We start from the raw sequence: 72,089 nt of genomic DNA, 5'->3' as shown, positions 1-72,089 counted from the left end.
TCTCCCCCTTTAAATAAAGAATGAACCGTGGATCCCTTCCAAGCAATGGGAACCTCCCCAGAAAGGAGAGACAGGTAAAAAGTGTGAAGATGGGCTTTGCGATTGTCACGTGTGCTCCCTCTCCGGCCTCTAGGTCACCAGGCTGCTCATTATGGCGCACACCTGTCACCATTGTTACGGGTACCGGCGCGTCATCAAACTCACCTGGACTTCCATCATTCCCTGATTATGTTCCCTATATATCACTATATATCACTATATATCACTATATATCACTATATATCACTATATATCACTATATATCACTCTCTTTGGTTCCTCTCCAGGGATGATTTTTTTCTGTTTTAGTTTCATGTCTGTACATTGTTCGTGTTTCTGGTTTTCTATTATGTTGTGTTAATTTATTAAAACACTCACTCCCTGAACTTGCTTCCCGACTCTCAGCGCACATCGTTACGGCGATGATAAGGGGCAGCGAAGAAGAATGGGATCTAAACCTTCTGACCCAAATGGGTTTTTTGAGGTCAAATTTAAGGAGCTCCTCCACCTCAGACTCAGTTACTGCCTGCAGGGAGAAACTTTGTAGCAAGGCAGAGGGAACCAGTCATGTGCTCCTTGTCAGTAAAAAATGACATCATCAACATTAATGGAATGGGCAGAGGATTTATTCTGTTTTCCAGAGCGTCTTGGAGTAAGACCCACAGAGAGAGAACTGCTCCTTATTAAAGCAACTAACTTTGGCCTTCCGGGTAGCCTGAGAGCACTTATTTCTCCTTTGCCTGTACAAGAGCCCGTCAGCCTGAGTATGCGTGAATTTTTGCTAATATTGCTAGTATTTCTGCTAATAATATGCATATCTTGTCTTCTTATTAAAGGTCCCCAAAGCACACACATCCCTGGGATGTTGTCTCCACCTTTTTGCCCTTCATGCTTTTGTCTGTGCCTAACAATGTTTGTACCGTGTGTGTACTGCTACCTTGTTGTGCTACTTCCATGTTGTGTTGTTGTCTTAGGTGTCTCTTTATGTAGTGTTGTGGTGTCTCTCTTGTCGTCATGTGTGTTTTGTCCTACATTTATCCTTTGCCAAGATATTCCATCCACCTGATAGGTGTGGCATAACAAGAAGCTGATTAAACAGCATGATCATTACACAGTTGCACCTTGTGCTGGGGCCACAACACAATGACACAGATGTCTCAAATTGCGGGAGTGTTCAAATGTCCTGTTGACTGCAGGAATGTCCACCAGAGCTGTTGCCAGAGAATTGAATGTACATTTTTCTACCATCAGCCACCTCCAACGTTGTTTTAGAGAATTTCTCAGTACGTCCTACATACCTGATACAGGAACAGAGGAGAGTTCCACATACCTGATACAGGAACAGAGGAGAGTTCCACATACCTGATACAGGAACAGAGGAGAGTTCTACATACCTGATACAGGAACAGAGAGTTGGGATATATTATATTCTTTATATCATAAACATTGAGTGCCTAAATACAAGCCATAATCTATAAGCATATAGGATGCTGTGAAATATCTATCTTCCAAAGTTGACGGACAGACACACTATCATATGTAGGACATAGGGACACTTTACTTGATGTAATATGGCAACAGACAATTTATTTGTGGAAGTGTATCTGTGTAACAGGAAATCATTCAAGAATGTGAAACGCTTAGATTGAATAGGTCACATGAGTGCAAGTCATCTCTGAAGAAAACACCTGACAATAGTAATATCTCACACAGTCGTCTCCACAACCCATGAACGTTTTTTTTTTAAAGACGACTATAATGTTTTTCAATCTCTGCGTTTCCAATCATGCTTCCCTATATAGTGCACTACTTCATACCAGAGCCCTATTCCCTATGTAGTGCACTACTTCATACCAGAGCCCTATTCCCTATATAGTGCACTACTTCATACCAGAGCCCTATTCCCTATGTAGTGCACTACTTTATACCAGAGCCCTATTCCCTATGTAGTGCACTTCTTTAGACCAGAGCCCGATAGCTCCTTCAGAAAGTAGTCATACCCCTTGACTTATTGTACATTTTGTTTTACAACCTGAATTTAAAAAACAATTCTCTCACCTCCGCACAATGACAAAGTGAAAACACGTTTTTTGAAATCTTTGTTCCTGAGTCAGTACATGTTAGAATCACCTTTGTTTCGGGAATGTATACTGTGAGAGACTTTGCCATTTCTTTAAAAAAAATCAGCTTCATTGAATATCAATCAATTTTCGCAATAATGAAGCTAGTCAACCCAACATTCTTGACTCTTGGGCCGAGCACCCAAACCTTTACAGACAATGCAGAGTTCTTATATAGCTGACACTAAAAATGTTTAGTCATGGCTGGTTCCACCCCTCCCATGTTGATTGGGGTGCATCACAAGCCATCCTGAGTGCATCCTGTGGTCATCTGCATCTGGTGTTTCAACCTGGCTCAGTTTCCCAGATGTCGGGATGGTGTTGAGACAATGGATTATGTTCTACTCCTCCAGGCTGTCTCTATCCCGGTTACACACCGCCACATCTTATCTCTGGAAAGCAGTCTTTAGGTTTTATTATCAAGTCAACCGCTAAAGCCCTAGAGGCTAGACTCAACCCGCAGACACAGATGAGAGTACTCATCAAAGCTATTCAATGCATAAACAGTATTATAACATCATCTCGTAATTTTGCTCTCACAACAACTCCAGTGTAGATTTGGCCTTGTGTTTTAAAAAGGTTATTGTCCTGCTGAAAGGTGATTTCAAGTGAATTCAAAAATAGGATGCATGTTTTGGAATATTTTTATTCTGTCTGTTAGGTTAGTATTGTGCAGTGACTACATTGTTGTTGATCCATCCTCAGTTTTCTCCTATCACAGCCATTCAACTTTGTAACTGTTTTAAAGTCACCATTGGCCTCATCTACCAATAGGTGCCCTCCTTTGCGATGCATTGGAAAACCTCCCTGGTCTTTCTGGTTGAATAAAGTGTTTGAAATTCACTTCTCGACTGAGGGACCTTTCCGATAATTGTATGTGTGGGGTACAGAGATGAGGTAGTAATTCAGAAATCATGTTAAACACACAGAGTGAAACTTATTATGTGACTTGTTAAGCACATTTATACTCCTGAACTTATTTAGGATTACCATCACAAAGGGGTTGAATACTTATCAACTCAAGACATTTCAGCTTTTCATTTTGATTTAATTTGTGAACATTTTGGAGAAAAAAAATAGTTCCACTTTGACATTATTGTTGTGTGTAGGCCAGTGACAAGAAATGTAAATTGTATCAGTCTGTAACACAACAAAATGTGGACAAAGGGGTGTGAATACTTTCTGAAGGCACTGTATATCTTCACACTCCATGAATGTGCCGGTGAAGTATAGGAAATAGATGGGGAAATGGTGTTGCTCTCAGAGAAAAGGACACGTTATTAGTCATGTACAGCACAGTAGAATGTCAAGATAACACAGCAGAATGTCAAGATAACACAGTAGAATGTCAAGATAACACAGTAGAATGTCAAGGTAACACACAGTAGAATGTCAAGGTAACACACAGTAGAATGTCAAGATAACACACAGTAGAATGTCAAGATAACACACAGTAGAATGTCAAGATAACACACAGTAGAATGTCACGATAACACAGTAGAATGTCAAGACAACACACAGTAGAATGTCAAGATAACACACAGTAGAATGTCAAGATAACACACAGTAGAATGTCAAGATAACACAGTAGAATGTCAAGATAACACACAGTAGAATGTCAAGATAACACACAGTAGAATGTCAAGATAACACAGTAGAATGTCAAGATAACACAGTAGAATGTCAAGATAACAAACAGTAGAATGTCAAGATAACACACAGTAGAATGTCAAGATAACACACAGTAGAATGTCAAGATAACACAAAGTAGAATGTCAAGATAACACACAGTAGAATGTCTAGAATGTCTGTCTGTCTTGTTGTCACCTGTGTCTGGTTTAGGTTAATCAGTGGGGTATTTATTCTCTCCCTACCCTCTAGGTTTTGTCTGTCTTGTTGTCACCTGTGTCTAGTTTAGGTTAATCAGTGGGGTATTTATTCTCTCCCTACCCTCTAGGTTTTGTCTGTCTTGTTGTCACCTGTGTCTAGTTTAGCTTCAGTGGGGTATTTATTCTCTCTCTACCCTCTAGGTTTTGTCTGTCTTGTTGTCACCTGTGTCTTTTTTAGCTTCAGGGGGGTATTTATTCTCTCTCTACCCTCTAGGTTTTGTCTGTCTTGTTGTCACCTGTGTCTAGTTTAGCTTCAGTGGGGTATTTATTCTCTCTCTACCCTCTAGGTTTCGTCTGTCTTGTTGTCACCTGTGTCTAGTTTAGCTTCAGTGGGGTATTTAATCTCTCCCTACCCTCTAGGTTTTGTCTGTCTTGTTGTCACCTGTGTCTAGTTTGGGTTAATCAGTGGGGTATTTATTCTCTCCCTACCCTCTAGGTTTTGTGCGGGATTGTTTGTGTATCTGTCATTGGTTTGGGGTTGCGGTTTGTTTGTCTGTTGAACAGGTGTTTTTGCGGGAATGTTTCCCACACGTTCGTTTAGTTAGAGTGTTGTGGCTGTGAAATTTCCAAAATGTGTGCAGCAAATTCTAGTAGATGAAAAGCTGACATGAGTATAACATTCTGGCGTTTAAAGCATTCTCGATTTTAGAAAAGTAAGATACTGTATCACGTTATATATTTGCATACTGTGAATGCGTCATGCGCGATTGCGTTGCTTCCCGCTACTCGTTGATTTAGATAGCACATCCCCAAATCTAATTGATCAGCTGTTGTCAAAGCCGAAATTAGTGGGACCTCCGGGCGTTTAAAGTATACTCGATTTTCAAAATGTTGCAAACTATTAAAATGTATTTATTTGCATAATCAAACAGCCTACTATTTAGGATGCAAGTATGAGTATTAGGACATGGCCACTGTCCTATCTTTGCTTAACCCAATGTTGCTATTACTCTTTCCAAAGTCAAGACAGAACTTAATTTTTTGACAAGACAGAGAGCAGAATTTGCCATCCATCAAGATGGATTCATCCATGACTTCCATGGTAATTGTCCCAGTCGTCCGACACACCTCCATCTGATCAACAGTCTAACGTCCCATTACTCCATCTGATCAGTTATCTGCTATAACAACTATTGAATCTGAAACAGGAGAATTACTATCAGAACCCAAAATAATAAATCAAAGATTCTTCTGCTTCTTTAAAGAACGGTAAAGAATTCTGAAGAACGGTAAAGAATTCTGAAGAAATGTCAAGAATTCTGATGGTAGACATCAAGCCAGACCATTTCATTACTAAACAAATTAAAGAACTCCTCTTCTCTCAGGAGAAGAAGCCGCCCCGCTGGGAGCCCAAATCTCTCTCAATGGTTAGTGGTTAGAGTGTTGGACTTGTAACCGTAGAGGTTAAAGAGATCAAATCCCCGAGCTGACAAGGTGACACTATTCCCCGGTAGGCCGTCATTGAAAATAAGAATTTGTTCTTAACTGACTTGCCTAGTTAAATAAAGTACAAATAAAAAATGAACTCAGAAGGGCATTGGACAGCATGAATAAAGGCACATCTCCTGGATGGGATGGTACTCCCCCTGATGTCTATTTTGCAATCATGTAGGATCAATATTTTGCTAGAAATTATTAACACAGCCGCTCACAACATTTAATTTGGGAGAGATGTGAATACAGCGCTCATTTTAATTTAGCTGAACATGTTATTTAATGATGACAGCTCCTTGAATCTCTCAATCAATCAGAGACAATTCCTGCTCGCAGGCAGCACTGCCGGAGGCAGCACTGGCTCTGAGATAGAAATCCCCTCTCTCTCTCCAATTTAACCAGTGGATACACTTACTGTTAGAAGTTATAACATTATAATGATCAACAGGGAGAATGACTGGTGCTATGATCAAAGAACTTTTGAGGCCTGGATAAATATATTTTATATCTATAAAGAACAATCTCAGCTAAAGCCTAACGCATATTTGGAAACTAAATACAGCGCTGGAAAAAAATGTTGAGACCACTGCAAAATTATTAGTTTCTCTGGTTTTACTATTTATAAGTATGTGTTTGGGTAAAATTAATATATGTGTTTTATTCTTTAAGTTACTGACAACATTTCTCCCAAATGAACAATATTGTCATTTAGAGCAATTATTTGTAGAAAATGACAACTGGTCAAAATAACAAAAAAAAGATGCAATGTTGTCAGACCTCAAATAATGCAAAGAAAATAAGTTCATATTCATTTTTAAACAACAGAACATTAATATTTTAACTGAGGAAGAGTTCAGAAATCAATATTTGGTGGAATAACCCTGATTTTCAATCACAGCTTTCATGCGTCTTGGCATGCATTCCGCCAGTCTTTCACATTGATGTTGGTTGACTTTATGACACTCCTGGTGCAACAATTCAAGTAGCTCGGCTTTGTTTGATGGCTTGTGGCCATCCATCTTCCTCTTGATCACATTCCAGAGGTTTTCAATGGGGTTCAGATCTGGAGATTGGGCTGGCCATGACAGGGTCTTGATCTGGTGGTCCTCCATCCACACCTTGATTGACCTGGCTGTGTGGCATGGAGCATTGCCCTGCTGGAAAAACCAATCCTCAGAGTTGTGGAACATTGTCAGAGCAGAAGGAAGCAAGTTTTCTTCCAGAAGAACCTTGTACGTGGCTTGATTCATGCATCCTTCACAAAGACAAATCTGCCCGATTCCAGCCTTGCTGAAGCACCTCCAGATCATCACCAATACTCCACCAAATTTCACAGTGGGTGAGAGACCTGGAGAGGCCTACAATCTACAAAGTCTCGCACCCACTGTGAAATTTAGTGGAGGATCTGTCTAGATCTACAGTGTCTAGAGTATCTAGATCTACAGTGTTGAGAGTGCCTAGATCTACAGTGTCTAGAGTGTCTAGATATACAGTGTCTAGAGTGTCTAGCTCTACAGTGTCTAGAGTGCCTAGATCTACAGTGTCTAGAGTGTCTAGATATACAGTGTCTAGTGTGTCTCGATATACAGTGTCTAGATCTATAGTGCCTAGAGTGTCTAGATCTATAGTGCATAGAGTGTCTAACTCTACAGTGTCTAGAGTGTCTAGCTCTACAGTGTCTAGAGTGTCTAGATATATAGTATCTAGAGTGTCTAGATCTACTGTGTCTAGATATTCAGTGTCTAGATATACAGTGTCTAGAGTGTCTAGATCTACAGTGTCTAGAGTGGCTAGATCTATAGTGCAGAGAGTGTCTAGATATATAGTATCTAGAGTGTCTAGATCTACTGTGTCTAGATATTCAGTGTCTAGATATACAGTGTCCAGAGTATCTAGATATACAGTGTCTAGAGTGTCTAGATATACAGTGTCTAGAGTGTCTAGATCTATAGTGCCTAGAGTGTCTAGATCTATAGTGCATAGAGTGTCTAGATCTACAGTGTCTAGTGTCTAGCGCTGCAGTGTCTAGAGTGTCTAGCTCTACAGTGTCTAGAGTGTCTAGATATACAGTATCTAGAGTGTCTAGATATACAGTGTCTAGAGTGTCTAGATATACAGTGTCTAGAGTATCTAGATATACAGTGTCTAGAGTGTCTAGATATACAGTGTCTAGAGTGTCCACCTAGACTTCAGATAATAGGGCAAAGGTAAGCACTGTAGTTTCAATAGTTGACTTAAGTATCTTACAAAATCTGTAGAAATGTATTTCAAGCACCCCTGAAAACAGACTTAGATTACACATTTCCTGGTTGTCTCACAACATGCAGTAAGCAGGGCTCTGGTAACCAGTTTCCAAGGCAAATTCACCTCTTCTCTACATTTTACTAAAATCTGTCTGAACGATAGCATTACAATGTGTTTAAATGTTATTTTGTCAGACAGTTCCTCATTGAGCCATGAAGTGGCAGCATTGTCATGTTTCTAAATGTCTTTCAGAGGGCCAAGTGTTGTCCATGAAACACGCTATAAAAAAAATAGTGAAAATAAATGCATCAACAGACTCAAAGTACAGTAGACACATATACAATTCCTGTATACAGAAATGCCAAACATAATCAGAACTGGTCAGACACTACCATGTACCCTGGCCAACTCCTTCCCTCCACAGACTGTTGTGAGATATCTGTGTTATATCGTATTGATCTGACCAACAGTCTAACATCCCATTACTCCATCACACCTCTATCTGACCAACAGTCTAACATCCCATTACTCCATCACACCTCAATCTGACCAACAGTCTAACATCCCATTACACCATCACACCTCTATCTGACCAACAGTCTAACATCCCATTACTCCATCACACCTCAATCTGACCAACAGTCTAACATCCCATTACACCATCACACCTCTATCTGACCAACAGTCTAACATGCCTTACTCCATCACACCTCTATCTGACCAACAGTCTAACATGCCATTACTCCATCACACCTCTATCTGACCAACAGTAAAACATCCCATTACTCCATCACACCTCAATCTGACCAACAGTCTAACATGCCATTACTCCATCACACCTCTATCTGACCAACAGTCTAACATGCCATTACTCGATCACACCTCTATCTGACCAACAGTAAAACATCCCATTACTCCATCACACCTCTATCTGACCAACAGTAAAACATCCCATTACTCCATCACACCTCAATCTGACCAACAGTCTAACATGCCATTACTCCATCACACCTCAATCTGACCAACAGTCTAACATGCCATTACTCCATCACACCTCAATCTGACTGATGGAGTTTGAAATTGTATTGGTCATATATACATATTTAACAGTTGTTACAGGGTGTAGTGAAATGATTGTGTTTCTAGCTCCAAAAGTACAGTAATATCTCACTAAATTATTGTCTTCCTTGCTCCAACAGTAATATCTAACTACATGCGTGTGTTTCTAGCTCCAACAGTGCAGTAGTATCTAACTAAATGATTGTGTTCCCAGCTCCAACAGTGCAGTAATATCTAACTAAATGATTGTGTTCCCAGCTCCAACAGTAATATCTAACTACATGCGTGTGTTTCTAGCTCCAACAGTGCAGTAATATCTAACTAAATGCTTGTGTTCCTAGCTCCAATAGTGCAGTAGTATCTAACTAAATGATTGTGTTCCCAGCTCCAACAGTGCAGTAATATCTAACTAAATGATTGTGTTCCCAGCTCCTACAGTGCAGTAATATCTAACTAAATGATTGTGTTCCCAGCTCCTACAGTGCAGTAATATCTAACTAAATGCTTGTGTTCCCAGCTCCAACAGTACAGTAATATCTAACTAAATGCTTGTGTTCCCAGCTCGAACAGTAATATCTAACTAAATGCTTGTGTTCCTAGCTCCAACAGTGCAGTAATATCTAACTAAATGCTTGTGTTCCCAGCTCCAACAGTAATATCTAACTAAATGCTAGATGCTAGCTCCAACAGTGCAGTAATATCTAACTAAATGAGTGTGTTTCTAGCTCCTACAGTGCAGTAGTATCTAACTAAATGAGTGTGTTCCTAGCTCCTACAGTGCAGTAATATCTAACTAAATGATTGTGTTCCCAGCTCCAACAGTACAGTAATATCTAACTAAATGATTGTGTTCCCAGCTCCTACAGTGCAGTAATATCTAACTAAATGCTAGATGCTAGCTCCAACAGTGCAGTAATATCTAACTAAATGCTAGATGCTAGCTCCAACAGTGCAGTAATATCTAACTAAATGCTAGATGCTAGCTCCAACAGTGCAGTAATATCTAACTAAATGCTAGATGCTAGCTCCAACAGTACAGTAATATTTGACAAGTAATATCTTGCAGATGAGAGATGTCCAATAAGACCATAGCAGTCCTTAGAGATTCAAAAGATACTCAGAATCGGTTGAGGTCACACATAGTGCCTCAACCTACGCTGTCTGTGTTGCATTGATCTGTTATGATACCCAAAGCTCCATCCTGCATTACTCAGCATTCGTCCAAAATGGCACCCTATTCCCTACATGGTGCACTCCTTTTGACCAGGGCTCTAATGATCTTGGTCTAAAGTAGTGCTCTTTATAGGGAATAGGGTTCAAATTGGGACTTTATCCTCTTATTCCAAGGCGCAGTTAGGGTGATAAAATCAGAACACCATTTGCTAGTCCTGGTCTAACTGGCGCCGCGGTGATCTAACGACACCCCCGGGATGCGCCTGGTTGTCAACGGTGATTGACCGTTAATCGTAGGTTTTTTATTTCCCTGGGGGGTTGGAGGGGCAAGAGAAGGAAGAGCCTGCTGGCTGCACTATACCAACCCACAACAGCAGAGAGGTACAGTGTTGTAGAGTAGAGAGATTAGTCCTTTTTGAGGTCTGTTCGGTTTCGGTTCTGTTATTAAAATAAATTGAATCACGGTTTTCGAATTCGATTTTTAAAAAACATTATATGAGTTATGTTATGTTATTGAAATGATTTTAGAGCTTCAAAATGGAAATTACAAAGCCAAAAATAGTGAACATTCAATTGCCAAAACATTGAAAACATTCCATGGTCTCTGTCAGGTCCACATTTCGTAGACATCAATAGAAAAACAGGAAATGACTATAAAATAATTTAATATTTCACTTGTGTATATTACTTAGTTTTTATTTGATGACTTTATTATGTTTTATTCCTTACAGTAATCTTCTCATCTCTGCTCAGACTTTAGCAGCCAAACAGCCAGACAACGGTCTCTCTGTGCTTCCCATACTGTACTGTCTTTGAGTCATCCTATTTAGCTGGTCAAGTAGCAAGCTGACCTCGTATGTGGTCTGTATGTAGGATATCTGTCTCTGGCTGAGCCGGAACAAACAGGCGCAATGGATTATGGTCATTGCAGTTAATTTTCTCTATTTTTACTATTTTCTACATCGTAGAATATTAGTGAAGACATTACAACTATGAAATAACACATGTGGAACCATGTAGTAACCAAAAAAGTGTTCAACAAATCAAAATACAGTTTATATTTGAGATTCTTCAAAGTAGCCACACTTTGCCTTGATGACAGCTTTGAACACTCTTGGCATTCTCTCAACCAGCTTCATGAGGTAGTAAACTGGAATGCATTTCAATTAAGGATTAGCCCCTTTTTTTCAATTTTCACCTAAAATGACATACCCAAATATAACTACCTGTAGCTCAGGCCCTGAATCTTGGTACCATTTAAAAGGACACACTTTGAATTTTATGGAAATGTGAAAGGAATGTAGTTGAATATAACACAATAGATCTGGTAAAAGATAATACAATGAAAAAAACATCCATTCCTTGTATTTTTTTGTACCTTCATATTTGAAATGCAAGAGAAAGGCCATAATGTATTATTCCAGCCCAGGTGCAATTTAGATTTTAGCCAACAGATGGTATCAGTGTATGTGCACATTTTTAGACTGATCCAATGAACCATTACATTTCTGTACAAAATATTGTGTCAAGACTCCCCAAATGTGCCTTATTTGTTTATTAATAACTTTTCATGTTCAAAATTGTGCACTTTCCTCAAACAATAACATGGTATTCTTTCACTGTAATAGCTACTGTGAATTGGACAGTGCAGTTAGATAAACAAGAATGTAAGCTTTCTGCCAATATCAGATATGTCTGTATCCTGAAGTTCAAAATAGAAGCCACTTCCTGGTTTGATTTTCCTCAGGGTTTCGCCTGCAATATCAGTTCTGTTATACTCACAGACAATATTTTGACAGTTTTGGAAACGTTAGAGTGTGTTCTATCAAATATGAATAATACTATGCATATATTAGCAACTGAGACTGAGGAGCAGGCCGTTTAGTTTGGGCAACTTATTCATCCAAGCTACTCAATACTGCCCCCCAGCCATAAGAAGTGTTTAATGCGTCTGAGCCAATCAGTTGTGTGGTGACAAGGTAGGGGGGTATACAGAAGATAGCCCTATTTGGTAAAAGACCAAGTCCATATTATGGCAAGAACAGCTCAAATAAGCAAAGAGAGGTGACAGTCCATCATTACTTTTAGATATGAAGGTCAGTCAATCCGGAGAAGTTCAAGAAATGTTAAAGTTCAAGTCAAAAACCATCAAGCGCTGTGATGAAACTGTCTCTCATGAGGACCGCCACAGGAAAGGAAGACCCAGAGGTACCTCTCCTGCAGAGAATAAGTTAATTGAAGTTAACTGCACCTCAGATTGCAGCCCACATAAATGCTTAACGGAGTTCAAGTGACAGACACATCTCAACATCAACTGTTCAAAGGAGACTGCATGCAAATAAACCACTACTAAAAGACACCAATAAGAAGAGAATTGCTTGGGCCAAGAAACATGAGCAATGGACATTAGACCGGTGGAAATCTGTCCTTCGGTCTGATGAGTCCAAATTTGAGATTTTTGGTTCCAACTGCAATGTCTTTGTGAGACGTAGAGTAGGTGAATGGATGATCTCCTCATGTGTGGTTCCCATCGTGAAGCATGGAGGAGGAGGTGTGATGGTGTGGGGGTGCTTTGCTGGTGACACTGTCTGTGATTTATTTAGAATTCAAGGCACACTTAACCAGCATGGCTTCCACAGCATTCTGCAGCGATACGCCTTCCCATCTGCATTGCGCTTAGTCAGACTATAATTTGTTTTTTAACCGGACAATGACCCAAAACACACCTCCACGCTGTGTAAGGGCTATTTGACCAAGGAGAGTGATGAGTGCCGCATCAGAAGACCTGACCTCCACAATCACCTGACCTCAACCCAATTGAGATGGTTTGGGATGAGTTGGACCGCAGAGTGAAAGAAAAGCAGCCAAAAGTGCTCAGCATTTGTGGGAACTCCTTCAAGACTTTTGGAAAAGCATTCCAGGTGAAGCTGGTTGAGAATGTATGTCCACAGTTTTGACTGGTACTTTAGTTCTTGACTTAATTTCTCTCCTGAATGATTTGATTTCTTTCTAGGGAAATGATGCATTAATCCCAAAAAATCTAAACATCTAAATTGAACGGCCATTGGTCATTGTTGTTGATTATTTGTTTAGTTGTTTATATATCAGGAAAGTATTCAGAAAGTTAACTTTAGAGAGCGAGAGAGACACAGACAAAGAGAAAGACAGAGGGACAAAGAGAGACAGAGACTGTGTGTGTGTGTGTGTGGGGGGGGGGGGGGGGGTGTGCGTGTGGGTGTGCGTGTCTGTGTCTGTGTCTGTGCGCGTGTGTGTTTCTGTATTTGTATAAACCTTGCTGTCTGTCTATCTGACATTTACAACATTGTTTCAATATTCAAATTTGATCTCCAGCTGTCCTATAGTAATGAACATGTCAGGAGTCAGGAGTCGGAATGAGACAGACAAGTAGTCAGTTTTTCTCAGCCAGTCGAAATCATGAATCAGCATCATTATTATGGAAATATACATTAGAAAACATTTAAAACTAAACGAATTGCAGATAGTTTGCAGGAAATGGAGATACTCAGATACCTCTCATTTAATGAGTCGATGAAAGAATGAAACACCTGTCTGGATTAGAAGAGCGAGAGAGGGAGGGGGAGAAAGAGAAGGAAAGACAATCACACTCAGAGACACACACACTGATGGGGGGAATGCAGAGAGAGAAAGACAGTTGGGTGTGATGGAGTGATGTGTGAACGGACAGAGGGATAATGGAAAAAGGAAGAATGGTAGATGGAGGGAGTTAGGGGGCTGCCGGCTGTGAGATTCTGGGTCCCAGGGGGCCATCACCAGCATTGATTTTTCATCATTCGGAATGAGCAGAGGTGGACCTTATACATACCTTCTCCTTACCGCAACATCCTAGTACCTGACTCAAACCTCCCCAAACCTAGATGCAATATTAATGATATAAAAAGCAGAGAGAGAAAGCATACAGCATGTGCCTCACACTCCAACCACGATGCCTGGAATGAATCACAACCTGCCCGTCCAACCACGATGCCTGGAATGAATCACAACCTGCCCGTCCAACCACGATGCCTGGAATGAATCACAACCTGCCCGTCCAACCACGATGCCTGGAATGAATCACAACCTGCCCGTCCAACCACGATGCCTGGAATGAATCACAAACTGCCCGTCCAACCACGATGCCTGGAATGAATCACAAACTGCCCGTCCAACCACGATGCCTGGAATGAATCACAACCTGCCCGTCCAACCACGATGCCTGGAATGAATCACAAACTGCCCGTCCAACCACGATGCCTGGAATGAATCACAAACTGCCCGTCCAACCACGATGCCTGGAATGAATCACAAACTGCCCGTCCAACCACGATGCCTGGAATGAATCACAAACTGCCCGTCCAACCACGATGCCTGGAATGAATCACAAACTGCCCGTTCAAACACAATGCCTGGAATGAATCACAAACTGCCCGTCCAACCACGATGCCTGGAATGAATCACAACCTGCCCGTCCAACCACGATGCCTGGAATGAATCACAAACTGCCTGTCCAACCACGATGCCTGGAATGAATCACAACCTGCACGTCCAACCACGATGCCTGGAATGAATCACAAACTGCCCGTCCAACCACGATGCCTGGAATGAATCACAAACTGCCTGTTCAAACACAATGCCTGGAATGAATCACAAACTGCCCGTCCAACCACGATGCCTGGAATGAATCACAACCTGCCCGTCCAACCACGATGCCTGGAATGAATCACAAACTGCCTGTCCAACCACGATGCCTGGAATGAATCACAACCTGCACGTCCAACCACGATGCCTGGAATGAATCACAAACTGCCCGTCCAACCACGATGCCTGGAATGAATCACAAACTGCCCGTCTAACCACGATGCCTGGAATGAATCACAAACTGCCCGTCCAACCACGATGCCTGGAATGAATCACAACCTGCCCGTCCAACCACGATGCCTGGAATGAATCACAACCTGCACGTCCAACCACGATGCCTGGAATGAATCACAAACTGCCTGTTCAAACACAATGCCTGGAATGAATCACAAACTGCCCGTCCAACCACGATGCCTGGAATGAATCACAAACTGCCCGTCCAACCACGATGCCTGGAATGAATCACAACCTGCACGTCCAACCACGATGCCTGGAATGAATCACAACCTGCACGTCCAACCACGATGCCTGGAATGAATCACAACCTGCCCGTCCAACCACGATGCCTGGAATGAATCACAACCTGCACGTCCAACCACGATGCCTGGAATGAATCACAACCTGCACGTCCAACCACGATGCCTGGAATGAATCACAAACTGCCCGTCCAACCACGATGCCTGGAATGAATCACAACCTGCACGTCCAACCACGATGCCTGGAATGAATCACAAACTGCCCGTCCAACCACGATGCCTGGAATGAATCACAAACTGCCCGTCCAACCACGATGCCTGGAATGAATCACAACCTGCACGTCCAACCACGATGCCTGGAATGAATCACAAACTGCCCGTCCAACCACGATGCCTGGAATGAATCACAAACTGCCCGTCCAACCACGATGCCTGGAATGAATCACAAACTGCCCGTCCAACCACGATGCCTGGAATGAATCACAAACTGCCTGTTCAAACACAATGCCTGGAATGAATCACAAACTGCCCGTCCAACCACGATGCCTGGAATGAATCACAACCTGCCCGTCCAACCACGATGCCTGGAATGAATCACAACCTGCCCGTCCAACCACGATGCCTGGAATGAATCACAACCTGCCCGTCCAACCACGATGCCTGGAATGAATCACAACCTGCCCGTCCAACCACGATGCCTGGAATGAATCACAAACTGCCCATCCAACCACGATGCCTGGAATGAATCACAAACTGCCCGTCCAACCACGATGCCTGGAATGAATCACAAACTGCCCGTCCAACCACGATGCCTGGAATGAATCACAACCTGCCCGTCCAACCACGATGCCTGGAATGAATCACAAACTGCCCGTCAAACCACGATGCCTGGAATGAATCACATACTGCCTGTCCAACCACGATGCCTGGAATGAATCACAAACTGCCCGTCCAACCACGATGCCTGGAATGAATCACAAACTGCCCGTCCAACCACGATGCCTGGAATGAATCACAAACTGCCCGTCCAACCACGATGCCTGGAATGAATCACAAACTGCCCGTCCAACCACGATGCCTGGAATGAATCACAACCTGCCCGTCCAACCACGATGCCTGGAATGAATCACAATCTGCCCGTCCAACCACGATGCCTGGAATGAATCACAACCTGCCCGTCCAACCACGATGCCTGGAATGAATCACAACCTGCCCGTCCAACCACGATGCCTGGAATGAATCACAAACTGCCCGTCCAACCACGATGCCTGGAATGAATCACAAACTGCCCGTCCAACCACGATGCCTGGAATGAATCACAACCTGCCCGTCCAACCACGATGCCTGGAATGAATCACAAACTGCCCGTCCAACCACGATGCCTGGAATGAATCACAAACTGCCCGTCCAACCACGATGCCTGGAATGAATCACAAACTGCCCGTCCAACCACGATGCCTGGAATGAATCACAAACTGCCCGTCCAACCACGATGCCTGGAATGAATCACAACCTGCCCGTCCAACCACGATGCCTGGAATGAATCACAAACTGCCCGTCCAACCACGATGCCTGGAATGAATCACAAACTTCCCGTCCAACCACGATGCCTGGAATGAATCACAAACTGCCCGTCCAACCACGATGCCTGGAATGAATCACAAACTGCCCGTCCAACCACGATGCCTGGAATGAATCACAAACTGCCCGTCCAACCACGATGCCTGGAATGAATCACAACCTGCCCGTCCAACCACGATGCCTGGAATGAATCACAACCTGCCCGTCCAACCACGATGCCTGGAATGAATCACAAACTGCCCGTCCAACCACGATGCCTGGAATGAATCACAAACTGCCCGTCCAACCACGATGCCTGGAATGAATCACAAACTGCCCGTCCAACCACGATGCCTGGAATGAATCACAAACTGCCCGTCCAACCACGATGCCTGGAATGAATCACAAACTGCCCGTCCAACCACGATGCCTGGAATGAATCACAAACTGCCCGTCCAACCACGATGCCTGGAATGAATCACAACCTGCCCGTCCAACCACGATGCCTGGAATGAATCACAAACTGCCCGTCCAACCACGATGCCTGGAATGAATCACAAACTGCCCGTCCAACCACGATGCCTGGAATGAATCACAAACTGCCTGTTCAAACACAATGCCTGGAATGAATCACAACCTGCCCGTCCAACCACGATGCCTGGAATGAATCACAAACTGCCCGTCCAACCACGATGCCTGGAATGAATCACAAACTGCCTGTTCAAACACAATGCCTGGAATGAATCACAAACTGCCCGTCCAACCACGATGCCTGGAATGAATCACAACCTGCCCGTCCAACCACGATGCCTGGAATGAATCACAACCTGCCCGTCCAACCACGATGCCTGGAATGAATCACAAACTGCCCGTCCAACCACGATGCCTGGAATGAATCACAACCTGCCCGTCCAACCACGATGCCTGGATTGAATCACAAACTGCCCATCCAACCACGATGCCTGGAATGAATCACAAACTGCCCGTCCAACCACGATGCCTGGAATGAATCACAAACTGCCCGTCCAACCACGATGCCTGGAATGAATCACAACCTGCCCGTCCAACCACGATGCCTGGAATGAATCACAAACTGCCCGTCAAACCACGATGCCTGGAATGAATCACATACTGCCTGTCCAACCACGATGCCTGGAATGAATCACAAACTGCCCGTCCAACCACGATGCCTGGAATGAATCACAAACTGCCCGTCCAACCACGATGCCTGGAATGAATCACAAACTGCCCGTCCAACCACGATGCCTGGAATGAATCACAAACTGCCCGTCCAACCACGATGCCTGGAATGAATCACAAACTGCCCGTCCAACCACGATGCCTGGAATGAATCACAACCTGCCCGTCCAACCACGATGCCTGGAATGAATCACAAACTGCCCGTCAAACCACGATGCCTGGAATGAATCACATACTGCCTGTCCAACCACGATGCCTGGAATGAATCACAAACTGCCCGTCCAACCACGATGCCTGGAATGAATCACAAACTGCCCGTCCAACCACGATGCCTGGAATGAATCACAACCTGCCCGTCCAACCACGATGCCTGGAATGAATCACAAACTGCCCGTCCAACCACGATGCCTGGAATGAATCACAAACTGCCCGTCCAACCACGATGCCTGGAATGAATCACAAACTGCCCGTCCAACCACGATGCCTGGAATGAATCACAAACTGCCCGTCCAACCACGATGCCTGGAATGAATCACAACCTGCCCGTCCAACCACGATGCCTGGAATGAATCACAAACTGCCCGTCCAACCACGATGCCTGGAATGAATCACAAACTTCCCGTCCAACCACGATGCCTGGAATGAATCACAAACTGCCCGTCCAACCACGATGCCTGGAATGAATCACAAACTGCCCGTCCAACCACGATGCCTGGAATGAATCACAAACTGCCCGTCCAACCACGATGCCTGGAATGAATCACAACCTGCCCGTCCAACCACGATGCCTGGAATGAATCACAACCTGCCCGTCCAACCACGATGCCTGGAATGAATCACAAACTGCCCGTCCAACCACGATGCCTGGAATGAATCACAAACTGCCCGTCCAACCACGATGCCTGGAATGAATCACAAACTGCCCGTCCAACCACGATGCCTGGAATGAATCACAAACTGCCCGTCCAACCACGATGCCTGGAATGAATCACAAACTGCCCGTCCAACCACGATGCCTGGAATGAATCACAAACTGCCCGTCCAACCACGATGCCTGGAATGAATCACAACCTGCCCGTCCAACCACGATGCCTGGAATGAATCACAAACTGCCCGTCCAACCACGATGCCTGGAATGAATCACAAACTGCCCGTCCAACCACGATGCCTGGAATGAATCACAAACTGCCTGTTCAAACACAATGCCTGGAATGAATCACAACCTGCCCGTCCAACCACGATGCCTGGAATGAATCACAAACTGCCCGTCCAACCACGATGCCTGGAATGAATCACAAACTGCCTGTTCAAACACAATGCCTGGAATGAATCACAAACTGCCCGTCCAACCACGATGCCTGGAATGAATCACAACCTGCCCGTCCAACCACGATGCCTGGAATGAATCACAACCTGCCCGTCCAACCACGATGCCTGGAATGAATCACAAACTGCCCGTCCAACCACGATGCCTGGAATGAATCACAACCTGCCCGTCCAACCACGATGCCTGGATTGAATCACAAACTGCCCATCCAACCACGATGCCTGGAATGAATCACAAACTGCCCGTCCAACCACGATGCCTGGAATGAATCACAAACTGCCCGTCCAACCACGATGCCTGGAATGAATCACAACCTGCCCGTCCAACCACGATGCCTGGAATGAATCACAAACTGCCCGTCAAACCACGATGCCTGGAATGAATCACATACTGCCTGTCCAACCACGATGCCTGGATTGAATCACAAACTGCCCGTCCAACCACGATGCCTGGAATGAATCACAAACTGCCCGTCCAACCACGATGCCTGGAATGAATCACAAACTGCCCGTCCAACCACGATGCCTGGAATGAATCACAACCTGCCCGTCCAACCACGATGCCTGGAATGAATCACAAACTGCCCGTCCAACCACGATGCCTGGAATGAATCACAAACTGCCCGTCCAACCACGATGCCTGGAATGAATCACAAACTGCCCGTCCAACCACGATGCCTGGAATGAATCACAAACTGCCCGTCCAACCACGATGCCTGGAATGAATCACAAACTGCCCGTCCAACCACGATGCCTGGAATGAATCACAACCTGCCCGTCCAACCACGATGCCTGGAATGAATCACAAACTGCCCGTCCAACCACGATGCCTGGAATGAATCACAAACTGCCCGTCCAACCACGATGCCTGGAATGAATCACAAACTGCCCGTCCAACCACGATGCCTGGAATGAATCACAACCTGCCCGTCCAACCACGATGCCTGGAATGAATCACAAACTGCCTGTCCAACCACGATGCCTGGAATGAATCACAAACTGCCCGTCCAACCACGATGCCTGGAATGAATCACAAACTGCCTGTCCAACCACGATGCCTGGAATGAATCACAAACTGCCCATCCAACCACGATGCCTGGAATGAATCACAAACTGCCCGTCCAACCACGATGCCTGGAATGAATCACAAACTGCCCGTCCAACCACGATGCCTGGAATGAATCACAAACTGCCCGTCCAACCACGATGCCTGGAATGAATCACAACCTGCCCGTCCAACCACGATGCCTGGAATGAATCACAAACTGCCTGTCCAACCACGATGCCTGGAATGAATCACAAACTGCCCGTCCAACCACGATGCCTGGAATGAATCACAACCTGCCCGTCCAACCACGATGCCTGGAATGAATCACAAACTGCCCGTCCAACCACGATGCCTGGAATGAATCACAAACTGCCCGTCCAACCACGATGCCTGGAATGAATCACAAACTGCCCGTCCAACCACGATGCCTGGAATGAATCACAAACTGCCCGTCCAACCACGATGCCTGGAATGAATCACAACCTGCCCGTCCAACCACGATGCCTGGAATGAATCACAAACTGCCCGTCCAACCACGATGCCTGGAATGAATCACAAACTGCCCGTGCAACCACGATGCCTGGAATGAATCACAAACTGCCCGTCCAACCACGATGCCTGGAATGAATCACAAACTGCCCGTCCAACCACGATGCCTGGAATGAATCACAAACTGCCCGTCCAACCACGATGCCTGGAATGAATCACAACCTGCCCGTCCAACCACGATGCCTGGAATGAATCACAACCTGCCCGTCCAACCACGATGCCTGGAATGAATCACAAACTGCCCGTCCAACCACGATGCCTGGAATGAATCACAAACTGCCCGTCCAACCACGATGCCTGGAATGAATCACAAACTGCCCGTCCAACCACGATGCCTGGAATGAATCACAAACTGCCCATCCAACCACGATGCCTGGAATGAATCACAAACTGCCCGTCCAACCACGATGCCTGGAATGAATCACAAACTGCCCGTCCAACCACGATGCCTGGAATGAATCACAACCTGCCCGTCCAACCACGATGCCTGGAATGAATCACAAACTGCCCGTCCAACCACGATGCCTGGAATGAATCACAAACTGCCCGTCCAACCACGATGCCTGGAATGAATCACAAACTGCCCGTCCAACCAAGATGCCTGGAATGAATCACAAACTGCCCGTCCAACCACGATGCCTGGAATGAATCACAAACTGCCCGTCCAACCACGATGCCTGGAATGAATCACAAACTGCCCGTCCAACCACGATGCCTGGAATGAATCACAAACTCCCCTTCCAACCACAATGCCTGGAATGAATCACAAACTGCCTGTCCAACCACGATGCCTGGAATGAATCACAAACTGCCCGTCCAACCACGATGCCTGGAATGAATCACAAACTGCCTGTCCAACCACGATGCATGGAATGAATCACAAACTGCCCGTCCAACCACGATGCATGGAATGAATCACAAACTGCCCGTCCAACCACGATGCCTGGAATGAATCACAAACTGCCTGTTCAAACACAATGCCTGGAATGAATCACAAACTGCCTGTTCAAACACAATGCCTGGAATGAATCACAAACTGCCCGTCCAACCACGATGCCTGGAATGAATCACAAACTGCCCGTCCAACCACAATGCATGGAATGAATCACAAACTGCCCGTCCAACCACGATGCCTGGAATGAATCACAAACTGCCCGTCCAACCACGATGCCTGGAATGAATCACAACCTGCCCGTCCAACCACAATGCCTGGAATGAATCACAAACTGCCCGTCCAACCACGATGCCTGGAATGAATCACAAACTGCCCGTCCAACCACGATGCCTGGAATGAATCACAAACTGCCTGTTCAAACACAATGCCTGGAATGAATCACAAACTGCCTGTTCAAACACAATGCCTGGAATGAATCACAAACTGCCCGTCCAACCACGATGCATGGAATGAATCACAAACTGCCTGTTCAACCACGATGCATGGAATGAATCACAAACTGCCCGTCCAACCACGATACCTGGAATGAATCACAAACTGCCCGTCCAACCACGATGCCTGGAATGAATCACAAACTGCCCGTCTAACCACGATGCCTGGAATGAATCACAAACTGCTCATTTCTCAGTAAACTTTCCAAATGTCGACAAAACAAAATACACTAGACAACGTGGGATCTTTTACGTGTCTCACATAATTCCCTTTTTTGTAAAGTTAATTATGCGAATAATGCGGGTGGAAACGCCTTTATGCTGAAAATATTAATATAATAACCATCATATCAATGTAAACCTGGGGTCTTTCGATGTTGTGAGGTACTCCACTACGACTCGGTTGAAAGCATGCCGTTTTTTAGGCTACAGATGAAATAAGTTTTGAAGATGTGAAAGTGCGCGGTGATGAGCTTGATGCTCCTTTCCAATAAATATCAAGGGTCTTAATTCTGGTGACATGATGATCGATGCTTTGGCTACCATTTGACAATTATAAGTAATCTCTATTCTTTTGCTGTTTCCATAATAATCTCATCATGTATTCTATACCTACACTGTATCGTTCAGTACACATGGGGGCGGCAGCCTTGTGGTTAGAGCGTTGGGCCAGAAACTGAAAGGTTGCCGGATCGAATCCCTAAGCTGATAAGGTAATAAAATCTGCCGTTCTGACCTTGGACAAGGCATTTAACCCACTCTTCCCGGTAGGCCGTCATTGTAAATAAGAATTTGTTCTTAACTGACTTGCCTAGTTAAATTAAACTGATCTGTGAGTTGTTGGCTAGATTGCACTGCCCAGAGTGGGCACATTCACTATTATAACAAAACATTTATAGTAACAAAACCATTAGTAGAGTTAACCCAGTTTAAGTTGTATTTTTTATTCAGTACATGGGAATGTAACCACAAAATATATGTTTTATGTGCACTACCTACGACATCACGCGCTTTTCACAACAGGTCAATTTGATGGAAACATCTCTGTTTGGAAAATGTGTGTATTGTTCACATGTAGATTTCAGAATATTTGCATGGAAATCCGTCACCAATTAGATGAAAACCAAGCTATAGACATCATTATGTCCTAGCTATAGACACAATTGTGTCCTAGCTATAGACACCATTATGGCCTAGCCATAGCCACCTTGCTATAGACACCACTATGTCCTAGCAATAGAAACCATTATGACCTAGCTATAGACACCATTATGCCATAGCCACCTTGCTATAGACACCATTATGACCTAGCTATAGACACCATTATGGCATAGCCACCTTGCTATAGACACGACTATGTCCTAGCTATGGACACCATTATGTCCTAGCTATAGACACCATGATGTCCTAGCTATAGACACCATTATGTCCTAGCTATAAACACCATTATGTCCTAGCTATAGACACCACTATGTCCTAGCTATAGACACCATGATGTCCTAGCTATGGACACCATTATGTCCTAGCTATAGACACCATTACATCCCAGATTGTTACATGATTACCAGGGTTCTCAGAGTAGGAATGATGTAAATTAGATTGGTAAAATAAGGGTTAAATAAATCTGATTCAGGATTTGTTTGCCCAGGGGCGGACTAAGTGATTTGACGGCCCCAAGCATAGGCAGGTCTGAACCAACCACCCCTCCTTAAAAAACATTTGATTGGTTTTATAGGAAAGATGTCATTTAACTGTAAAATAAATACATTAAAAAGTAGTCTCTATGGGGTTTCTGTGTGCCAAAGGGTTTCATTCATGGGCTGACTCTCTTCTCTGTATACATCAATGATGTCGCTCTTGCTGCTGGTGAGTTTCTGATCCACCTCTATGCAGACGACGCCATTCTGTTTACTTTTGGCCCTTCTTTGGACACTGTGTTTATTCTTGACGCTTACCCATCCAGTTAGCGGGATAATTGTCATCAACAATTAAGTTTGGAAACTTTAGAGTGTTTTCTTTCTAGCAGTCCAGAGAAATAGGCCATTTACTTTGGGAACGTTATTTTTCCAAACATAAAAATAGTAACCCCCTAGCTGAAAGAGGACAACCTTCCAGACAAACTTCAATGCCACACAACTTTCCTTCCGTGGCCTCCAACTGCTCTTAAATACAAGTAAAACTAAATGCATGCTCTTCAAACGATCGCTGCCTGCACCTGCCCGCCCATCCAGCATCACTACTCTGGACGGTTCTGACTTAGAATATGTGGACAACTACAAATAGCTAGGTGTCTGGTTGGACTGTAAACTCTCCTTTGAGACTCACATCATACACCTCCAATCCAAAGTTAAATCTAGAATTGGCTTCCTATTTCGCAACAAAGCATCCGTCACTCATGCTGCCAAACATACCCTCGTAAAACTGACCATCCTACCGATCCTCGACTTCGGCCATGTCATTTACACACTCAGAGGACTCCACACACTCAGAGGACTCCACACACTCAGAGGACTCCACACACTCAGAGGACTCCGCACACTCAGAGGACTCCACACACTCAGAGGACTCCACACACTCAGAGGACTCCACACACTCAGAGGACTCCACACACTCAGAGGACTCCGCACACTCAGAGGACTCCGCACACTCAGAGGACTCCACACACTCAGAGGACTCCACACACTCAGAGGACTCCACACACTCAGAGGACTCCGCACACTCAGAGGACTCCGCATACTCAGAGGACTCCACACACTCAGATGACTCCACACACTCAGAGGACTCCACACACTCAGAGGACTCCACACACTCAGATGACTCCACACACTCAGAGGACTCCGCACACTCAGAGGACTCCGCACACTCAGATGACTCCGCACACTCAGAGGACTCCACACACTCAGAGGACTCCGCACACTCAGAGGACTCCGCACACTCAGAGGACTCCGCACACTCAGAGGACTCCACACACTCAGAGGACTCCACACACTCAGAGGACTCCACACACTCAGAGGACTCCACACACTCAGAGGACTCCACACACTCAGAGGACTCCACACACTCAGAGGACTCCGCACACTCAGAGGACTCCACACACTCAGAGGACTCCACACACTCAGAGGACTCCACACACTCAGAGGACTCCACACACTCAGAGGACTCCGCACACTCAGAGGACTCCACACACTCAGAGGACTCCACACACTCAGAGGACTCCACACACTCAGAGGACTCCACACACTCAGAGGACTCCGCACACTCAGAGGACTCCGCACACTCAGAGGACTCCGCACACTCAGAGGACTCCGCACACTCAGAGGACTCCGCACACTCAGAGGACTCCACACACTCAGAGGACTCCACACACTCAGAGGACTCCACACACTCAGAGGACTCCACACACTCAGAGGACTCCACACACTCAGAGGACTCCGCACACTCAGAGGACTCCGCACACTCAGAGGACTCCACACACTCAGAGGACTCCACACACTCAGAGGACTCCACACACTCAGAGGACTCCACACACTCAGAGGACTCCGCACACTCAGAGGACTCCGCACACTCAGAGGACTCCACACACTCAGAGGACTCCACACACTCAGAGGACTCCACACACTCAGAGGACTCCACACACTCAGAGGACTCCACACACTCAGAGGACTCCACACACTCAGAGGACTCCGCACACTCAGAGGACTCCGCATACTCAGAGGACTCCACACACTCAGATGACTCCACACACTCAGAGGACTCCACACACTCAGAGGACTCCACACACTCAGAGGACTCCACACACTCAGAGGACTCCGCACACTCAGAGGACTCCGCACACTCAGATGACTCCGCACACTCAGAGGACTCCACACACTCAGAGGACTCCACACACTCAGAGGACTCCACACACTCAGAGGACTCCGCACACTCAGAGGACTCCACACACTCAGAGGACTCCACACACTCAGAGGACTCCACACACTCAGAGGACTCCACACAATCAGAGGACTCCACACACTCAGAGGACTCCGCACACTCAGTGGACTCCACACACTCAGAGGACTCCACACACTCAGAGGACTCCGCACACTCAGAGGACTCCACACACTCAGAGGACTCAGCAAACTCAGAGGACTCCACACACTCAGAGGACTCCGCACACTCAGAGGACTCCGCACACTCAGAGGACTCCGCACACTCAGAGGACTCCGCACACTCAGAGGACTCCACACACTCAGAGGACTCCACACACTCAGAGGACTCCACACACTCAGAGGACTCCACACACTCAGAGGACTCCACACACCCAGAGGACTCCACACACTCAGAGGACTCCACACACTCAGAGGACTCCACACACTCAGAGGACTCCACACACTCAGAGGACTCCACACACTCAGAGGACTCCACACACTCACGCACACTGACACTCCAACACACCCAACACGCACATACATTTATACTGACTCTCACATACAATCTTCAATCTTTGCTGCTACTCTATTTATCATGTGTGTGTATATATATATATATATATATTGATGCCGAGTCACCTTACTCCTATAAATATCTACCTCTATCACTCCAGTATATTTGCACATTGTTAATATGGTACTGGAACTGACCCTGTATATAGTCACCTTACCCCTATACATATCTACCTCCATCACTCCAGTATCCCTGTACATTGTTAATATGGTACTGACCCTGTATATAGTCACTTCACCCCTCTACATATCTACCTCCAACACTCCAGTATCCCTGTACATTGTTAATATGGTACTGACCCTGTATATAGTCACTTCACCCCTCTACATATCTACCTCCAACACTCCAGTATCCCTGTACATTGTTAATATGGTACTGGAACTGACCCTGTATATAGTCACTTCACCCCTCTACATATCTACCTCCAACACTCCAGTATCCCTGTACATTGTTAATATGGTACTGACCCTGTATATAGTCACTTCACCCCTCTACATATCTACCTCCAACACTCCAGTATCCCTGTACATTGTTAATATGGTACTGACCCTGTATATAGTCACTTCACCCCTCTACATATCTACCTCCAACACTCCAGTATCCCTATACATTGTTAATATGGTACTGACCCTGTATATAGTCACTTCACCCCTCTACATATCTACCTCCAACACTCCAGTATCCCTGTACATTGTTAATATGGTACTGACCCTGTATATAGTCACTTCACCCCTCTACATATCTACCTCCAACACTCCAGTATCCCTGTACATTGTTAATATGGTACTGACCCTGTATATAGTCACTTCACCCCTCTACATATCTACCTCCAACACTCCAGTATCCCTGTACATTGTTAATATGGTACTGACCCTGTATATAGTCACTTCACCCCTCTACATATCTACCTCCATCACTCCAGTATCCCTGTACATTGTTAATATGGTACTGACCCTGTATATAGTCACCTTACCCCTATACATATCTACCTCCAACACTCCAGTATCCCTGTACATTGTTAATATGGTACTGGAACTGACCCTGTATATAGTCACCTTACCCCTATACATATCTACCTCCAACACTCCAGTATCCCTGTACATTGTTAATATGGTACTGACCCTGTATATAGTCACTTCACCCCTCTACATGTCTACCTCCAACACTCCAGTATCCCTGTACATTGTTAATATGGTACTGACCCTGTATATAGTCACTTCACCCCTCTACATATCTACCTCCAACACTCCAGTATCCCTGTACATTGTTAATATGGTACTGACCCTGTATATAGTCACTTCACCCCTCTACATATCTACCTCCAACACTCCAGTATCCCTGTACATTGTTAATATGGTACTGACCCTGTATATAGTCACTTCACCCCTCTACATATCTACCTCCATCACTCCAGTATCCCTGTACATTGTTAATATGGTACTGACCCTGTATATAGTCACCTTACCCCTATACATATCTACCTCCAACACTCCAGTATCCCTGTACATTGTTAATATGGTACTGGAACTGACCCTGTATATAGTCACCTTACCCCTATACATATCTACCTCCAACACTCCAGTATCCCTGTACATTGTTAATATGGTACTGACCCTGTATATAGTCACTTCACCCCTCTACATATCTACCTCCAACACTCCAGTATCCCTGTACATTGTTAATATGGTACTGACCCTGTATATAGTCACTTCACCCCTCTACATATCTACCTCCAACACTCCAGTATCCCTGTACATTGTTAATATGGTACTGACCCTGTATATAGTCACTTCACCCCTCTACATATCTACCTCCAACACTCCAGTATCCCTGTACATTGTTAATATGGTACTGACCCTGTATATAGTCACTTCACCCCTCTACATATCTACCTCCAACACTCCAGTATCCCTGTACATTGTTAATATGGTACTGACCCTGTATATAGTCACTTCACCCCTCTACATATCTACCTCCAACACTCCAGTATCCCTGTACATTGTTAATATGGTACTGACCCTGTATATAGCTTCTTACTTCATCTTGTACTTCTTATATCTTATTTTTATTTATTGTGTGTTATTGTTCTACCTTGTTATTTCTTAATGCTACATTGATATTAATTACTGCATTGGAGCAAGAAAGGCATTTCTTTCATTTCGACAGTACTTGTCGACGTGACATTAAAACTTGAAACTTGAAAGTATCTCCTCGCATCCGAGCGAGAGATAGAGTGCCCCATAATCTGTTTTGGCCAGACGGCATCAGACCCTTGTCCTCTGCCTCCACAATGATGCAAGTACTATCAGCAGCACCTGTCTTTTCACTAAAGAAATGCATTAACTTTAGGTCATTTAAAACATTTAATCTTCTTTATTTGTATTTGCTCTGCTCTGCTCTGAAAGCTCTTCATTCCTGCAGCTTCATTTCAATGAAAATCATGTTTTCAATCATATCGAATGGAAAAATCCACAGGAACTCTGTCAAGGTGGAATAGTCCAATATTATGAACCAGTCTGTGGGTGATTAATGACACGTAGGTTGTATTAAAATCTTGGGTTATACTAACATCTTGGGTTAAATTCAAATCTTGGGTTAAATTTAAATCTTGGGTTATACTAAAATCTTGGGTTAATTTAAAATCTTGGGTTAAATTAAAATCTTGGGTTAAACAATAAATATACAGTTGAAGTCTGAGGTTTCCAACTACATTTAAACTCAGAATTGAACAATTCCTGACATTTAATCCTAGTAAAACTTCAATAAGTAGTGAGTGCAGGAGTCAGGCGCAGAGACCAGGGTAAATATACAGTTGAAGTCTGAAGTTTACAACTAGTAGTTCAAAAGATGTGGATCTTTAATATTCCATAAAAACAGAGAGACGGTCACGCCACACACAAAGTCCCAGTCCAAACAAACAGGACGAAACTGATCGAAAAAAGAGACCACAAGAATAATCAAACACCATAAACAGACAACAAGCACGCACAAAAGCCCACAACCAAACCTAAACAGGAAACAGGTGCAACTAATCAGACACAACTAAATTAAACAGATCCGGTGGCAGCTAGTAGCTGAGCGCCGCCCGAACAGGAAGAGGCACCATCTTCGGCGGGATTCGTGACACTGTCTTAGGTCAGTTAGGATCACCACTTTATTTTAAGAATGTGAAATGTCAGAATAATGGTAGAGATAATTATTTATTTCAGCTTTTATTTCTTTCGTCACATTCCCAGTGAGTCAGACGTTTACATACACTCAATTAGTATTTGGTAGCATTGCCTTGAAATTGTTTCACTTGGGTCAAACGTTTCGGGTAGCCTTCCACAAGCTTCCCACAATAAGTTGGGTGAATTTTGGCCCATTGCTCCTGACAGAGCTGGTGTAACTGAGTCAGGTTTGTAGGCCTCCTTTTTCAGTTCTGCCCACATATTTTCTATAGGATTGAGGTCAGGGCTTTGTGATGGCCTCTCCAATACCTTGACTTTATTGTCCTTGAGCCATTTTGCAACAACTTTTGAAGTATGCTTGGGGTCATTGTCCATTTGGAAGACCCATTTGCGACCAAGCTTTAACTTCCTGACTGAGGTCTTAAGATGTTGCTTCAATATATTCACTTAATTTTCCTTTGTCATGAAGCCATCTATTTTGTGAAGTGCACCAGTCCCTCCTGCAGCAAAGCACCGCCACAACATGATGCTGCCACCCCCGTGCTTCAGGGTTGGGATGGTGTTCTTCAGCTTGCAAGCCTCCCCCTTTATCCTCTAAACAGAGCAATGATTATTATGACCAAACAGTTCAATTTTTTTTTCATGGACATTTCTCCAAAAAGTACGATCTTTGTCCCTATGTGCAATTGCAAACCGTAGTCTGGCTTTTTTATGGCGGTTTTGGAGCAGCGGCTTCTTCCTTGCTGAGCGACCTTTCAGGTTATGTCGATATAGGACTCGTTTTTACTGTGGATATAGACACTTGTGTACCCATTTCCTCCAGCATCTTCACAAGGTCCTTTGCTGTTGTTCTTGGATTGATTTACACTTTTCGCACCAAAGTACGTTCATCCTGAGCGGTATGATGGCTTCGTGGTCCCATGGTGTTTATACTTGCGTACTATTGTTTGTACAGGTGAATGTGGTATCTTCAAGGATTTGGAAATTGCTGCCAAGGATGAACCAGACTTGTGGAGGTCTACAATTTATTTTCTGGGGTCTTGGCTGATTTCGCAACAATTGTTTACAGTGATTATTCCACTGTATCACAATTCCAGATTTTGCTGCTTTTGAACCTGAAGCAAGACAGAATGCCTGGATTACGAGGCCCCCTTGATGCTGTGAGGCCTGAGACAACTGCCTCTTCTGCCTACTGATAAGTCAACATCTGACACCACAAAGGGAATGACTGAACAACTTGGAAAGAGTTTCGCCTTCCAAATGTACAGTATGTGTTCCTGGAGACTAGCGCCCAACTTGAGTTAGTTATCTGTTGCAAGGGAGTGTACTTTATATGCTGTTGAAATGCAAAGGGAATCATTGATATATTTCTCATGATATATTTACAGTATAAGTTCTAGGAGGCCAGAACACCCTTATAATGTTATTAGGTTATTAGGGATGGATATGTTTTTTTTTTCGAATACTCAACGTGTAGCGGGAGATTTTCTAATGACTGCAAAATGGTATTAAAATTCTGAAATTAAATAGACTAAATGAGAAAGGGTAAGCTACAATGGTAAACCAACAAGGTAGGCTGTCGTTTCATATGAATGGAGTTGTTGTAGACAAATACGAGGAGCGCAAAGTAGCCTCAGTAACGTCTTTTTACTTTGTCTGTCTACTGTAGCTAGCAAGCTTCTTTACAACAACGCGTTGCAGTCAAGACAGGCTCTACCATACGTAACCTATGGAAGCAACAAGTGTGTCCAAATAGCGCAAGTCAGTTCGGCTACTTTCTCTCTCTCTCTCTCCTACCGCAGTGCCACTCACATAGACTATCACACACACACCGCCCCCGCTCCTCTCTCGTTCCTCCCCCGCGCAACGGCTTTCTCTCGAGAAATTCTACATAGAAGTTTAAAAATATACATCTTTGAAACACGTGTTTCGACTATCCAGATATCCAAAATAATATCATCATATTATTTAAATAGTGAATTAATTAAAATGCCCATCCCAAGAAGTTATGAGAGTGTGGTATGGTATCCCATGGTGGTGGATGTTGGATAAGGTGGTCGATAAGATGACAGGTGATAAAATAAAATGACAGGTAATAAAATAAAAAGACAGGTGATAAGATAAGATGACAGGTGATAAGATAAGATAAGATGACTGGTGCCAAGATAAGAAGACAGGTGATAAGATAAGATGACCGACGATAAGATAAAATGACAGGTGGTCGATAAGATGATAGGTGATAAGATAAAATGACAGGTGGTCGATAAGATGCTAGGTGATAAGATAAGATGACAGGTGATAAGATAAGATGACAGGTGGTCGATAAGATGATAGGTGATAAGATAAGATGATAGGTGATAAGATAAAATGACAGGTGATAAGATAAGATGACAGGTGGTCGGTAAGATGATAGGTGATAAGATAAGATGACAGGTGAGAAGATAAGATGACAGGTGAGAAGATAAGATGACAGGTGGTTGATAATATGACGGGTGAGAAGATAAGATGACAGGTGATAAGATAAGATGATAGGTGATAAGATAAGATGATAGGTGGTCGATAAGATGATAGGTGATAAGATAAGATGACAGGTGATAAGAAAAGAGGACAGGTGATACGATGACTGTAGATAAGATGACAGGTAATACGATGACTGTAGATAAGATGACAGGTGATATGATAAGATGATAGGTGGTAGATAAGATGATAGGTGATAAGATAAGATGACGTGATAAGATAACATGACAGGTGAGAAGATAAGATGATAGGTGGTCGATAAGATGACAGGTGAGAAGATAAGATGATAGGTGGTCGATAAGATGACAGGTGATAAGATAAGATGACATGTGATAAGATAAGATGACAGGTGAGAAGATAAGATGATAGGTGGTCGATAAGATGACAGGTGAGAAGATAAGATGACAGGTGATAAGATAAGATGATAGGTGATAAGATAAGATGACATGTGATAAGATAAGATGACATGTGAGAAGATAAGATGATAGGTGGTCGATAAGATGACAGGCGAGAAGATAAGATGATAGGTGGTCGATAAGATGATAGGTGATACGATAAGATGACATGTGATAAGATAAGATGACAGGTGAGAAGATAAGATGATATGTGGTCGATAAGATGACAGGTGAGAAGATAAGATGACAGGTGATAAGATAAGATGATAGGTGGTCGATAAAATGATAGGTGATAAGATAAGATGACATGTGATAAGATAAGATGACAGGTGAGAAGATAAGATGATAGGTGGCCGATAAGATGACAGGTGAGAAGATAAGATGACAGGTGATAAGATAAGATGACAGGTGATAAGATAAGATGATAGGTGGTCGATAAGATGATAGGTGATAAGATAAGATGACATGTGATAAGATAAGATGACACGTGAGAAGTTAAGATGATAGGTGGTCGATAAGATGACAGGCGAGAAGATAAGATGATAGGTGGGCGATAAGATGATAGGTAATAAGATAAGATGACATGTGATAAGATAAGATGACAGGTGAGAAGATAAGATGATAGGTGGTCGATAAGATGACAGGTGAGAAGATAAGATGACAGGTGATAAGATGATAGGTGGTCGATAAAATGACAGGTGAGAAGATAAGATGACAGGTGATAAGATAAGATGACAGGTGATAAGATAAGATGACAGGTGGTCGATAAGATGACAGGTGGTCGATAAGATGACAGGTGATAAGATAAGATGACAGGTGAGAAGATAAGATGACAGGTGGTTGATAATATGACAGGTGATACGATGACTGTAGATGAGATGACAGGTGATACGATGACTGTAGATAAGATGACAGGTGATACGATGACTGTAGATAAGATGACAGTTGATACGATGACTGTAGATACTATGACAGGTGATAAGATGACAGGTGATAAGATAAGATGACAGGTGATAAGATAAGATGACAGGTGATAAGATAAGATGACAGGTGATACGATGACTGTAGATACTATGACAGGTGATAAGATAAGATGACAGGTGATAAGATAAAATGACAGGTGAGAAGATAAGATGACAGGGGATAAGATGACAGGGGATAAGATAAGATGACAGGTGATAAGATAAGATGACAGGTGATAAGATAAGATGACATGTGATAAGATAAGATGACAGGTGATAAGATAAGATGACAGGTGATACGATGACTATAGATACGATGACAGGTGATACGATGACTGTAGATACCATGACAGGTGATAAGAAAAGATGAAAGGTGATAAGAAAAGATGAAATATGATAAGATGACAGGGGATAAGATACGATGACAGGTGATAAGATAAGATGACAGGTGATATGATGACTGTAGATACGATGACAGGTGATACGATGACTGTAGATACGATGAAAGGTGATAAGATGACAGGTGATCAGATAAGATGACAGGTGATAAGATAAGATGACAGGTGAGAAGATAAGATGACAGGTGATAAGATAAGATGACAGGTGATACGATGACTGTAGATACGATGACAGGTGAAACGATGACTGTAGATACGATGACAGGTGATAAGAAAAGATGGCATGTGATAAGAAAAGATGACAGGTGATAAGATAAGATGACAGGTGATAAGATAAGATGACAGGTGAGAAGATAAGATGACAGGTGGTTGATAATATGACAGGTGATACGATGACTGTAGATGAGATGACAGGTGATACGATGACTGTAGATAAGATGACAGGTGATACGATGACTGTAGATAAGATGACAGTTGATACGATGACTGTAGATACTATGACAGGTGATAAGATGACAGGTGATAAGATAAGATGACAGGTGATAAGATAAGATGACAGGTGATAAGATAAGATGACAGGTGATACGATGACTGTAGATACTATGACAGGTGATAAGATAAGATGACAGGTGATAAGATAAAATGACAGGTGAGAAGATAAGATGACAGGGGATAAGATAAGATGACAGGTGATAAGATAAGATGACAGGTGATAAGATAAGATGACATGTGATAAGATAAGATGACAGGTGATACGATGACTATAGATACGATGACAGGTGATACGATGACTGTAGATACCATGACAGGTGATAAGAAAAGATGACAGGTGATAAGAAAAGATGAAATGTGATAAGATGACAGGGGATAAGATAAGATGACAGGTGATAAGATAAGATGACAGGTGATAAGATAAGATGACAGGTGATATGATGACTGTAGATACGATGACAGGTGATACGATGACTGTAGATACGATGAAAGGTGATAAGATGACAGGTGATCAGATAAGATGACAGGTGATAAGATAAGATGACAGGTGAGAAGATAAGATGACAGGTGATAAGATAAGATGACAGATGAGAAGATAAGATGACAGGTGATAAGATGACAGGTGATACGATGACTGTAGATACGATGACAGGTGAAACGATGACTGTAGATACGATGACAGGTGATAAGAAAAGATGGCATGTGATAAGAAAAGATGAAAGGTGATAAGATAAGATGACAGGTGATAAGATAAGATGGCAGGTGTCATAGTTGACAACAGAAAACAACTTGTGGTAGAAAGCACTGACTGGAAATTCCACAAATAACTCCACAAGAAAAAGACAACTGTGGAGACGTCTGTGTACAATATTAGTTCTGTAAACATGATAATTGTCATACCTTTACATTAACATTGAAGTTCCCTACGGTCTTCAGATTATGATTTGACCTCACTTTACCAGTGAGATCAGACCATACCAAAATGATACAGTGTGACTGGCCTATCTTCTACACCAGGGATCATCAACTAGTGTAACGAAGGCAGGAATTGGGCAGTAATCATTTCCTGATTCTACTTTGTTCCAGTTAATTTGACGCTAGTCTGTGAACCTGTGTGTGAGGGAAGGCTGTTCCGGATTGGTCAGTTTGAAAAATGCTCCATCCTGAATGCGAAGGTGTCAAATAAGGTTTGTAAGGTCACGAAAAACTCAGGGAAATTAGTTTCAGAATATTTAGTAATTCATGTAATTCATGAAGGCAAACTTTTAAATATTATCAATCACTTTAAAAAATCTACATATCAGCCATCGTCGGGATGACCCTTCAGTGCGTGTCTGTGTGTGCTGCGTGTGTGCCAGAACAAGTAGGCCATTCCCTGAGGAGAGAAAGCGGGACATGTGAGTAGCAGGTACAAAATAATGCCAGAAAACAAGACTAATATGATAACCAATTCAATACATAACGTGCAACAGTTATCTCGTTAGTTAACTATACCTAACTAAGTGTTAATATCGCTGTGCCTTTCCACAGCCACCGTAGACAGCCTATATTAATCTGCTGGGGTTCCCCTCTAAACAGTAACCATGTAGTTCCGACAACTTTGACAAATATTGACAAATAACTTGCTGTGCATAGATCTCCCCTGAAACATTCATATTTGAGCCTTATAAACATGTCTACTTAGATACCCAGGCTTTGAAGTAGCCTTCCTTATCCATTTCATCCCTGATACATTGAATGAGGGAATCATTCTATGAAGACAAAAGTATTGGGTTGTAATGTTGCATTATTGTATATCAAGGGTGGCAACCATCATCCAGGATACAAGGAGTGCAGGCTTTTGTTCTAACCCTGGTCTAAACACAATGTAGTATGGTTTACTCAAGTAGTATTTCGCTGGATGATTTTCACTTGCGCTTGACTCATTTTCTATTAAGGTATCTTTACTTTGACTCAAGTATGACAATTGGGTACTTCACCACTGCCTGTGGGAAATGTCCAGTTGATCAACTAGCCCCTGTTAGCAACTCAATTTGGCCTTGTGTTTTAGGTTATTTTCCTGCTGAAAGGTGAATTCATATCCCAGTGTCTGGTGGAAAACAGACTGAACCAGGTTTGCCTATGGATTTTGCCTGTGCTTAGCTCCATTCCATTTATTTTTTATCCTGAAATACCCCTCAGATTACAAGTATACCCATAACATGATGCTGCCACCACTATGCTTGAAAGTGATACTCAGCTATGTGTTGTTTTGGATTTGCTCCAAACATAATACTTAGCAAAAAGGTAATTACTATGTCACATGGTTTGCAGTATTACTTTAGTGCCTTGTTGCAAACAGGAAGCATGTTTTGGAATATTTTTTATTCTATACAGGCTTCCTCTACTCACTCTGTCCATTAGGTTAGTATTGTGGAGTAACTACAATGTTGTTGATCCATTATCCGTTTTCTCCTATCACAGCAATTCAACTTTGTAAGTGTTTTAATGTCAGCATAGGCCTCATGGTGAAATCCCTGAGTGTTTTCCTTCTTCTCCAGCAGCTGAGTGAGGAAGGACGCCTGTATCTTTGTAGTGACTTGGTGTATTGCTACATCAATCAAAGTGGAATTAATAACTTACTTCACCATATGCAAAGGGATATTCAATGTCTGCTTTTTTATTTTTTTCCATCTACCAATAGGTGCCCCTCTTTGTGAGGCCTTGGAAAACCTCCCTGGTCTTTGTGATTGAATCAGTGTTTGAGATTCACTGCTGGACTGAAGGACCTTACAGATAATTGTATGTGTGGGGTACAGAGATGAGGTGATGATTAAACAAATCATGTTAAATACTATTATAGTGAGTCCATGTAACTTATTATGTGACTTGTTAAGCACATTTTCACTCCTGAAATTATTTAGGCTTGCCAAAACAAAGGGATTGAATACCTATTGACTCAAGATATTTCAGCTTTTCATTTTTAACTAATTTGTAAAATGTTCAATTTCCACTTTGACATTATGTGGTATTGTGTGTATTCAATTTTGAATTTAGGCTGTTACACAAGAAAATGGCAAAAAGTCTCATGGATCTGAAGGAACTGTAGATAAAATTAGGCGAACCAGCTATCACTATCTTGTAGTTATCATAGACAGACTATGTGCCTTTGAGGGCCTCGACCATCAGGGTTTTGGTTTTGTTTTGTTGTCATTCAGATATATGAACACACAAGATGTGGCAAAATGTGTCCAATTTCACACCGTAATACATTGCATTCAGAAAGTATCCATACCCCTTGGCATTTTTCCTATTTTGTTGCCTTACAACCTGGAATTAACATAGATTGTTTTGGGGTGGGGGGGGGGGGGGTTGTATCACTTGATTTATACACCATGCCTACCACTTTGAAGATGCAAAACCCTTTTTTACTGTGAAACAAGCAAGATATAAGACAAAAAAATTGAAAACTTGAGCTTGCATAACTATTCACAGTTCCGCTGGTGTACAGCAATCTTCAAATTGTACCACAGATTCTCAATTGGATTGAAGTCTGGGCTTTGACTAGGCCATTCCAAGACATTTAAATGTTTCCCCTTAAACCACTCAAGTGTTGCATCAGCTGTATGCTTAGGGTCATTGTCCTGCTGGAAGGTGAACCTCCGTCCCAGTGTCAAATCTCTGGAAGACTGAAACAGGTTTCCCTCAAGAATGTCCCTTTATTTAGCACCATCCATCATTCCTTTAAATTCTGACCAGTTTCCCTGCCGATGAAAAACATCCCCACAGCATGATGCTGCCACTACCTTCACTGTGTGGATGGTGTTCTCGGGGTGATGAGAGGTGTTGGGTTTGCGCCAGACATAGCATTTTCCTTGATGGACAAAAAAGCTACATTTTAGTCTCATCTGACTAGAGTACCTTCTTCCATATCAAATCAAATGTATTTATAAAGCCCTTCTTACATCAGCTTATATCTCAAAGTGCTGTACAGAAAGCCAGCCTAAAACCCCAAACAGCAAGCAATGCAGGTATAGAAGTACGGTGGCTAGGAAAAACTCTCTAGAAAGGCCAGAACCTAAGAAGAAACCTAGAGAGGAATGAGACTATGAGCTGTGGCCAGTCCTTTTCTGGCTGTGCTGGTGGAGATTATAACAGAACATGGCCAAGATGTTCAAATGTTCATAGATGACCAGCAGGGTCATAATAAAAATAATAAAAATCACAGTGGTTGTCGAGGGTGAAACAAGTCAGCACCTCTGGAGTACATGTCAGTTGACTTTTCATAGCCGATCATTCAGAGTATCTCTACCGCTCCTGCTGTCTCTAGAGAGTTGAAAACAGCAGGTCTGGGACAGGTAGCACATCCGGTGAACAGGTCAGGGTTCCATAGCCGCAGGCAAAACAGTTGAAATTGGAGCAGCAGCACGGCCAGGTGGACTGGGGACAGCAAGGAGTCATCATGTCAGGTAGTCGTGAGGCATGGTCCTAGGGCTCAGGTCCTCTGAGAGAGAGAAAGAAAGAGAGAAAGAGAGAATTAGAGAGAGCATACTTAAATTCACACAGGACAGTGCCAGGTGGAGATTATAACAGAACATGGACAAGATGTTCAAATGTTCATAAATGACCAGCATGGTCCAATAATAATAAGGCAGAACAGTTGACCAGCTCTTCACCCAGTCAAACTGCTGAGCCTGGAGAGGAGAGACCACTATTAACCCAGTCAAACTGCTGGGCCTGGAGAGAGGAGGAGAGACCACTATTAACTCAGTCAACTGCTGGGCCTGGGAGAGAGAGGAGGAGAGACCACTATTAACTCAGTCAAATGCTGGGCCTGGAGAGAGGAGAGGAGAGACCACTATTAACCCAGTCAAACTGCTGGGCCTGGAGAGAGGAGAGACCACTATTAACCCAGTCAAACTGCTGAGCCTGGAGAGAGGAGAGACCACTATTAACCCAGTCAAACTGCTGGGCCTGGAGAGAGGAGAGGAGAGACCACTATTAACTCAGTCAAACTGCTGGGCTGGAGAGAGGAGGAGAGACCACTATTAACTCAGTCAAACTGCTGGGCCTGGAGAGAGGAGGAGAGACTACTATTAACTCAGTCAAACTGCTGGGCCTGGAGAGAGGAGAGGAGAGACCACTATTAACCCAGTCAAACTGCTGGGCTGGAGAGAGGAGAGACCACTATTAACCCAGTCAAACTGCTGAGCCTGGAGAGAGGAGAGACCACTATTAACCCAGTCAAACTGCTGGGCCTGGAGAGAGGAGAGGAGAGAGACCACTATTAACTCAGTCAAACTGCTGGGCCTGGAGAGAGGAGAGGAGAGACCACTATTAACCCAGTCAAACTGCTGAGCCTGGAGAGAGGAGAGACACTATTAACCCAGTCAAACTGCTGGGCCTGGAGAGAGGAGAGGAGAGACCACTATTAACCCAGTCAAACTGCTGGGCCTGGAGAGAGGAGAGACCACTATTAACCCAGTCAAACTGCTGAGCCTGGAGAGAGGAGAGACCACTATTAACCCAGTCAAACTGCTGGGCCTGGAGAGAGGAGAGACCACTATTAACCCAGTCAACTGCTGAGCCTGGAGAGAGGAGAGACCCCTATTAACCCAGTCAAACTGCTGAGCCTGGAGAGAGGAGAGACCACTATTAACCCAGTCAAACTGCTGAGCCTGGAGAGAGGAGAGACCACTATTAACTCAGTCAAACTGCTGGGCCTGGAGAGAGGAGAGACCACTATTAACCCAGTCAAACTGCTGGGCCTGGAGAGAGGAGAGACCACTATTAACCCAGTCAAACTGCTGGGCCTGGAGAGAGGAGAGACCACTATTAACTCAGTCAAACTGCTGGGCCTGGAGAGAGGAGAGACCACTATTAACCCAGTCAAACTGCTGAGCCTGGAGAGAGGAGAGACCACTATTAACCCAGTCAAACTGCTGGCCTGGAGAGAGGAGAGACTACTATTAACCAGTCAAATGCTGGGCCCGGAGAGAGGAGAGAGAGACCACTATTAACCCAGTCAAACTGCTGGGCCTGGAGAGAGGAGAGGAGAGACCACTATTAACTCAGTCAAAATGCTGGGCCTGGAGAGAGGAGAGGAGAGACCACTATTAACCCAGTCAAACTGCTGAGCCTGGAGAGAGAGAGAGAGACCACTATTAACCCAGTCAAACTGCTGGGCCTGGAGAGAGTAGAGACCACTATTAACCCAGTCAAACTGCTGAGCCTGGAGAGAGGAGAGACCACTATTAACCCAGTCAAACTGCTGGGCCTGGAGAGGAGAGAGGAGAGACCACTAATAACTCAGTCAAACTGCTGGGCCTGGAGAGAGGAGAGACCACTATTAACCCAGTCAAACTGCTGAGCCTGGAGAGAGGAGAGACCACTATTAACCCAGTCAAACTGCTGAGCCTGGAGAGAGGAGAGACCACTATTAACCCAGTCAAACTGCTGGGCCTGGAGAGAGGAGAGGAGACCACACTATTAACTCAGTCAAACTGCTGGGCTGGAGAGAGGAGAGATCACTATTAACCCAGTCAAACTGCTGGGCCTGGAGAGAGGAGAGACCACTATTAACCCAGTCAAACTGATGAGCCTGGAGAGAGGAGAGACCCCTATTAACCCAGTCAAATGCTGAGCCTGGAGAGAGGAGAGACCACTATTAACCCAGTCAAACTGCTGAGCCTGGAGAGAGGAGAGACCCCTATTAACCCAGTCAAACTGCTGAGCCTGGAGAGAGAGAGAGACCACTATTAACCCAGTTAATGCTGAGCCTGAGAGAGAGGAGAGACTACTATTAACCCAGTCAAACTGCTGGGCCTGGAGAGAGAGAGGAGGAGAGCTATTAACCCAGTCAAACTGCTGGGCCTGGAGAGAGGAGAGGAGAGACCACTATTAACTCAGTCAAACTGCTGGCCTGGAGAGAGGAGAGGAGAGACCACTATTAACCCAGTCAAACTGCTGAGCCTGGAGAGAGGAGAGACCACTATTAACCAGTCAAACTGCTGAGCCTGGAGAGAGGAGAGACCACTATTAACCCAGTCAAACTGCTGAGCCTGGAGAGAGGAGAGACTACTATTAACCCAGTCAACACTGGGGGCCTGGAGAGAGGAGAGGAGAGACCACTATTAACCCAGTCAAACTGCTGGGCCTGGAGAGAGGAGAGGAGAGACCACTATTAACCCAGTCAAAATGCTGAGCCTGGAGAGAGGAGAGAGCCACTATTAACCAGTCAACTGCTGGGCCTGGAGAAGTGAGGAACACGAGTAGAGACCACTTAACCCAGTCAAACTGCTGAGCCTGGAGAGAGGAGAGACCACTATTAACCCAGTCAAACTGCTGGGCCTGGAGAGAGGAGAGGAGAGACAACTAATAACTCAGTCAAACTGCTGGGCCTGAGAGAGGAGGAGAGACACACTATAACCCAGTCAAACTGCTGAGCCTGGAGAGAGGAAGGAGACCACTATTAACCCAGTCAAACTGCTGAGCCTGGAGAGAGGAGAGACCACTATTAACCCAGTCAACTGCTGGGCCTGGAGAGAGGAGAGGAGAGACCACTATTAACTCAGTCAAACTGCTGGGCTGGAGAGAGGGAGATCACTATTAACCCAGTCAAATGCTGGGCCTGGAGAGAGGAGAGACCACTATTAACCCAGTCAAACTGCTGAGCTGGAGAGAGGAGAGACCCCTATTAACCCAGTCAAACTGCTGAGTCTGGAGAGAGGAGAGACCACTATTAACCCAGTCAAACTGCTGAGCCTGGAGAGAGGAGAGACCACTATTCTCAGTCAAACTGCTGGGCCTGGAGAGAGGGAGAGAGAGGACCACTATTAACCCAGTCAAACTGCTGGCCTGGAGAGAGAAGACCACTATTAACCCAGTCAAACTGCTGGGCTGGAGAGAGGAGAGACCACTATTAACCCAGTCAAACTGCGAGCCTGGAGAGAGGAGAGACCACTTAACCCAGTCAAACTGCTGAGCCTGGAGAGAGGAGAGACCATATTAACCCAGTCAAACTGCTGGGCTGGAGAGAGGAGAGGAGAGACCCACTATTAACCCAGTCAAACTGCTGGGCTGGAGAGAGGAGAGATCACTATTAACCCCAGTCAAACTGCTGGGCTGGAGAGAGGAGAGACCACTATTACCCAGTCACAACTGCTGAGCCTGGAGAGAGGAGAGACCCCTATTAACCCAGTCAAACTGCTGAGCCTGGAGAGAGGAGAGACCACTATTAACCCAGTCAAACTGCTGAGCCTGGAGAGAGGAGAGCCACTATTAACTCAGTCAAATGCTGGGCCTGGAGAGAGGAGAGACCACTATTAACCCAGTCAAACTGCTGGGCCTGGAGAGAGGAGAGACCACTATTAACCCAGTCAAACTGCTGGGCCTGGAGAGAGAGGAGAGACCACTATTAACTCAGTCAAACTGCTGGGCTGGAGAGAGGAGAGACCACTATTAAACCCAGTCAAACTGCTGAGCTGGAGGAGAGGAGAGACCACTATTAACCCAGTCAAACTGCTGCGCTGGAGAGAGGAGAGACCACTATAACCCAGTCAAACTGCTGCTGAGCCTGGAGAGAGGAGAGACCACTATTAACCCAGTCAAACTGCTGAGCCTGGAGAGAGGAGAGACTACTATTAACCGTCAACATGATGGGCCTGGAGAGAGGAGAGGAGAGAGACCACTATTAACCCAGTCAAACTGCTGGGCCTGGAGAGGAGAGGAGAGGAGAGACCACTATTAACTCAGTCAAATGCTGGGCCTGGAGAGAGGAGAGAACGACCACTATTAACCCAGTCAAACTGCTGAGCCTGGAGAGAGGACGAGACCACTATTAACCCAGTCAACTGCTGGGCCTGGAGAGAGGAGAGACCACTATTAACCCAGTCAAACTGCTGGGCCTGGAGAGAGGAGAGGAGAGACCACTATTAACTCAGTCAAACTGCTGGGCGGGAGAGAGGAGAGATCACTATTAACCCAGTCAAACTGCTGAGCCTGGAGAGAGGAGAAGACCATATTAACCCAGTCAAAACTGCTGAGCTGGAGAGAGGAGAGACCACTATTAACCCAGTCAAAACTGCTGGGCCTGGAGAGAGGAGAGACCACTATTAACCCAGTCAAATGCTGGGCTGGAGAGAGGAGAGAGGGGTTAAAGCATCCGCTTACTTAGTTTTCTTCTGACGCTGTATCTTCTTGAGGCTCTTTTGCATCGTAATCTTTACGATTCGATATATTATGCACTGCTTTAAATGAACAAGGCTCTGACGCTGTTGGCTCTGTACAAAGAGAGCATCCAACGGTTTGCAACATTTTCAATTCCAGTACATCCCAACTGTTAAAAGGAATAAGCAGACGCAGTCGGGTATCCCCAGTCAGGCCACCACCCCTAAGTTTGTGGTTTCGGATTGCCTCGGTGCCGATATAGAACTCCACGCTGCCGCACGGTCGGCCATTCTTTCTTTGTATTTTCACCCTGTGAAATATTTGTCCTGAGGAGTCCGGGGTACCTCCCAACGGGTCTCGTGGCCCGTGAACACACTATACCCCTTGGGTGATAAGGCTCAGTTCAGGACACACAACCTTGCGAAAAACCGACCAGTCTTCAACACCATATTCCAAGCCTACAGTCTGGTCTGTATATTCTTCTCCTTCATCTACCGTATAGAGGGTCACTCTACAGGCCAGGTAATCAAACCGATACCCCCCACTGCTGCCATTAGACATCAACACTTGATCTGTCAGAGCATTTGCTGGCGGTATTTGGGTTCTATACACATTTAAAAAAACGTTTTTTTTGGCGCATCATATATTGCTGGTTGATACTTTGCCCTTGCTCTATGGGCAACCCGAAGGCCTGTTTCAGTTGTTACAGTCATCACTGCTTTGGTACCGATCCCAAATTCCATGGTTATTCTTAAGATCTTGTGCACTCTTAAACAGGTATTGTTCAGCGGCTTTATAAGGGGCCTTAACCAACCAAACCGTGAGAAACAGTAACAGGTTGACCTGACACATGGTCACTTACTCAACCCCACCAACCCCCCTGGGCATACACCCTTCTACATGACATAGGGTCATAAATCATTACATAGGGTCATAAATCAGGCTTGGGTCATCAATCATTAACGGCCTGTCAAATGGACCCTTACTCACCCCATAGCCCCCACCTAACCAGGCTTGCTGACCAGAAGACATGCACACGTCATCACTACATAGGGTTCACATAGAGTTCACATAGGTTCACATAGGGTCATCAATCAAAATTTTGACCCGTGACATCTACTTTATTCTCTCTCTCATTCATCTACATACAATACCCCACACTGACATTCTCACTCATCTACACACAATACCCCACACTGACATTCTCACTCATCTACACACAATACCCCACACTGACAGTCTCACTCATCTACACACAATACCCCATACTGACATTCTCACATCATCTACACACAATACCCCATACTGACATTCTCACTCATCTACACACACTACCCCCATACTGACATTCTCACTCATCTACACACAATACCCCATGGTGACATTCTCACTCATCTACACACAATACCCCATACTGACATTCTCACTCATCTACACACCAAATACCCCATACTGACATTCTCACTCATCTACACACATACCCCACACTGACATTCTCACTCATCTACACACAATACCCCATACTGACATTCTCACTCATCTACACACAATACCCCATACTGACATTCTCACTCATCTACACACAAATTCCCCACAACTGACATTCTCACTCATCTACACACAAATACCCCACACTGACATTCTCACTCATCTACACACAATACCCCACGCTGAAACATTCTCACTCATCTACCACAATACCCATACTGACATTCTCACTCATCTACACACAAATACCCCACACTGACATCTCCTCTCTACACATCAAGACCCCCACACTGACTTCTCACGCATCTACACACATACCCCACACTGACATTCTCACTCATCTACACACAATACCCCATACTGACATTCTCACTCATCTACACACAATACCCCCATACTGACATTCTCACTCATCTACACACAATACCCCATACTGACATTCTCACTCATCTACACACAATACCCCATACTGACATTCTCACACATCTACACACAATACCCCAAACTGACATTCTCACTCATCTACACACAATACCCCATACTGACATTCTCACTCATCTACACACAAATACCCCATACTGACATTCTCACTCATCTACACACAATACCCCATACTGACATTCTCACTCATCTACACACAATACCCCATACTGACATTCTCACTCATCTACACACAATACCCCATACTGACATTCTTACTCATCTACACACAATACCCCATACTGACATTCTCACTCATCTACACACAATACCCCATACTGACATTCTCACTCATCTACACACAATACCCCATACTGACATTCTCACTCATCTACACACAAATACCCCATACTGACATTCTCACTCATCTACACACAATACCCCATACTGACATTCTCACTCATCTACACACAATACCCCATAATGACATTCTCACTCATCTACACACAATACCCCCTACTGACATTCTCACCTCTCTACACAAATACCCCATACTGACATTCTCACTCATCTACACACAATACCCCCATACTGACATTCTCACTCATGTACACACAATACCCATACTGACATTCTCACTCATCTACACCACAAATACCCCATACTGACATTCTCACTCATCTACAACACAATACCCCACACTGACATTCTCACTCATCTACACACAATACCCCACACTGACATTCTCACTCATCTACACACAATACCCCATAACTGACATTCTCACTCATCTCTACAACAATACCCCATACTGACATTTCTCACTCATCTACACACACTACCCCATACTGACATTCTCACTCATCTACACACAATACCCCATGGTGACATTCTCACTCATCTACACACAATACCCCATACTGACATTCTCACTCATCTACACACAAATACCCCATACTGACATTCTCACTCATCTACACACAATACCCCACACTGACATTCTCACTCATCTACACACAATACCCCATACTGGACATTCTCACTCATCTACACACAATACCCCATACTGACATTCTCACTCATCTACACACAAATTCCCCACAACTGACATTCTCACTCATCTACACACAAATACCCCACACTGACATTCTCACTCATCTACACACAATACCCCACGCTGACATTCTCACTCATCTACACACAATACCCCATACTGACATTCTCACTCATCTACACACCAAATACCCCACACTGACATTCTCACCATCTACACACAAATACCCACACTGACATTCTCACTCTCTACACACAATACCCCACACTGACATTCTCACTCATCTACACACAATACCCCATACTGACATTCTCACTCATCTACACACAATACCCCATACTGACATTCTCACTCATCTACACACAATACCCCATACTGACATTCTCACTCATCTACACACAATACCCCATACTGACATTCTCACACATCTACACACAATACCCCCAAACTGACATTCTCACTCATCTACACACAATACCCCATACTGACATTCTCACTCATCTACACAACAAATACCCCATTACTGACATTCTCACTCATCTACACACAATACCCCATACTGACATTCCTCACTCATCTACACACAATACCCATACTGACATTCTCACTCATCTACACACAATACCCCATACTGACATTCTTACTCATCTGACACAAACAATTACCCCATACTGACATTCTCACTCATCTACACACAATACCCCATACTGACATTCTCACTCATCTACACACAATTACCCCATACTGACATTCTCACTCATCTACACACAATACCCCATACTGACATTCTCACTCATCTACACACAATACCCCATACTGACATTCTCACTCATCTACACACAATACCCCCATACTGACATTCTCACTCATCTACACACAATACCCCATACTGACATTCTCACTCATCTACACACAAATACCCCATACTGACATTCTCACTCATCTACACACAATAACCCCCATACTGACATTCTCACTCATGTACCACAATACCCCATACTGACATTCTCACTCATCTACACACAATACCCCATACTGACATTCTCACTCATCTACACACAAATACCCATACTGACATTCTCACTCATCTACACACAATACCCCATACTGACATTCTCACTCATCTACACACAATATCCCACACTGACATTCTCACTCATCTACACACAATACCCCATACTGACATTCTCACTCATCTACACACAATATCCCATCACTGACATTCTCACTCATCGACACACAATACCCCATACTGACATCCTCACTCATCTACACACAATACCCCATACTGACATTCTTACTCATCTACACACAATACCCCATACTGACATTCTCACGCATCTACACACAATACCCCATACTGACATTCTCACTCATCTACACACAATACCCCATACTGACATTCTCACTCATCTACACACAATACCCCATACTGACATTCTCACTCATCTACACACAATACCCCATACTGACATTCTCACTCATCTACACACAATACCCCATACTGACATTCTCACTCATCTACACACAATACCCCATACTGACATTCTCACTCATCTACACACAATACCCCATACTGACATTTTCACTCATCTACACACAATACCCCATACTGACATTCTCACTCATCTACACACAATACCCCATACTGACATTCTCACTCATCTACACACAATACCCCATACTGACATTCTCACTCATCTACACACAATACCCCATACTGACATTCTCACTCATCTACACACAATACCCCATACTGACATTCTCACTCATCTACACACAATACCCCATACTGACATTCTCACTCATCTACACACAATACCCCATACTGACATTCTCACTCATCTACACACAATACCCCATACTGACATTCTCACTCATCTACACACAATACCCCATACTGACATTCTCACTCATCTACACACAATACCCCACACTGACATTCTCACTCATCTACACACAATACCCCACGGTGACATTCTCACTCATCTACACACAATACCCCACGGTGACATTCTCACTCATCTACACACAATACCCCATACTGACATTCTCACTCATCTACACACAATACCCCATACTGACATTCTCACTCATCTACACACAATACCCCATACTGACATTCTCACTCATCTACACACAATACCCCATACTGACATTCTCACTCATCTACACACAATACCCCATACTGACATTCTCACTCATCTACACACAATACCCCATACTGACATTCTCACTCATCTACACACAATACCCCATACTGACATTCTCACTCATCTACACACAAATACCCCATACTGACATTCTCACTCATCTACACACAATATCCCACACTGACATTCTCACTCATCTACACACAATACCCCATACTGACATTCTCACTCATCTACACACAAATACCCCATACTGACATTCTCACTCATCTACACACAATACCCCATACTGACATTCTCACTCATCTACACACAATACCCCATACTGACATTCTCACTCATCTACACACAATACCCCATACTGACATTCTCAGTCAACTACACACAATACCCCATACTGACATTCTCACTCATCTACACACAATACCCCATACTGACATTCTCACTCATCTACACACAATACCCCATACTGACATTCTCACTCATCTACACACATTACCCCATACTGACATTTCTCACTCATCTACACACAATTACCCCATACTGACATTCTCACTCATCTACACACAATACCCCATACTGGACATTCTCACTCATCTACACACAATACCCCATACTGACATTCTCACTCATCTACACACAATACCCCCATACTGACATTCTCACTCATCTACACACAATACCCCCATACTGACATTCTCACTCCATCTACACACAATACCCCACACTGACATTCTCACTCATCTACACACAATACCCCACGGTGACATTCTCACTCATCTACACACAATACCCCACCGGTGACATGCTCACTCATCTACACACAATACCCCATACTGACATTCTCACTCATCTACAACACAATACCCCATACTGACATTCTCACTCATCTACACACAATACCCCATACTGCCATTCTCACTCATCTACACACAATACCCCATACTGACATTCTCACTCAATCTACACACAATACCCCATACTGACATTCTCACTCATCTACACACAATACCCCATACTGACATTCTCACTCATCTACACACAAATACCCCATACTGACATTCTCACTCATCTACACACAATACCCCATACTGACATTCTCACTCATCTACACACAATACCCCATACTGACATTCTCACTCATCTACACACAATACCCCATACTGACATTCTCACTCATCTACACACAATACCCCATACTGACATTCTCACTCATCTACACACATACCCCATACTGACATTCTCACTCATCTACACACAATACCCCATACTGACATTCTCACTCATCTACACACTGACATTTCTCACTATCTACACACAATACCCCATACTGACATTCTCACTCATCTACACACAAATACCCCATACTGACATTCTCACTCATCTACACACAATACCCCATATGACATTCTCACTCATCTACACACAATACCCCATACTGACATTCTCACTCATCTACACACAATACCCCATACTGACATTCTCAGTCAACTACACACAATACCCCATACTGACATTCTCACTCATCTACACACAATACCCCATACTGACATTCTCACTCATCTACCACACAATACCCCATACTGACATTCTCACTCATCTACACACAATACCCCATACTGACATTCTCACTCATCTACACACAATACCCCATACTGACATTCTCACCTCATCTACACACAATACCCCATACTGACATTCTCACTCATCTAACACAATACCCATACTGACATTTTCACTCATCTACACACAATACCCCATACTGACATTCTCACTCATCTACACACAAATACCCCATACTGACATCTCACTCATCTACACACAATATCCCACACTGACATTCTCACTATCTACACACAATACCCCATACTGACATTCTCACTCATCTACACACAAATACCCCATACTGACATTCTCACTCATCATACACACAATACCCCATACTGACATTCTCACTCATCTACACACAATACCCCCCACCTGACATTCTCACTCATCTACACACAATACCCCACACTGACATTCTCACTCATCTACACACAATACCCCACACTGACATTCTCACTCATCTACACCACAATACCCCATACTGACATTCTCACTCATCTACACACAATACCCCATACTGACATCTCAGTCAAACTACACACAATACCCCATACTGACATTCTCACTCATCTACACACATACCCCATACTGACATTCTCACTCATCTACACACAATACCCCACACTGAACATTCTCCATCATCTACACACAATACCCCACACTGACATTCTCACTCATCTACACACAATACCCCATACTGACATTCTCACTCATCTACACACAATACCCCATACTGACATTCTCACTCATCTACACACAATACCCCATACTGACATTCTCACTCATCTACACACAAATACCCCACACTGACATTCTCACTCATCTACACACAATACCCCACACTGACATTCTCACTCATCTACACACAATACCCCACACTGACATTCTCACTCATCTACACACAAATACCCCATACTGACATTCTCACTCATCTACACACAATACCCCATACTGACATTCTCACTCATCTACACACAATACCCCATACTGACATTCTCACTCATCTACACACAATACCCCACACTGACATTCTCACTCATCTACACACAATACCCCATACTGACATTCTCACTCATCTACACACAATACCCCATACTGACATTCTCACTCATCTACACACAATACCCCATACTGACATTCTCACTCATCTACACACAATACCCCATACTGACATTCTCACTCATCTACACACAATACCCCATACTGACATTCTCACTCATCTACACACAAATACCCCATACTGACATTCTCACTCATCTACACACAATACCCCATACTGACATTCTCACTCATCTACACACAAATACCCCACACTGACATTCTCACTCATCTACACACAATACCCCACACTGACATTCTCACTCATCTACACACAATACCCCACACTGACATTCTCACTCATCTACACACAATACCCCATACTGACATTCTCACTCATCTACACACAATACCCCATACTGACATTCTCACTCATCTACACACAATACCCCATACTGACATTCTCACTCATCTACACACAATACCCCATACTGACATTCTCACTCATCTACACACAATACCCCACACTGACATTCTCACTCATCTACACACAATACCCCATACTGACATTCTCACTCATCTACACACAATACCCCATACTGACATTCTCACTCATCTACACACAATACCCCATACTGACATTCTCACTCATCTACACACAATACCCCATACTGACATTCTCACTCATCTACACACAAATACCCCACACTGACATTCTCACTCATCTACACACAATACCCCACACTGACATTCTCACTCATCTACACACAATACCCCACACTGACATTCTCACTCATCTACACACAAATACCCCATACTGACATTCTCACTCATCTACACACAATACCCCATACTGACATTCTCACTCATCTACACACAATACCCCATACTGACATTCTCACTCATCTACACACAATACCCCATACTGACATTCTCACTCATCTACACACAATACCCCATACTGACATTCTCACTCATCTACACACAATACCCCATACTGACATTCTCACTCATCTACACACAATACCCCATACTGACATTCTCACTCATCTACACACAATACCCCATACTGACATTCTCACTCATCTACACACAATACCCCATACTGACATTCTCACTCATCTACACACAATACCCCATACTGACATTCTCACTCATCTACACACAATACCCCATACTGACATTCTCACTCATCTACACACAATACCCCATACTGACATTCTCACTCATCTACACACAATACCCCACACTGACATTCTCACTCATCTACACACAATACCCCACACTGACATTCTCACTCATCTACACACAATACCCCATACTGACATTCTCACTCATCTACACACAATACCCCATACTGACATTCTCACTCATCTACACACAATACCCCATACTGACATTCTCACTCATCTACACACAATACCCCATACTGACATTCTCACTCATCTACACACAATACCCCATACTGACATTCTCACTCATCTACACACAATACCCCATACTGACATTCTCACTCATCTACACACAATACCCCATACTGACATTCTCACTCATCTACACACAATACCCCATACTGACATTCTCACTCATCTACACACAATACCCCATACTGACATTCTCACTCATCTACACACAATACCCCATACTGACATTCTCACTCATCTACACACAATACCCCATACTGACATTCTCACTCATCTACACACAATACCCCATACTGACATTCTCACTCATCTACACACAATACCCCATACTGACATTCTCACTCATCTACACACAATACCCCACACTGACATTCTCACTCATCTACACACAATACCCCATACTGACATTCTCACTCATCTACACACAATACCCCATACTGACATTCTCACTCATCTACACACAATACCCCATACTGACATTCTCACTCATCTACACACAATACCCCATACTGACATTCTCACTCATCTACACACAATACCCCATACTGACATTCTCACTCATCTACACACAATACCCCATACTGACATTCTCACTCATCTACACACAATACCCCATACTGACATTCTCACTCATCTACACACAATACCCCATACTGACATTCTCACTCATCTACACACAATACCCCATACTGACATTCTCACTCATCTACACACAATACCCCATACTGACATTCTCACTCATCTACACACAATACCCCATACTGACATTCTCACTCATCTACACACAATACCCCATACTGACATTCTCACTCATCTACACACAATACCCCATACTGACATTCTCACTCATCTACACACAATACCCCATACTGACATTCTCACTCATCTACACACAATACCCCATACTGACATTCTCACTCATCTACACACAATACCCCATACTGACATTCTCACTCATCTACACACAATACCCCATACTGACATTCTCACTCATCTACACACAATACCCCATACTGACATTCTCACTCATCTACACACAATACCCCATACTGACATTCTCACTCATCTACACACAATACCCCATACTGACATTCTCACTCATCTACACACAATACCCCATACTGACATTCTCACTCATCTACACACAATACCCCATACTGACATTCTCACTCATCTACACACAATACCCCATACTGACATTCTCACTCATCTACACACAATACCCCATACTGACATTCTCACTCATCTACACACAATACCCCATACTGACATTCTCACTCATCTACACACAATACCCCATACTGACATTCTCACTCATCTACACACAATACCCCATACTGACATTCTCACTCATCTACACACAATACCCCATACTGACATTCTCACTCATCTACACACAATACCCCATACTGACATTCTCACTCATCTACACACAATACCCCATACTGACATTCTCACTCATCTACACACAATACCCCATACTGACATTCTCACTCATCTACACACAATACCCCATACTGACATTCTCACTCATCTACACACAATACCCCATACTGACATTCTCACTCATCTACACACAATACCCCATACTGACATTCTCACTCATCTACACACAATACCCCATACTGACATTCTCACTCATCTACACACAATACCCCATACTGACATTCTCACTCATCTACACACAATACCCCATACTGACATTCTCACTCATCTACACACAATACCCCATACTGACATTCTCACTCATCTACACACAATACCCCATACTGACATTCTCACTCATCTACACACAATACCCCATACTGACATTCTCACTCATCTACACACAATACCCCATACTGACATTCTCACTCATCTACACACAATACCCCATACTGACATTCTCACTCATCTACACACAATACCCCATACTGACATTCTCACTCATCTACACACAATACCCCACACTGACATTCTCACTCATCTACACACAATACCCCACACTGACATTCTCACTCATCTACACACAATACCCCATACTGACATTCTCACTCATCTACACACAATACCCCATACTGACATTCTCACTCATCTACACACAATACCCCATACTGACATTCTCACTCATCTACACACAATACCCCATACTGACATTCTCACTCATCTACACACAATACCCCATACTGACATTCTCACTCATCTACACACAATACCCCATACTGACATTCTCACTCATCTACACACAATACCCCATACTGACATTCTCACTCATCTACACACAATACCCCATACTGACATTCTCACTCATCTACACACAATACCCCATACTGACATTCTCACTCATCTACACACAATACCCCATACTGACATTCTCACTCATCTACACACAATACCCCATACTGACATTCTCACTCATCTACACACAATACCCCATACTGACATTCTCACTCATCTACACACAATACCCCATACTGACATTCTCACTCATCTACACACAATACCCCATACTGACATTCTCACTCATCTACACACAATACCCCATACTGACATTCTCACTCATCTACACACAATACCCCATACTGACATTCTCACTCATCTACACACAATACCCCATACTGACATTCTCACTCATCTACACACAATACCCCATACTGACATTCTCACTCATCTACACACAATACCCCATACTGACATTCTCACTCATCTACACACAATACCCCATACTGACATTCTCACTCATCTACACACAATACCCCATACTGACATTCTCACTCATCTACACACAATACCCCATACTGACATTCTCACTCATCTACACACAATACCCCATACTGACATTCTCACTCATCTACACACAATACCCCATACTGACATTCTCACTCATCTACACACAATACCCCATACTGACATTCTCACTCATCTACACACAATACCCCATACTGACATTCTCACTCATCTACACACAATACCCCATACTGACATTCTCACTCATCTACACACAATACCCCATACTGACATTCTCACTCATCTACACACAATACCCCATACTGACATTCTCACTCATCTACACACAATACCCCATACTGACATTCTCACTCATCTACACACAATACCCCATACTGACATTCTCACTCATCTACACACAATACCCCATACTGACATTCTCACTCATCTACACACAATACCCCATACTGACATTCTCACTCATCTACACACAATACCCCATACTGACATTCTCACTCATCTACACACAATACCCCATACTGACATTCTCACTCATCTACACACAATACCCCATACTGACATTCTCACTCATCTACACACAATACCCCATACTGACATTCTCACTCATCTACACACAATACCCCATACTGACATTCTCACTCATCTACACACAATACCCCATACTGACATTCTCACTCATCTACACACAATACCCCATACTGACATTCTCACTCATCTACACACAATACCCCATACTGACATTCTCACTCATCTACACACAATACCCCATACTGACATTCTCACTCATCTACACACAATACCCCATACTGACATTCTCACTCATCTACACACAATACCCCATACTGACATTCTCACTCATCTACACACAATACCCCATACTGACATTCTCACTCATCTACACACAATACCCCATACTGACATTCTCACTCATCTACACACAATACCCCATACTGACATTCTCACTCATCTACACACAATACCCCATACTGACATTCTCACTCATCTACACACAATACCCCATACTGACATTCTCACTCATCTACACACAATACCCCATACTGACATTCTCACTCATCTACACACAATACCCCATACTGACATTCTCACTCATCTACACACAATACCCCATACTGACATTCTCACTCATCTACACACAATACCCCATACTGACATTCTCACTCATCTACACACAATACCCCATACTGACATTCTCACTCATCTACACACAATACCCCATACTGACATTCTCACTCATCTACACACAATACCCCATACTGACATTCTCACTCATCTACACACAATACCCCATACTGACATTCTCACTCATCTACACACAATACCCCATACTGACATTCTCACTCATCTACACACAATACCCCATACTGACATTCTCACTCATCTACACACAATACCCCATACTGACATTCTCACTCATCTACACACAATACCCCATACTGACATTCTCACTCATCTACACACAATACCCCATACTGACATTCTCACTCATCTACACACAATACCCCATACTGACATTCTCACTCATCTACACACAATACCCCATACTGACATTCTCACTCATCTACACACAATACCCCATACTGACATTCTCACTCATCTACACACAATACCCCATACTGACATTCTCACTCATCTACACACAATACCCCATACTGACATTCTCACTCATCTACACACAATACCCCATACTGACATTCTCACTCATCTACACACAATACCCCATACTGACATTCTCACTCATCTACACACAATACCCCATACTGACATTCTCACTCATCTACACACAATACCCCATACTGACATTCTCACTCATCTACACACAATACCCCATACTGACATTCTCACTCATCTACACACAATACCCCATACTGACATTCTCACTCATCTACACACAATACCCCATACTGACATTCTCACTCATCTACACACAATACCCCATACTGACATTCTCACTCATCTACACACAATACCCCATACTGACATTCTCACTCATCTACACACAATACCCCATACTGACATTCTCACTCATCTACACACAATACCCCATACTGACATTCTCACTCATCTACACACAATACCCCATACTGACATTCTCACTCATCTACACACAATACCCCATACTGACATTCTCACTCATCTACACACAATACCCCATACTGACATTCTCACTCATCTACACACAATACCCCATACTGACATTCTCACTCATCTACACACAATACCCCATACTGACATTCTCACTCATCTACACACAATACCCCATACTGACATTCTCACTCATCTACACACAATACCCCATACTGACATTCTCACTCATCTACACACAATACCCCATACTGACATTCTCACTCATCTACACACAATACCCCACACTGACATTCTCACTCATCTACACACAATACCCCATACTGACATTCTCACTCATCTACACACAATACCCCATACTGACATTCTCACTCATCTACACACAATACCCCATACTGACATTCTCACTCATCTACACACAATACCCCATACTGACATTCTCACTCATCTACACACAATACCCCATACTGACATTCTCACTCATCTACACACAATACCCCATACTGACATTCTCACTCATCTACACACAATACCCCATACTGACATTCTCACTCATCTACACACAATACCCCATACTGACATTCTCACTCATCTACACACAATACCCCATACTGACATTCTCACTCATCTACACACAATACCCCATACTGACATTCTCACTCATCTACACACAATACCCCATACTGACATTCTCACTCATCTACACACAATACCCCATACTGACATTCTCACTCATCTACACACAATACCCCATACTGACATTCTCACTCATCTACACACAATACCCCATACTGACATTCTCACTCATCTACACACAATACCCCATACTGACATTCTCACTCATCTACACACAATACCCCATACTGACATTCTCACTCATCTACACACAATACCCCATACTGACATTCTCACTCATCTACACACAATACCCCATACTGACATTCTCACTCATCTACACACAATACCCCATACTGACATTCTCACTCATCTACACACAATACCCCATACTGACATTCTCACTCATCTACACACAATACCCCATACTGACATTCTCACTCATCTACACACAATACCCCATACTGACATTCTCACTCATCTACACACAATACCCCATACTGACATTCTCACTCATCTACACACAATACCCCATACTGACATTCTCACTCATCTACACACAATACCCCATACTGACATTCTCACTCATCTACACACAATACCCCATACTGACATTCTCACTCATCTACACACAATACCCCATACTGACATTCTCACTCATCTACACACAATACCCCATACTGACATTCTCACTCATCTACACACAATACCCCATACTGACATTCTCACTCATCTACACACAATACCCCATACTGACATTCTCACTCATCTACACACAATACCCCATACTGACATTCTCACTCATCTACACACAATACCCCATACTGACATTCTCACTCATCTACACACAATACCCCATACTGACATTCTCACTCATCTACACACAATACCCCATACTGACATTCTCACTCATCTACACACAATACCCCATACTGACATTCTCACTCATCTACACACAATACCCCATACTGACATTCTCACTCATCTACACACAATACCCCATACTGACATTCTCACTCATCTACACACAATACCCCATACTGACATTCTCACTCATCTACACACAATACCCCATACTGACATTCTCACTCATCTACACACAATACCCCATACTGACATTCTCACTCATCTACACACAATACCCCATACTGACATTCTCACTCATCTACACACAATACCCCATACTGACATTCTCACTCATCTACACACAATACCCCATACTGACATTCTCACTCATCTACACACAATACCCCATACTGACATTCTCACTCATCTACACACAATACCCCATACTGACATTCTCACTCATCTACACACAATACCCCATACTGACATTCTCACTCATCTACACACAATACCCCATACTGACATTCTCACTCATCTACACACAATACCCCATACTGACATTCTCACTCATCTACACACAATACCCCATACTGACATTCTCACTCATCTACACACAATACCCCATACTGACATTCTCACTCATCTACACACAATACCCCATACTGACATTCTCACTCATCTACACACAATACCCCATACTGACATTCTCACTCATCTACACACAATACCCCATACTGACATTCTCACTCATCTACACACAATACCCCATACTGACATTCTCACTCATCTACACACAATACCCCATACTGACATTCTCACTCATCTACACACAATACCCCACACTGACATTCTCACTCATCTACACACAATACCCCATACTGACATTCTCACTCATCTACACACAATACCCCATACTGACATTCTCACTCATCTACACACAATACCCCATACTGACATTCTCACTCATCTACACACAATACCCCATACTGACATTCTCACTCATCTACACACAATACCCCATACTGACATTCTCACTCATCTACACACAATACCCCATACTGACATTCTCACTCATCTACACACAATACCCCATACTGACATTCTCACTCATCTACACACAATACCCCATACTGACATTCTCACTCATCTACACACAATACCCCATACTGACATTCTCACTCATCTACACACAATACCCCATACTGACATTCTCACTCATCTACACACAATACCCCATACTGACATTCTCACTCATCTACACACAATACCCCACACTGACATTCTCACTCATCTACACACAATACCCCATACTGACATTCTCACTCATCTACACACAATACCCCATACTGACATTCTCACTCATCTACACACAATACCCCATACTGACATTCTCACTCATCTACACACAATACCCCATACTGACATTCTCACTCATCTACACACAATACCCCATACTGACATTCTCACTCATCTACACACAATACCCCATACTGACATTCTCACTCATCTACACACAATACCCCATACTGACATTCTCACTCATCTACACACAATACCCCATACTGACATTCTCACTCATCTACACACAATACCCCATACTGACATTCTCACTCATCTACACACAATACCCCATACTGACATTCTCACTCATCTACACACAATACCCCATACTGACATTCTCACTCATCTACACACAATACCCCATACTGACATTCTCACTCATCTACACACAATACCCCATACTGACATTCTCACTCATCTACACACAATACCCCACACTGACATTCTCACTCATCTACACACAATACCCCATACTGACATTCTCACTCATCTACACACAATACCCCATACTGACATTCTCACTCATCTACACACAATACCCCATACTGACATTCTCACTCATCTACACACAATACCCCATACTGACATTCTCACTCATCTACACACCAATAACCCCATACTGACATCTCACTCATCTACACACAATACCCCATACTGACATTCTCACTCATCTACACACAATACCCCATACTGACATTCTCACTCATCTACACACAATACCCCATACTGACATTCTCACTCATCTACACACATACCCCATACTGACATTCTCACTCATCTACACACAATACCACCATACTGACATTCTCACTCATCTACACACAATACCCCATACTGACATTCTCACTCATCTACACACAATACCCCATACTGACATTCTCACTCATCTACACACAAATACCCCATACTGACATTCTCCACTCATCTAAACACAATACCCCATACTGACATTCTCACTCATCTACACACAATACCCCACACTGACATTCTCACATCATCTACACACAATTACCCCACACTGACATTCTCACTCATCTACACACAATACCCCACACTGACATTCTCACCTCATCTACACACAATACCCCATACTGACATTCTCACTCATCTACACACAATACCCCATACTGACCATTCTCAGACCTCCCCATACTGACATACTGACATTCTCACTCATCTACACACAATATCCCACACTGACATTCTCACTCATCTACACACAATACCCCATACTGGACATCTCACTCATCTACACACAAATACCCCATACTGACATTCTCACTCATCTACACACAATACCCCATACTGACATTCTCACTCATCTACACACAATACCCCATACTGACATTCTCACTCATCTGACAACACAATACCCCATACTGACATTCTCACTCATCTACACACATACCCCATACTGACATTCTCACTCATCTACACACAATACCCCATACTGACATTCTCACTCATCTACACCATACCCCACACTGACAGGCTCACTCAATCTCACACGCATACCCACATGACTGACATTCTCACTCATCTACACACAATACCCCATACTGACATTCTCACTCATCTACACACAATACCCCATACTGACATTCTCACTTCATCCTACACACAATACCCCCGCATACTGACATTCTCACTCATCTACACACAATACCCCACACTGGACCATTCTCACGTCATCTACACACATACCCCATACCCCTGACATTCTCACTCATCTACAACACCATACCCCATACTGACATTCTCACTCATCTACACAACAAAATACCCCATACTGACACTTCTCACTCATCTACACACAATATCCCAACACTGACATTCTCACTCATCTACACACAATACCCCATACTGACATTCTCACTCATCTACACACAAATACCCCATACTGACATTCTCACTCATCTACACACAATACCCCACACTACATTCTCACTCATCTACACACAAATACCCCACTACTGACATTCTCACTCATCTACACACAATACCCCATACTGACATTCTCACTCATCACACACATACCCCATACTGACATTCTCACTCATCTACACACAATACCCCATACCTGACATTCTCACTCATCTACAACACAAACCCCACAGGACATTGCTCACTCATCTACACACAATACCCCATACTGACATTCTCACATCATCTACACAATACCCCATACTGACAGTCTCACTCATCTACACACAATACCCCATACTGACATTCCACTCATCTACACACAATACCCCACACTGACATTCTCCACTTCATCTACACAACAATACCCCTACTGGACATTTCACTCAGCTACACACCAAATACCCCATACTGACATTCTTACTCATCTACACACAATACCCCATTACTGACATCTCACTCATCTACACACAATACCCCATACTGACATTCTCACTTCATCTTACACCATACCCACACTGACATTCTCCACTCATCTCCACATACCACCATACTGACATTCCTGCTCTACACACAATAACCATACTGACATTCTCACTCATCTACACACACATACCCCACTACTGACATCTCACGCATTCTACACACAAGTACCCCATACTGACATTCTCACCTCAATCTACACACAAATCCCCATACTGACATTCTCACTCATCTACACACAAAACCCCACACTGACATTCTCACTCATCACACACATACCCCATACTGACATTCTCACTCATCTACACACAATACCCCATACTGACATCCACTCATCTACACACAATACCCCATACTGACATTCTCACTCATCTACACACAAATACCCCACACTGACATTCTCACTCATCTACACACAAATACCCCCATACTGACATTCTCACTCATCTACACACAATACCCCATACTGACATTCTCACTCATCTACACACAATACCCCATACTGACATTCTCACTCATCTACACACAATACCCCATACTGACATTCTCACTCATCTACACACAAATACCCCACACTGACATTCTCACTCATCTACACACAATACCCCACACTGACATTCTCACTCATCTACACACAATACCCCACACTGACATTCTCACTCATCTACACACAAATACCCCATACTGACATTCTCACTCACTACAACCACAAACCCCCATACTGACATTCTCACTCATCTACACACAATACCCCATACTGACATTCTCACTCATCTACACAAAATACCCCCATACTGACATTCTCACTCATCTACACACAATACCCCATACTGACATTCTCACTCATCTACACACAATACCCCATACTCACATTCTCACTCATCTACACACAATACCCCACACTGACATTCTCACTCATCTACACACACTACCCCATACTGACATTCTCACTCATCTACACACAATACCCCATACTGACATTCTCACTCATCTACACACTATACCCCATACTGACATTCTCACTCATCTACACACAATACCCCATACTGACATTCTCACTCATCTACACACAATACCCCATACTGACATTCTCACTCATCTACACACAATACCCCACACTGACATTCTCACTCATCTACACACAATACCCCATACTGACATTCTCACTCATCTACACACAATACCCCACACTGACATTCTCACTCATCTACACACAATACCCCATACTGACATTTCACTCATCTACACACAATACCCCACACTGACATTCTCACTCATCTACACACAATACCCCATACTGACATTCTCACTCATCTACACACAATACCCCATACTGACATTCTCACTCATCTACACACAAATACCCCATACTGACATTCTCACTCATCTACACACAATATCCCACACTGACATTCTCACTCATCTACACACAATACCCCATACTGACATTCTCACTCATCTACACACAAATACCCCATACTGACATTCTCACTCATCTACACACAATACCCCCACACTGACATTCTCACTCATCTACACACAAATACCCCATACTGACATTCTCACTCATCTACACACAATACCCCATTACTGACATCTCACTCATCTACACACAATACCCCATACTGACATTCTCACTCATCTACACACAATACCCCATACTGACATTCTCACTCATCTACACACAATACCCCACACTGACATTCTCACTCATCTACACACAATACCCCAACTGACATTCTCACTCATCTACACACAATACCCCATACTGACATTCTCACTCATCTACACACAATACCCCATACTGACATTCTCACTCATCTACACACAATACCCCCACTGAACATTCTCCACTCATCTACACACAAATACCCATACTGACATTCTCACTCATCTACACACAAATACCCCATACTGACATTCTTACTCATCTACACACAATACCCCATACTGACATTCTCACTCATCTACACACAATACCCCATACTGACATTCTCACTCATCTACACACAATACCCCACACTGACATTCTCACTCATCTACACACAATACCCCATACTGACATTCTCACTCATCTACACACAATACCCCACACTGACATTCTCACTCATCTACACACAATACCCCATACTGACATTCTCACTCATCTACACACAATACCCCATACTGACATTCTCACTCATCTACACACAAATACCCCCATACTGACATTCTCACTCATCTACACACAATACCCCACACTGACATTCTCACTCATCTACACACAATACCCCATACTGACATTCTCACTCATCTACACACAAATACCCCATACTGACATTCTCACTCATCTACACACAATACCCCACACTGACATTCTCACTCATCTACACACAAATACCCCATACTGACATTCTCACTCATCTACACACAATACCCCATACTGACATTCTCACTCATCTACACACAATACCCCATACTGACATTCTCACTCATCTACACACAATACCCCATACTGACATTCTCCACTCATCTACACACAATACCCCACACTGACATTCTCACTCATCTACACACAATACCCCATACTGACATTCTCACTCATCTACACACAATACCCCATACTGACATTCTCACTCATCTACACACAATACCCCATACTGACATTCTCACTCATCTACACACAATACCCCATACTGACATTCTCACTCATCTACACACAATACCCCATACTGACATTCTCACTCATCTACACACAATACCCCATACTGACATTCTCACTCATCTACACATACCCCATACTGACATCTCATCTACACACAATACCCCATACTGACATTCTCACTCATCTACACACAATACCCCATACTGACATTCTCACTCATCTACACACAAATACCCCATACTGACATTCTCACTCATCTACACACAAATAAAGTGAAAACATGTTTTTAGACATTTTAGCCAATTAATGTTAAATGAAATACAGAAATATCAAATTTACATTATAGGTATTCACATCCTTTTACATAGACTAATTGACTAATTGACTAATTGACTAAATGACAAATTGACTAATTGACTAATTGACCTCAGTCCAATTTCCAACGTCACCCTTGACGTCGCCACAACTTGATTGGAGTCCACCTGTGGCCAATTCAACGGTTTGGACATGATTTAGAAAGAAACACACCTGTCTTTATAAGGTCCCACAGTTGACAGTGCATGTCAGAGCAGAAACCAAGTCATGAAGTCCAAGGAACGGTCTGTACATCGCAGATATAGAAGTGTGATGAGGTACTATATTAAACACTACCAGACAAACGTTTGGACACACACTCATTCAAGTTATTTAGAATTTTTTTAAAACTATTTTCTACATTGTAGAAAAATAGTGAAGATATCAAAACTATGAAATAACACTTATGGAATCATGTGGGTTACTACATGATTCCATAAGTGTTATTTCATAGTTTTGATATCTTCACTATTTTTCTACAATGTGTTTTATCTACAAAAAAGTGTTAAACAAATCAAAATATATTTAAAATTCTTAAAATAGCCACCCTTTGCCTTGATGACAGCTATGCTAATGATAATCGTCTTTGTGAGAAGACAGAAAGACTGGAATTACACATGATAGGGGAATTACACATTATAGAGGAACTACACATGATAGGGGAATTACAACAACAAATATTTATTCTTATTTTGGTCAGACCTCAAAAACAAAAAGTATTCTGTTGTGATTTAAAGCTTTGAAATGGACTCAGTCATTCCGTTGTTTCTCTATTAATTAATTTAATAGAGAGTAAAAAAAAGTAAATAATTATTTTTTCCAAAACATGACAAAATATAACAGAGACAAACTACATTAAGAAAAATACCAAATATAACTTTATGGGCCCCCTTAGAGTAGTGTATTAAACATTATTGACCAGCTATGTTGACACGAAACACATCTCATGTACACCATGGGAGAGGAAGAGAATGTGCCTATTTGAAAGCTCTATAAAAAAAAAAATGAGTAGCTCACGACGTGGTTCGTTATTTTAAAGTAGCTCTCATTCTAGAAAAGGTTGGCGACCCCCATTACTGCTGTGAATGGGCTGTATGTTCACGACATCAGAGGGGTACTATATACCTCATCACAGACACTCTCACACCGTTAGGGATGACAAAGGAGCCAACGAGAGACACTGAGGGGGGTTTTATATCTACAATTATGACTGGAGAAAACAAAGCTGCTACAAAGTATTAACTTAAGGGGGCTGAATAATTTTGCACGCCCAACTTTTCAGTTTTTGATATGTTAAAAAAGTTTGAAATATCCAATAAATGTCGTTCCACTTCATGATTGTGTCCCACTTGTTGTTGATTCTTCACAAAAAAATACAGTTTTATATCTCTATGTTTGAAGCCTGAAATGTGGCAAAAGGTCGCAAAGTTCAAGGGGGCCGAATACTTTCGCAAGGCACTGTACCTCATCACAGACACTCTCACACCGTTAGGGATGACAAAGGAGCCAACGAGAGACACTGAGATAGGGGTTTTATATCTACAATTATGACTGGAGAAAACAAACCAAGAGTGGTTTTAAAATGGAATTCAAATGTTTAAAAAACGTACCATTCTAAAGCCTCAACGTCATTTAAAAAAAAAAAAAGAACTGAGGTCAAAGGTGAAAATGACGTAACATACAACTCACAAGACACACACAGAGAGTATAGTGGCCAGTTCTATTGAAGGGAGTACACATTGTTATGATATAAAGTTTCAATGTACTGAAAATAACATTATTTTAGCAGTAGCAGTAGGCAACATCAATGTATCAAAGAAAAGTACTTTGGTATTTTTGACATATTTTTTACATCAAGTGGGAATAGTCCCCTTTGTTATGCAGGAGTTTTTACTGTGCAAACCCCCATTCTCATGCGCACATATACCTCAGGAATGGGCTTTTCCCACAATATATGAATATACAGTAAGTCAATATTATATCTGCTGCTCTAGTCTATCTATAGTCTGGTCTCTGTTGGTCTGTGCTTTACAATGATGGATATCATGTGTTTGTACACACATACACGCACACACACGCACACAAGCACACAAGGGGACCGACCCACACAAGGCATTCACACACCACTACAGATGTAGGATCTTAATTTGAGCCAGTTTGCTAGATAGGAAAAATTATCCTGCAGCTAAAGAATGTGAATTATTATGCAGAGATTGACACATTTTTCGTAAGGGAAAATCTACGTCTGAAAGTGTCGAGTGGAAATGTCCCCATTGGCCGACCCTTACACACCACACACACACACACACACACACACACCACACACACACACACACACACACCACACCCAGAACCCTTAACTTAATCTATCCAAATGTAGTTTCCATGGTAACTCCCCCACACTCTTTCATTCTCTCTCTCTCTCTCTCTCTCTCTCTCTCTCTCTCTCCTCCCTCTCGAAGTCTCTTGTCTCTCATCTCTCTCTCTCTCATCTCGTCTCTCTCTCCTCTCTCTCTAGCTCTCTGTCTGTTCTCGTCTCTCTCATCTCTCTCTCTCTCTCTCGTCATCTTGCATCATCTCCTCTCTCTCTCTCAGTCTCTGTCTCTGTCTCTCTCGTCCTCTCTCTCTCTCTCCTCTCTCTCTCTCTCTCTCTCTCTCTCTCTGTCTGTCTCTCTCTCTCTCTCTCTCTTCTCTCTCTCTCTCTCTCTCTCTCTCTCTCTCTCTCTCTCTCTCTCTCTCTCTCTCTCTCGCTCATCTCTGTCTCTCTCTCCTCTCTTCTGTCTCCCTCTCTCCTCTCTCTCTCTCTCTCCTCCTCTCTCTCTCTGTCTCTCTCTCTCTCTCTCTCGTCTCTTTCCTCTCTCTGTCTCTCTCTGCTCTCTGTTCTCTCTTCTCATCTCTGTCTCTCTCTCTCTCTCTGTCATCTCTCTCTCTCTGTCCTCTGCTATCTCTCTCCTCTCTCCTCTCTCTCTCTCTGTCTCTCATCTCTCTCTGTCTCTCTCTCTACTTCTCTCTCTTCTCTCTCTCTCTCTCTCTCTCTCTCTCTCTTCTCTCTCTCAGTCTCTGTCTCTCTCTTTCCTTGCTAGTTCTTTCTTTCTTTATTTTTTGTAGTTTTTCACTCCAGCTCTCACAGTCTCATATCAGAATTAGACGTTCTTCCATGTTCCTCAAATGTCAAATTTCAAGTGTTTAAGGTTAAATTTAACTCTGAAATCTTAAGGTTTGGAGTTAACTCAGAATTGTTAAGGTAAACACAAAAAGGTAAACTCAAAAACAGTCCACCAATCCTTCATTCCGTTCCACAACACCCTAGCAAAAAATAAATCTACTTGAAGGTATTAGCACTCACTGTTATTTATTTTATTTCACCTTCATTTAGTAATAATTACTTTAAGACATTATGGTTTTTATTTATATTTTATTTAACTAGGCAAGTCAGTTAAGAACAATTTCTTATTTACAATGACGACCTACCAAAAGGAAAAAGGCCTCCTGCGGGGACGGGGATTAAAATATATATATATATAAATAATCTAGAACAAAACACACATCACAACAAGAGAGACAACACAACACTACATAAAGAGAGACCTAAAACAACAACAACATAGCAAGGCAGCAATACATGACAACACAGCATGGTAGCAACACAACATAACAACAACATGGTAACAACACAACATGTAGCAACACAACATGGTGGCAACACAACATGGTTGCAACACAACATGGTAGCATCACAACATGTAGCAACACAACATGTAGCAACACAACATGTAGCAACACAGCATGGTGGCAACACAACATGTAGCAACACAACATGTAGCAACACAACATGTAGCAACACAACATGTAGCAACACAGCATGGTGGCAACACAACATGTAGCAACACAACATGTAGCAACACAACATGTAGCAACACAACATGTAGCAATACAACATGGTGGCAACACAACATGGTAGCAACACAACATGTAGCAACACAACATGTAGCAACACAACATGTAGCAACACAACATGGTGGCAACACAACATGGTAGCAACACAACATGATAGCAACACAACATGTAGCAACACAACATGTAGCAACACAAAACATGGTACGAACATTATTGGGGACAGACAGCAGCACAAAAGGCGAGAAGTTAGAGACAAAAATACATCACAGAAAGCAACCACAACTGTCAGAAAGAGTGTCTATGATTGAGTCTTTGAATGAAGAGATGGAGATAAAACTGTCCAGTTTGAGTGTTTGTTGCAGCTCGTTCCAGTCGCTAGCAACAACGAACTGAAAAGAGGAGCGACCCAGGGATGTATGTGCTTTGGGGACCTTTAACAGAATGTGACTGGCAGAATGGGTGTTGTATGTGGAGGATGAGGGCTGCAGTAGATATCTCAGATAGGGAGGGAGTGAGGCCTAAGAGGGTTTTAGAAATAAGCATCAACCAGTGGGTCTTGTGACGGGTATACAGAGATGACCAGTTAACAGAGGAGTAGAGAGTGCAGTGATGTGTCTTATAAGGAACATCGGTGGCAAATCTGAGCGCAGAACGTTAAAGAACATCTAGCCGCTGGAGATCACCCTTACCTGCCGATCTATAAATGATGTCGCCATAATCTAGCAAGGGTAGGAGGGTCATCTGAATCAGGGTTTGTTTGGCAACTGGGGTGAAAGAGGAGAGATTTCAGTAGAGGAAACCAAGTGCAGATTTAACTTTAGCCTGCAGCTTTGATCTGTGCTGAGAGAAGGACAGTGCACCGTCAAGCCATCCTCCCAAGTACTTGTATGAGGTGACTACCTCAAGCTCTAAAACCCTCAGAGGTAGTAATCACACTGGAGGGGAAAGGGCCATTCTTCTTACCAAACCACATAACCTTTGTTTTGGAGGTGTTCAGAACAAGGTTAAGGAGGTTAGGTTAGGCTATAGGTTAGGTTAGGCTATAAAAATGGATTTTTATCAACAAAAGACCATTCGTTGTGTAACAATGAGCATTGGGATTGCAAACAGAGGAAGATCGACAAAGCTACACTATTTATTTTATTGCAGTTTGTGATTTTGTTAGCCTGTGCTGGTTGAAATAGTAGTTTTTTATGGGGCTCTATCCTCAGATAATCGCATCGTATTCTTTTGCAGTAAATCCTTTTCAAATCTGACAACGCAGTTGGATTAGCAAGATTCTAGGCTTTCGAAACATGTGAGACACTTGTATTTTCATGAATGTTTAATATGACTATTTATGTAGCGATCACAGTATGTTGTCGAATTTCATCCCGCCAACGAGTTCTGTGCGCAGAGGTCAAACTCTCAAATAGCTCTTCGTCGACTGTTGCTGGATGCTATTGTCCTCCATCAGCACCGGCCTGTACTCTACCTGCCCTAAGCTCTCTCCTGGCCACTTACACAAAGTCTGAATTTGTCTTGCTAGGTGACCTAAACTGGGACATGCTTAAACCACCTGACCAAGTCCTAAAGCAATGGGACACCCTAAATCTTTCTCAGATTATTACCAATCCCACAGGGTTATGACTCCAAACACCCAGAACAGGCTACTCCCCTCAATGTTATCCTCACTAATAATCCTGATAGGTATAAGTCTGGTGTTTTCTGTAATGACCTTAGTGATCACTGTTTTACAGCCTGTGTTCATAGTGCCTGCTCTTTGTGAAACAACCTGTCCTGATTTGTCATAGAGGCCTGAAAAAAGACTTTAACGAGCAAGCCTTCCTTCATGAACAGGCCTCTGTAAAATGGTATAGAATCAGCTTATCCCCTCTGTTGAAGATGCTTGGACCTTCTTTTTTGATATTTTCAGTGGTATTTTTAATAAACAGGACCCATAAAGAAAATGAGAATCAAAACAGGTTTAGCTTCTGGTTCGACGTGATCTTGCAGAGTTACTCCACCTCAAGAATTGCATTTGGCGAAAGGCTTGGCACACGCATACTCTCGTTCTGGCTCTCGTTCAGGCAAATGAGAATTAAGTGCACTCAGGCTATCCGGAAGGCCAAGTTAGTGACTTTAAGGAGCAGTTCTCTCTCTGTGGGTTCTAACCCCAAGAAGTTCTGGAAAATGATGAAAGACCTGGAGAATAAACCCTTCTCCTCCCAGCTGCCCGTGGCCCTTAATGTTGATGATGTGGTTGT

The sequence above is a fragment of the Oncorhynchus kisutch genome, linkage group LG14, assembly GCF_002021735.2.
Source record: "Oncorhynchus kisutch isolate 150728-3 linkage group LG14, Okis_V2, whole genome shotgun sequence".
Lineage (NCBI taxonomy): Eukaryota > Metazoa > Chordata > Actinopteri > Salmoniformes > Salmonidae > Oncorhynchus > Oncorhynchus kisutch.
Note: the sequence above shows the minus strand (reverse complement) of the source record.